This window comes from Aegilops tauschii, chromosome 7 (assembly GCF_002575655.3).
Source record: "Aegilops tauschii subsp. strangulata cultivar AL8/78 chromosome 7, Aet v6.0, whole genome shotgun sequence".
Classification (NCBI taxonomy): domain Eukaryota; kingdom Viridiplantae; phylum Streptophyta; class Magnoliopsida; order Poales; family Poaceae; genus Aegilops; species Aegilops tauschii.
The window spans coordinates 407,461,233-407,520,810 of record NC_053041.3 but is presented as its reverse complement, the minus strand read 5'-3'; the positions used below and the strand labels follow the sequence as shown (position 1 = coordinate 407,520,810).

The following is a 59,578-nucleotide window of genomic DNA, read 5'->3' as shown; positions in this document are numbered from 1 at the left end:
ATCATCTATCCTGGTTGGTGAGATTTTTGAATAGAGCCCTATAAACCGGAAGAGAGGTAGTATGATGGGGGTAGGATTCCTCAGCCAAGCATGCACAATTAAAGAAAACATGTTGATTAACGAATGGACATGCAACAATATATGAGCTAATTAAATGGATCCACGGTGCATGCATAATTAAATGAGGAACATGCAGGATTATGAATGTATTAAAAGTGCCCCTAGGGGGATTGACTACCTACATCATTAAAAATCTTTGATCTATTTCTTTTTGTCATAAATTTGATGTCTCGTGTTCTACACTTTCTTGCATCATTTATTCTTAATTATCAATCTGTAGAATTGATGACATATTGATGCAATTTGCCTGAACTCGAATTGTTTTATTGGGGTCTATAAATTTTATGGTTTTTTTGTTGTTCACCCGTTGCAACGCACGGGCACTTTTGCTAGTAATAAAAACACTTGATTAAGGAATTAAGGAAGAGGGGCACACTTTTTTTTTTGAGCTTAAGAGGGATACACAGTTGATTGAATTGATCGGAAGGAGGCCGCTGCCAGACCAAAGCTGGCCAACGGACCATGAATTCACAGGCTGGCCCGTTAGCACGCTTCCCCGACCTGTAACCAACTCGACCCGGCGGCAAATCCTATTTGACGCCCGCAGGCGTCAAAAGGACGAGCCTTCGCTGAAGCAACTCGCCACTTGGGCCGGCCCACGGACGGATTTCGTTCGCTGCTGTTTCCTTGTTTCTTTCTTGCGGGGTTTTTTTCGTTTTTCTTGTATGGCTTTTTGCTTCCAGTTTTTTTCACTGTGTTTGGCCGGTATTCAGTTGTTTTGTTCCGGTTTTTTATTTTTCTGTTTTGATTCCTTTTTTCCTTTCAATTTCTTTCTTTTATGTTTCTTTTTTTATTTTCTGTTTCTGTTCTTCTTCTCATTATTGCGTATTTTTATAGAAAAAGTTCATCATGTGTTACAAAATTTGTCAATGTATTAAGAAAATGCTCATCGTATATTATGAAATAGTTCACCTTGTACTGTAAAAATGTTCATTGTTTATTACAAAAATTTTCATTGTATATTATTAAATTTTTCAACGTATATTAGAAAATGTTCATTATGTATTACAAAAATGTTCATTGTATATTATTAAATTGTTCAACATATATCAGAAAATGTTCATTGTGTATTACAAAAATGTTCATTGTATATTATTAAATTGTTCAACATATATCAGAAAATGTTCATTGTGTATTACAAAAATGTTCATTGTATATTATTAAATTGTTCAACGTATATTAGAAAATGTTCATTGTGTATTACAAAAATGTTCACTGTATATTATTAAATTGTTCAACGTATATCGGAAAATGTTCATTGTGTATTACAAAAAATTTCATTGTACATTATTAAATTGTTCAATGTATATTACAAAATGTTCATTGTGTATTTAAGTTTTGTTCATCATATATTAAAAAATTGTTCAACATATACCGATAAAATGTCCATATTAGTATTTTAGATTTGTCCAGTATATTTTTACAAAAACGTTCACTGTATTTAAAATTTCTTCAACGCATATTATAAAAATGTTGAACGTCCTTTTTTAAGGATTTGCCGCTGTGCGTTCTACTTTAAGATTGGCGATGCATCTGAAACAGTCGAGGTAGCTAGCTCGGCTGGCTGCCTCACTGTATTCTGTCAGCAGGTCGGAGGTTCGATCCCGCCCATGCGCTACTTCCTTTTTCGATTTTTCGCTCACAGCGACATGATTGGGCCGGCCTGTGTGCACGTCGCTTCAGCGAAGTCGCAACTATCGGACGCACACGGGCGGCGTATAGGAGCTCCCCGATCCGGCGGGAGCTTCTAACGGGAGGTCCTATGCGCCGCATTTTGCATTAAATTGCTGGGCGTGCGCATAGGGCTGCTTGTTCACGGGCTTAGTGGACCTATCTCGCTAGCGACAAGTAGATAACGCTGGAGTAAAAAAAGGTTGCACTGCCGCGGTTCGAACCCAAAGACCGGTTGCTCGCGAGAATATGACTCTAACCAGTTGGGCCGGCCCGTGTGCACGTCGCTTCAGCGAAGTCGCAACGATCGGACGCACACGGGCGGCGTATAGGAGCTCCCCGATCCGGCGGGAGCTTCTAACGGGAGGTCCTATGCGCCGCATTTTGCATTAAATTGCTGGGCGTGCGCGTAGGGCTGCTTGCTCACGGGCTTAGTGGACCTATCTCGCTAGCGACAAGTAGATAACGCTAGAGTAAAAAAAGGTTGCGCTACCGCGGTTCGAACCCAAAGACCGGTTGCTCGCGAGAATATGACTCTAACCAGTTGAGCTAGTGACCTTTAATGATTATAGTACAACGCAAAACCTTAAGAAACTCAAACGTCGATCTGAATGTTTTTAAAAAGTCGAACGCAATATTTTTAAATCAAAACGTGAATGTTTTATCAAACGGGAACATTTTGCAAATTTCTTAAGAATTTTGAGAAAACTCAAACATATTTAAACACGCAAATGAATTTTGGAGAAGTGAACCTTTTTGAAAAACGGAACATTTTCTAAACTACCCAAAAAACTAAACAGGAACATTTTTCAAATTCCAAAACGAAATTTGTAAAGACTAACAACTTTTGCACGCGAACAAATTTTGAATTTCCCAAACATTTTTTTAAAACATTAAGGTTTTGGAATTTTTGCACAATTTTTAAAGCACGAACATTTTTTGAATCTTGATAAAAAAATTGAAGCGCGAATTTTTCTAAAGCACGAACATTTTTTGAATTTCAAGAACAAATTTTGAAACAGAAATTAATTTTAAAAATCTTGAATAAATTTGGAAGCGTGAATTTCTTTGATTACGTGAACAAAAAACTGAAATCCGGTACATTTTCTGAATTTCGGAAGTTTTGAACTTTTTTGTGTAATGATAACAAATTTTGAATTTTGAGAACATTTGTTTTCGAAAACTGAACATTTTTTGAAAGCATGAACGTTTTGGAATTTGTGAACAATTTTTTAAAGCACAAACATTTTTTGAACCCTGAGAACAAATTTTGAAACGGAGAACAAATTTCAAAGTGCGAACAAATTTTTAAAGCACGAACATTTTTTGAATCTTGAGATCAAATTTTGAAATGGAGAACAATTTTGAAAAATCCCGAAAAAATTGGTAGCGTGATTTTTTTAATACGTGAACAAAAAATTGAAATCTGGTACATTTTCTGAATTTCGAAAGTTTTGAACTTTTTTGTGTAATGAGAACATTTTGAATCTTGAGAACATTTTTTTGAAAACTGGACATTTGTTTGGAAACATGAACAAAACTTGAATATTTTGAAAAAAAAATCAAAGAAAGAGAAGAAAATAAAATTAAATGAAAATCGAAAGAAAGAAAATTTGTTGAAAAGTGAAATTAACTTGAAAAGGAAAACTGAAAGAAAACAAAAAAGTAACAAAAAGAAAAGAAAAAAGAAGCAGAAAAGGGAAGAAGAAAAAAGAAAAAGAAAAGAAAATAAAAAATAAAAAACTGGTTCAGGAACCTTCTAGATGGTTCCCAAAATCAGTAAGAACCGGCTGGGAACGCTCTAGAAAGATCCCAAAACTGGAACCTGTAGGTATGGTAATGATGGGCCGGCCGAAACCGCTCGCTAGTCGCAGCCCTTGTGCGATTCGTCGACACATTGCCGCAACATGCGGCAAATAGGAAATCCCGCTTCTAGCGGCGTTTCCTATTTGGCGATGTAAGCGCCCGTACCAGGTGCACACCCTCCTTCGACCAGGGCTTGGCACATTTATGTATTTTCCTCGTTCCTTCAAACATAAAAAAAGGCGTACCTGGGATTCGATCTCAGAACCTCGAAAGTTCATTCATTTAAAAAAGTTAAAAAATCATCAGCTTTAAAAAATCATCGATTTTGAAAAAAGTTCATCGATTTTGCAAAAAGTTCATCAATTTGAAAAAAGTTCGTCAAATTTAATGAAGAAGTTCATTCATAATGAAAAAAAGTTCACAAGTTTGAAAAAAATTATGAACAATAAAACGAATCATCGATTTTGGAAACAAAATCACAAATTGAAAAAGTAGTTCATCGATTTTTGAAAAAAGTTGATCAGTTTGTCGATGTTGGAAAAAAAAGATCGCAAAATTTTAAGAATAGTTCACGGATTTGAGAAAGATGTTTATAAATTTGAAGAAAGTATTCAGATTTAAAAAAGTTCACGCATTTAAAAAATTAAAGGAAAGAAAAGATGGAAAGAATAGAAAGAGGAAAGAAAAAAGCTAATATAAAATGTCTAGAAAACTAAAAAAAATCCCGATCTGAAGCTTCTAGACGTTAAGGCACAACAAAAGAAGGAAAATGGGTATGCAAACCCGAAACATGTTGTGGCCGACCTAGTTACCGTGGTTAGTACTGAACCGCGAGGTTCTGAGATCGAATCCCAGGTACGTTGTTCCTAGATGTTTGAAGGAACGAGAAAAAAGATAAATGGGCCAAGCGCAGGTCGAAGGAGGGTGTGTGCCCGGTAGTGAAATAGACTTTAACGGGCGTAGTGAGCCCATTCGGTAGCTAATTGTTTCGTTTGATATTTCACGATCATGCACTTTTGTTTGAAGTTGACTGTTTCTATATCTGCAATTGCTAGCTAACTATTTGTCCACCTAATTTATTTTGGCAAAAAAATGCAAGTAATTTTTGGGTAAAAGAATGAAAAAGAAATAACTCATTCTAAAGAATTACTAAGCTAGAAACATATCACAAATTCCGTGCATATTTGTGATTTTTTTAAATCACAACATTGAAATCAGGTTATCAATTCTGAAAAAAGCTCATTGATTTTGAAAAGTGTTCATCGGATTTGAAAAAAGTTCATCAACTCTGATGAAGTTCATCAAAATAGAAAAAAAAATCATCGATTATGAAAAAAATCATTGATTTTAAAAAAGGTTCATCAATTTTAAAAGAAGTTCACAAATTTTAAGAAAGTTCATCGCATTTGAGAAAAAGTTCATCAAATGTGGAATTGTTTATCAAATTTTAGAAAAAGATCATCCAATTTCAAAAAAACGTTCTCAAATTTGGAAAAAAATTCACCCAATTTTGAAAAAAATCATTTAATTTGAAAAAGTTCATCAAAAATTGAGGAAACATGTTCATCAATTTGAAGAAAAAGATTATGAATTTAAAAAGTTCATCGAATCAAAGAAAAAAGGAAAAAGAAAAACGGAAAGGAAAAAAAAGAGTAAAAGAAAGAAAAAGATTCAACTAACAACTTCGGGTGTGGTGGCATTGTGGTTAGTGGGACATTTCCTATATGTATAAAAAGAAGAAAGGAGGTCTGTATGCACTAGCGGCATGTTGGCGTAGTGGTTAGTAGAGTTAGTTCTCAACAATGAGATAGCATGTTAGATTCCAGTCGCACACACTTTCGCACGTTCCTTTTGGGAGTAGTTGGGTAGGCCCAGCGCGGGAGGTTTCAGGCGCCCGTTTGCGAAATACATACAAAAGGGCGCCTTCAGCGCTAGTTGTCGCAAATCGCTCACGCGCAGCACTGGTGGGTCGGCTCAACAATCTGCCCTAAAACACAGCAAAAAAAATTAAAGGTTTTATTCCTGTAGAATAGCAGGATGGTCGCTCGTAACCACCAGGTCGAGCTCATTCCGTTGACCACACATAGGAAAAAGCGATATTTGACACTTCCTTTAGTTAACATATAGTTGTTTTATATATACCCAGTATAAATTATTTTAGAGACAAAGTATAAATTCAAAACAGGCACGAATTAAAAAAAAAAGGTTCATAGAAATTGGAAAGAGTTCGTGGAAATGAAAAGAGTTCATCGATTTTTGAAAAAAGATCATCAAATTTGAAAAAAAGAACATCATCTCAGAAATAAGTTCACAAATTTGAAAAAAGTGCATCAATTTTGAAAAAAATCACAAATTTTGAAAAAGTTCATTGATTTTAAAAAAATCATTGATTTTTCAAAAAAGTTCATCAATTTTTAAAATAAGTTCAGCAATTTTGACAAAAAATTTATCGATTTTGAAAAAAAAGTTCATCTGTTTTGAAAAAAGTTCATCAATATTGAAAAAAGTTCACGAATTTGAAAAAAAATTCATCAATATTGAAAACAGTTCATGAATATGAAATAAAAGTTCATCAAATATGAAAAAATTCCATGAATTTTGAAAAAAAAGTTCATCAAACCAAGAAGAAGAGAAAATATAGAAAGAAAAACCAAAACAGAAAAAGGAAACATGACAAAAAGGAAGATAAGACGAGAAAAAGATGGAAGTAAGCATATCTACTTGCGGTTGCGAGGTGGTTACTGCAGTGTGCAACTAACCAAGAAGTCCTCGGTTTAATTTGCAGCACTAGCGTTGTTTTTGTGTTCTGGAAAACAGGGGGAAAGCTTGATGGGTCGGCCCAGCTCACAAGAGGAGGTGTGTGCTTCACGCGCCCGTTCCGAATAGGAAATGCCTATCTCGTTAACTCGCAAGCTAACCTAGGGGAGAGGGGGGTCCCGTTTACTCGTAGGCTAACCCATGTGCCGGGATGGCATGTCCCGTTTACTCGTAGGCTAACTCATAGAGCTCGTCCCACCGGCTACATCATGGGTCTAAGCCCAGATGTCAAATTTGTACAACTCAAGCGTGAATGGCTTTGTAAATCCATCATAGGAGGCTAGGATCACCGTGCGTCCTCTGAATGTCCAGGGTCCGCCCTCCATAACCTTGCACCAGTCCCGAAGGTAGGAGAATTGAGCAGTAAAAAGATCACCCCCTGGAGATCAGAACTTGACTTCCCTTGCTAGACCCCAGGCTATACACATCTGCTTGTAAAACCAAAACTCACCATCTTCTTTCTGGTTGAGTTCTCGGGCCGCTGATCTAGCTCCTCAAACACCACATCGTCGAAGTTGGTCTCCGATAATCCTAGCTTTTCCATCATCTTATCGAGATCTTTCTTCTCCCGATCAACACTTCTAGATCTGTATTGCGAACCCAATGCCATGGTCAAAACCCTAGCACACGGGTAGGAAACTCTCTTACCCTCGATAGCCAAAAACCTACCACCGAAGAATGATGCAAAGACCAGGCAGCGACACGAGGGTCACCCCTGAATCAGTCCAAACGATCATTTCCGGTGAGGAGGATGGGATCTGGACGGGGATAGGTCTCAATGCCGGTAGAGGCGACAAGAGTAGCAAACCCTAACATGAGGGGAGACACTAACATGAGTTACACGCTTCGTTTAGCTATTTAAGATGTTGTTTCGCTCTCTGATACTCTTTTTGTTTAATAAATGATTGTGTGCATCGCTTGAGATAGAGGCCACACGTAATCCTCTTTTTCGAGAAAAAAATATGTATTTCGTCTTCCTTCAGCGACCGGTCATTGTTTCCTTCGATCCAGTTTGAGACGGGTCGATCAGCCAGAGCTTATTAGGTGGTATGTGTACATAGGATACTTGAGCTGGCGACCTCTTCCAGATATCGGATGACCCTTACATGTGGGACCCACCATGCATGCATTTTTCTATTGGTACATTTGGCTTACGCTTAGATAAACGCGATTGAATACTTTGAGGCCTCCTTTGGTTTGTAGGAATTTTGTGGGAATCTCATAGGATAGGATTTGTATAGGAAATTTTTTTTAGAGCCCTTTGGTTTTTAGGAATGAAATTCTATTCCTATGTAGGAATTCTTCCAATCCTCCACATTTCAAAGGAAAATGAACATTAGCCTAGACTCAATGGAAAAATCCTATGATGTGAACCAAAGGGCGTCTTCTTTCATATTCCTATTCATAGGATTTCAGATACATGTCATTTCATTTTCTATGACTTTTTATTCCTATAATTTTTCTACCCTATGAACCAAAGGAGGCCTGACATTTGCTGCTCTGCTGAAGATATAGATCTAAGAGCAACTCCAAAGGGCCGACCCATTTCGTCCGCCTGCGTCCGTTTGGGTCGGCGCGGACAAAAGTGGCGGCCCAACGTGCCGACCTAAACCCAAATCACGTCCGCGTCGCGTCCGCGCCGACGCATTTGCGGCCCAAATTTGCACCCCAAATGCGTCGGCGCGGACGCCGAACGGACGCTTCGCGCGCCTTCTCGCTATCCGCCGGGTCCCCACATGGCGGCCGTCCAACTACCCGCTGCCCACGCGGTCAGCTTAATTTATGACAACGGGCCCACGCGTCAGCGACGGCGCTCGTCCTTTTTTAAGCCGACCGTGCGGCGGGGCCGTCCTCATCCAAACTCGCCGTCCACATCTGCCATCCTTTGCTCCCTCGTCGCCGGCAAACCCTAGCCACCACAATCACATCGAGATGGGCCTCTTCTTTGGCGCCAGCGGCAGCAAGGCCCAGGGCAAGTCCCCCGCCACCCCTCCCCTCATAGTTCCTCCCACCTCCGCCGGCGCCGGCGCCTCGCCGGCAGAGGCAGCGCGTGAACGTGCCAGTGCACCAGGCGGAGTGGCACTGGCAGCACCGCCAGCCTCTGCCGTATCCCGACGTGACGCTGCCGCACGACTGGCATCTGGATCCAGATAGGATCCCAGTGCCGGCGGCGCCGCGGACGGCTCGTGCTCACGCGGAGGAGGTGCGGTGCCGGCGGGCGCTGCTGACGCCGGAGCAGTGCCGCGACCAGGCCTACGCAACCGACTCGCCCAACTGGGCGAGGTGGTTCGCCTTCGAGCACGAGAAGGCGAGGCGACGGGGCTTGCGCGAGGTCGACCGGAGGTCGCCGCCACCGGCGCTTGTCGTCCACGAGGAGGACCAGGCGACGGAGGACGCCTACCAGGTGGCCCTTGCGGCTGTCTACCGGGAGAGCGAGGAGGACGTGCGGCGCAGAGTGGAGGCGGCGGAGGCGGAAGAGGAGGCTCGGTACGAAGCGGCAATGGCGCAGGCCCTTGCCCTCTCCGCGGCGGGCGACACCGTGGTGCCGCCGGTGGCCCCCCCCCCCCCCCCCCGTCCCCCATCAAGCCCGAGCCCGAGCCCGAGCCCATCGCGCGCTTCTCCTGGACGGGAGTGGTGCGCGAGTGGGTGTCCGCGCCACCGGTTTGGATGGGGGCGACGCCGGCGCAGGAGCAGGCGTACCTCGAGATGTGGCACCAGCGCCGACTGGTAGAGAAGCGCCGTCGCGGCGAGTACGAGGAGATGCTCGAGCGCGACCTCGAGGAGGAGCAGCGCGAGGCCGAGGAGGAGGCGCGCCAGGCCGCGGCTGCACAGGCGGCCGCACACCCCCCCCCCCCCCCGCCCCGGCACTGCCTGCGTCGGCACAGCCCGACATGACGGCGCTCTGGAACACGGCGTTCGCCTGGGCCGGGCCGGCGCCGACGCTCATCGACCTCACGGACCCCGAGGACGACGACGACGCCGCCTAGGGCAGCGCGTCATCTCGTAGTTTAGGCTGTTATTTTTTAATGCAAATATGGACGCGTGGACTCTCGCCGGCCTTCGTGGCCGGCTTTAATGTTTAATTAATGATGTTTCTTTTTTTTAATATGCATGCGTTCATTTTTTTGCGCCGTCAAAATGGGTCAGGCTAGCGTTGGGCGCATGCGCCGACCCAAATGCCGACGCGGGCATCCGTGTCCGTCTGGCTGACCCAAACGGACGAAAAGCAAACGAAATCGCCGTCCTTTTGAGTCGGTCCGTTGGAGTTGCTCTAAGGCAACTCCATTGTGCTTCACCAAACAGACCACACCAAATGGTCACGGACAGTGGTTAACAAGACGGCCATTCAACTCTATACATCAAATGTCCGTTTAAGGCCTTGCGTCAAAACACTAGTTAGGTGGTAGCACGAGCTGACCGATCACTCGCATTCGAGTAATCCACTCCACGCACACATACGTACAGGCTAAGGTGCTGCAAGGACCAGCTCTGGAAGTTACAGCAATGGCAGCTAGGGCGTTGCTTCCGGCCGTTCTCCTCCTGGGCCTCCTTTTAGGCCGCGCCGGCTCCAGCCCTCCGCCGGAGCCGGTGGTTTGCGCCCGTGGCATGTCCGACTGCACCGTCACCAACGCGTATGGCTCTTTCCCGGACCGCACCATCTGCCGCGCTGCCAACGCCACGTTCCCGCGCACCGAGGGGGAGCTCGTGGACGCCGTGGCGGCTGCCGCGGCGATGAAGCGCAAGCTGAAGGTGGCCACAAGGCACTCCCACAGCTTCCCCAAGCTAGCCTGCCCGGGCGGCCGCGAAGGCACGATCATCAGCACGGAGCGGCTCAACCGGACGGTGAGCGTCGACGCCGCCAAGGGGCTGATGACCGTCGAGAGCGGCATGGTGCTACGGGACCTGATCCACGCAGCCGCCCACGCCGGTCTCGCACTGCCGCACTCGCCGTACTGGTACGGCCTTACCATTGGGGGGCTGCTCGCGACGGGCGCGCACGGGAGTTCGCTTTGGGGAAAGGGCAGCGCCGTGCACGAGTACGTGGTCGGGATGAGGATCGTGACGCCGGCGCCAGCGAGCCAGGGATTCGCTGTGGTCAGGGAGCTCGGCCACAAGCACCCGGACCTCGACGCGGCCAAGGTCTCCCTCGGCGTTCTTGGCGTCGTCTCCCAGGTATGAACCTACGTGGCTACAGGTGCTGGTTCCTTCGGATCCATCCATGCGCATGATACATGTATGTATGTATGTACTGTGAAATGTATTAACTGTTGCATCTATGGAGATTAACCACTACGGAGTAGTACTATCTTATTGCTTTGGAGTGAAGGATAAGTTTACTTAACTATGGCTTTTAACTGCATTTAATTAGCCGTCGCTGTTAGTTCACGTACAGTTATTGCAAAATCTCATTCTCTTCGATGAGGTTTCGTCTAGGCCTTGAGCCATTCGATGTCTCCGCCTGTAGGTTCTCACATCTATATGTGGTGAGATTAGATAAGCTCAGTGCGTCGACGTAGACGCAACGAAAACTCAGGCGGCTTAAATGTAGAATGGACTTTCCCGTTAACTAATCCTTCTTTGGTGTCATGTGAAGGTTACTCTGCAGTTGCAACCAATGTTCAAGCGGTCGGTCACGTTCGTTGAGCGCGACGACTCGGACTTCGCGGCACAGGTGGCTGTGTGGGGCGATCGGCACGAGTTTGGCGACATGACGTGGCTGCCACGGCAGGCCAAGGTCATCTACCGCGAGGACGGCCGCGTTGATGTCTCGTCTCCTGGCAATGGCCTCAACAACTACCTCGGCTTCCGCTCTAACCCGACGCTCGGGCTCATCATTGCCAGAGCCGCGGAGGAGCGCCTAGAGGAGGACGGCGACGACATTGCACGATGCCTGGCGGCGCTGGTGCCCGCAGCAACGTTCAGGCTGCAGGGGTATGGCTTCACGAACGACGGTTCCTTCTTCACGGGATACCCGTTGGTCGGGTATCAGCACCGCATCCAGGCGTCTGGCACATGCATCAACGGCAAGGAGGACGGTCTCCTTTCCTCGTGCCCGTGGGACCCACGCATCCGGAGCTTCTTCTTTTATAACTCTGGCTTCAGTGTTGCGCTCTCCAAAGCTCCGGCGTTGGTTGCTGACATGCAGCGACTCCGTGACCTCAACCCGCGCGCCTTGTGTGGTTTGGACGCCAAGATGGGCGTGCTCGTCCGCTATGTTAGGGCCTCATCTGCCTACCTTGGCAAGGTGGAGGACTCAGTCGACTTCGACATCACCTACTACCGGAGCTACACTGAAGGCACGCCGCGAGTGCATTCTGATGTAATCGACGAGCTTGAACAACTGGCTTTGCGAAAGTACAACGCCGTCCCACATTGGGGCAAGAACCGCAACTTTGCCTTCGACGGTGCCATCGCCAAGTACGCAAAGGCCGGCGAGTTCCTCAAGGTGAAGGAGAGGTATGACCCTGACGGGATCTTCTCTAGCGAATGGAGCGACCAGGTGCTTGGCATTAAGGGGAGCCCAAACATTGTCCAAAAGGGTTGCGCCATGGAAGGGCACTGCATCTGCTCTGATGAGTCACACTGCGCTCCAGACCAGGGCTATTTCTGTCGGCCGGGAAAAGTGTATGCAGAGGCGAGGATTTGCTCACTCCAACCTGCCTCTGGCAACACGCACACCGATCACCAGGATGAACTGTGATTGAAATAGATAATTCAAACTCCATTTTACAACAAAAAAAGATAATCGAAGCTCGATGTATGGGTCAAGAAGCTATGCAACCTAATGTTGCATTAGTACGTTTTTTTGTTAGTGGTTTGTTAATATTCTTCACTTTCTTCCATAGAATTATCTCTATGTACGCTCCTATAGATTTATCTCCATGTTTGTTTCCCTCGAATTGTCGTATGTGTACTTTACTTCACGTTATGTTTCCATTGATTTTTAGTTCCATGTGTACTTACTTCACTTGCGTTATGCAAAAGATGTTATTGTCAGCGAGATTTTGGATACGGTGCGGAAAAATTGGTTACCGGACGGTAACCATAAATCCCAATACCCCACGAAAAATCGCCTTAAGGCATTTTCAACACGGACTCTTAAATCACCCGCAGCCATCAAAGGCGGGTGTGTATCAGTCCGTTTGGCAGTCCAAACGCATTTTTTCCCGCAAACCGAAGACATACTTGGGGCTTCGCGCACGTTCGGACCTCTGTCACGCCAGAGTCTGATTCCCACCAAAAAGCCCTCACCCTCGCCCGCGCGCGCTTCCCACCCGGCGCCAGCTGCGCATTCATGCCGCTGGAGAGCGGCCGCTCCGCATTGACGCCGATGCAGATCAAACTCGACCTCTCACTACCGTCATTGAAGATGCGCGACAGCTAAGAGAGCACCGCCCATTGCACACCCGGCTGAACACGCCTCCTCGCTGTTGGAAATATGTCCTAGAGGAAATAATAAAGTGGTGTTGGAAATATGCCCTAGAGGAAATACGCCTCCTCGCAGTTAGGTGTTATTTTACAAAAGTACAACTAGGTCAGTATAGCGAGTATAGAAAAGTGGTGGTAGGATTTGCAGAATTGTCTCTAAGCAATTGGCTAAGTTACTAGACCGATAGAAGGTTTTTATGTAGGAGATGCCACTACTAGTATGCCATCACTTACTTGCAATTCTATGCACTTATGATTGAAACTATTAGCATGCATCTGCAACTACTAAAGCTCATTAAAGTAAACCCCAACCATAGCATTAAGATATATTGGTTCCCCTTCAATCCCGTATGAATCAATTTCTATGGTAGGAAGAAGCTTATATCACTCTTGCCCTCCAATGCATAGTCCTATCAACATACAACTAACCCTATGATGTGATCCACACACGCACTCATATGATGGGAACTAAAGGACAGCAACATAACCACAAGCAAATTAAACCAATCATAGCAATTCACCAATTACCCCAAATGACAACAAAAATCTACTCAAACATCATAGGATGGCAACACATCATTGGATAATAATATGAAGCATAAAGCACCATGTTCAAGTGGGGGGTACAGTGGGTTGCGGGAGAGTGGACCGCTGAATATAGATGAGGGAAGGTGATGGAGGTGTTGGTGAAGATGATGGAGTTGTTGAAGTAGATCAGCCTCACACGATGATTGCGCCGGCAGCGTTCCAGCGCCATCGGGAGAGAGGGGGAGAGAGCCCCCCTCCTTCTTCTTATTCCTTGGCCTTCCCCCTAGATGGGAGGAGGGTTTCCCCTCTGGTGCTTGGTCTCCATGGCTCCCGGAGGGCAGGAGCCCCTCGGAGATTCTCTCTCTGTGTGTGTGTGTGTATGTGTGTGTGTGTTCTCTTCTGTTTCACGTTCTTGTTTTCTGGCCCTTCACTGTTTTTTAAATTTCTTGAGATTCGTAACTCCGTTTGGGCTGAAATTTTGAGGGGATTTTCTTCTGGATATTATCTTTCTTGCGGCGAAAGAAAGGCACCAGCCGCCTTACGAAGGAGCCACGAGCCTGCTGGGCGCGGCTAGGGTAGGGGGTCGCGCCCTCTGGGCTTGTGGGCCCCTCGGGCATCGTCTCGTGTTGATTCTTTTTCCAAAAATCACATATATTCCAAAATAAATCTTCATAATATTTATCACGTTTGGAATTTGTTTCATGTGAATATTCTGCAAAACAAAAAACATGTAACAAAGAGGAACCGGCTGGTATGTCCATTTTGCATCATGCTTTTATATTGATATTTATTGCATTATGGGCTGTTATTACACATTATAGCACAATACGTATGCATTTTCTCTCTTATTTTACAAGGTTTACATGAAAAGGAGGAATGCCGGCAGCTGGAATTCTGGACCGGAAAAGGAGCAAATTTGAGAGACCTATTCCGCACAACTCCAAAAGTCCTGAAATTTTACGGAGAATTATTTTGGAATGTATAAAAAATATTGGGCGAAGAAAGTACCAGAGGGGACCCACCAGCTAGCCACAAGGGTGGGGGTGCGCCCCCCTGGCTTGTGGCCCCCCCTGGCAGGTCTCCGGTGCCCATCTTCTGCTATATCAGGGGTTTTGACCTGGAAAAAAAATCAAGAGGAAGCTTTCGGGAGAAGTGCCGCCGTCTCGAGGCGGAACCTGGGCAGAAGCAATCTAGGGCTCCGGCGGAGTTGTTTTGTTGGGGAAACTTCCCTACCGGAGGGGGAAATCGAAGCCATCGTCATCACGAATGAAAGAACATGCGGTGCCCCCATGTTTGGTTTTGGTAATTGATGACAATCTCTATGGACTAATGGTTGCCTTGAGTTATATTTGAAGGATTTGTCCATAGGCATTTCTTGAAGTCCATGTGTTGGTTTCAAGGAGTTTATGTGGTGACCAATGTGTTATTAAGGAATTATCCAAAGATTGGTCATGTGAGAGTTGAGCTTATTGCAAGCATGTCTTGAAGAAGAAGATTGTGTGATCATTCATGTTTACCTTCAAGTCATCATCCAAATGAAGAGAGTTGGAAAGAGTCAAGGTTGATCAAGACTAAGTCAAGAGTGAATCAAGTTGATCAACACACAAAGCGCACAAGATGTACCGATGGATCAAGCGGTCCCATGGTATGGTAAGCATTGTCAATTACGCTTTGTGTACTAACCCATGGTCTTTGTGAGAGTTCTTTGTGGGGTTAGGTTGCGGTGTGCAAGTTCAAGTGAAGCGGGCAAGTTCAAGTAAAGCATCACGAAGAGATCAAATGCTTGAAGCCATTATGGTGACAATGGACTTGTGAAGATGTGCGGAAGGGTGGCTCACCCATAATGGAGTATGGGGGAGCAATCAACTAGTCTTCATCGAGCCAACGCAATCAAGAAAGGTGGTCCATCTTTAGGGAGTCAAGATCGTCATCATCTAGCTCAAGTGGACCATGTGCAAGGCAAATGTTTGCTCTTGATAGGTTTTCTATTTTACCGGTCTCATGATGGTAGTTGGGAGACCGGGTTATAGGATCGATTGCCGTACTATAAAGGGGGGCTCTCGATGAGTAGCTTGATTGTATCGTTCATAGAGAGCTCAAACCATTGCATCCTTGCATCATCTTTATTGGTTCTTGTTTGGTTCTTCTCTTTGTGAGTTTTGGAGCTTATGGTCATCTTGATGACAAGCTCGAGTTCATCGAAAACGGAGTTCACTCACATCTTCTATGATGTTTTCGATGTTGGAGGTTATGCCGATTCTTCTCGTTTGGAGGTTTCACTCCTCTATTTGTTGGCATACCTCCCGTGCCTCTTTTTACTATAACCAGTCGCTGTTTTGATGCTACTCATCTTCCTCTATCCAACAAGCTTGAGTTTGTTCAATTCGGAGCTCATATGAAGAAGTTTTGGCAGTTCTGTTTTTCTCCCTGCGGTAGTACCGCGGTGGCAGCGGTAGTACCGCTTGTAGCGTCAAGCGGTAGTACCGCGGTGGCAGCGGTAGTACCGCTTGTAGCGTCAAGCGATAGTACCGTGGTGGCAGCGGTAGTACCGCTTGTAGAGTCAAGCGGTAGTACCGCTCCAGTACCGCTCTACTACCACCTCGATTTTGGGTCTGCTCTTTTTGTGTCGGGTTCAGCGGTAGTCGCACGGCAGTAAGGCACGGTAGTTCCGCCTATAAGCGGTAGTACCGCTCCGGTCGAACGGTAGGTTCATGTTTTGTTGATCCGTTTCCCTGGTTCTTCCGCCCGAGCGGTAGTACCGCTCATGGAGCGTGAAAGAACATGCGGTGCCCCCATGTTTAGTTTTGGTAATTGATGACAATCTTTATGGACTAATGGTTGCCTTGAGTTATATTTGAAGGATTTGTCCATAGGCATTTCTTGAAGTCCATGTGTTGGTTTCAAGGAGTTTATGTGGTGACCAAGGTGTTATTAAGGAATTATCCAAAGATTGGTCATGTGAGAGTTGAGCTTATTGCAAGCATGTCTTGAAGAAGAAGATTGTGTGATCATTCATGTTTACCTTCAAGACATCATCCAAATGAAGAGAGTTGAAAAGAGTCAAGGTTGATCAAGACTAAGTCAAGAGTGAATCAAGTTGATCAACACACAAAGCGCACAAGATGTACCGAGGGATCAAGCGATCCCATGGTATGGTAAGCATTGTCAATTACGCTTTGTGTACTAACCCATAGTCTTCGTGAGTGTTCTATGTGGGGTTAGGTACGTGTTCATGAGCTTGTGTCAAGAGGAAGATATCACTCAACCCATGGAGAGGATGACATCAAGTGGTGACCGTCATCAACATTTCCGTGTGCAAGTTCAAGTGGAGCATCACGAAGAGATCAAGTGCTTGAAGCTTGCCGTCCATTGTGGTGACAATGGACTTGTGAAGATGTGCGGAAGGGTGGCTCACCCATAGTGGAGTATGGGGGAGCAATCAACTAGTCTTCATCGAGCCAACGCAATCAAGAAAGGTGGTCCATCGTGAGGGAGTCAAGAACGTCATCATCTAGCTCAAGTGGACCATGTGCAAGGCAAAGGTTTGCTCTTGATAGGTTTTCTATTTTACCGGTCTCATGTTGGGAGACCGGATTATAGGATCGATTGCCGTACTATCAAGGGGGGCTCTCGATGAGTAGCTTGATCGTATCGTTCATAGAGAGCTCAAACCATTGCATCCTTGCATCATCTTTATTGGTTCTTGTTTGGTTTTTCTCTTTGTGAGTTTTGGAGCTTATGGTCATCTTGATGACAAGCTCGAGTTCATCGAAAACGGAGTTCACTCGCATCTTCTATGATGTTTTCGATGTTGGAAGGTTATGCCGGTTCTTCTCGGTTGGAGGTTTCACACCTCTATTTGTTGGCATACCTTCCTTGCCTCTTCTCACTATAACCAGTCGCTGGTTTGATGCTACTCGTCGTCTTGTATCCAACAAGCTTGAGTTTGCTCAATTCGGAGCTCACATGCAGAAGTTATGGCAGTTTTGGTCCCAGCGGTAGTACCGCGGGCTAGAGCGGTAGTACCGCTTGGGTGCTACAAGCGGTAGTACCGCTCTAGAGCGGTAGTACCGCTCCAGAGCGGTACTACCGCTGGTAGCCCCCAGCCGTAGTACCGCTGCGGTCTCGTGCTAGTGCCGCCTCGATTCGAGGGGTCTTTTTTCGTGTCGGGTTTTACGGTACTAGCCGCGGCAGTGGGGGCCGTAGTACCGCTCATATGCGGTAGTACCGCCCTGACCACCGCGGTAGTACCGCCCTGGGCCCAGCGGCAGTACCGCGAGGGGGAGCGGTAGTACCGCTGGCCAAGCGGTAGTACCGCTCTCTGCGGGGCTGGTGTGGGGGGTAACGGTTGGATTGTTCCCCCTACTATATAAGGAGGTCTTCTTCCCCAATGAACCTTATCCGTTGAGCTCGTGTTCTTCCCCCATTGTTGACCTTCTTCGAGCTTGCTAACTCTCAATCCCTCCATGGATTCTTGCTAGTTTTTGAGGGAAAAGAGAGAGGAGATCTAGATTCACATTTTCACCAATCACTTTCTCCTCTTTGTGAGGGGAACCCCTTGGATCTAGATCTTGGAGTTCTTGGTGTTCTCCTTCTTGTTCTTCCTCTCATTTTCCTCCCTAGCATTAGTTGCTTCGGTGGGATTTGAGAGAGAAGGACTTGGGCACTCCGTGTGCCCTTGCCATTGCATTTGGTGCATCGGTTTGAGTTCTCCACGGTGATACGTGGAAGTTACAAGTTGAGAAGCTCATTACTCTTGGGTGCTTGGTGCCCTTGAGCTTGTTCCTCTTGGGTGCTTGGGCGCCCTAGACGGTTGGTGGTGTTCGGATACCGGTGACCGCCCCCAAGGGTTGCCAAAGTGTACGGGTTCGGTGACCGCCCCCAAGGGTTGCCATTTGTACGGGTTCGGTGACCGCCCTCAAGGGTCCCTTAGTGGAATCACGGCATCTTGCATTGTGCGAGGGCGTGAGGAGATTACGGTGGCCCTAGTGGCTTCTTGGGGAGCATTGTGCCTCCACACCTCTCCAAACGGAGATTAGCATCCGCAAGGGTGTGAACTTCGGGATACATCGTCGTCTCCGCGTGCCTCGGTTATCTCTTACCCGAACCCTTTACTTATGCACTTTACTTTGTGATAGCCATATTGTTTCTTGTCATATATCTTGCTATCACCTAAGTAGGTTTTCTTGATTAGCATAAGTTGTTGGTGCACATAGGTGAGCCTAGTCGTTGTAGGTTTTGTGCTTGTCAAATTAACCGCTAGGTTTATTCCGCATTTGTTCAAGCCTAAACCGTAATTATTTTAAAAGCGCCTATTCACCCCCCCTCTAGGCGACATCCACGATCTTTCAACGAACGATCCTCTCATCGAGAGGGGATCAATCTCCATCAACATATTCACCAGCACGATCTCCTCTCAAACCCTAGTTCATCTCTTGTATCCAATATTTGTCTCAAAACCTCAGGTTGGTACATGTGGGTTGCTAGTAGTGTTGATTACTTCTTGTAGTTGATGCTAGTTGGTTTATTAGGTGGAAGATTATATGTTCAGATCCTTAATGCTATTCAATACTTCTCTGATTATGAACATGAATATGCTTTGTGAGTAGTTACGTTTGTTTATGAGGACATGGGAGAAGTCTTGTTATAAGTAATCATGTGAATTTGGTATTGTTTCGATATTTTGATGAGATTTATGTTGTCTCTCCTCTAGTGGTGTTATGTGAATGTCGACTACATGACACTTCACCGTGATTTGGGCCTAGGGGAAGGCATTGGGAAGTAATAAGTAGATGATGGGTTGCTAGAGTGACAGAAGCTTAAACCCTAGTTTATATGTTGCTTCGTTAGGGGCTGATTTGGATCCACATGTTTCATGCTATGGTTAGATTTATCTTAATTCTTCTTTAGTAGTTGTGGATGCTTGCGAGAGTGGTTAATCATAAGTGGGAGGCTTGTCCAAGTAAGGACATCACCCAAGCACCGATCCACCCACATATCAAAATATCAAAGTAACAAACGTGAATCATATGAGCATGATGAAAACTAACTTGACAGTAATTCCCATGTGTCTCTGGGAGCGCTTCGTATTATATAAGAGTTCGTCCAGGCTTGTCCTTTGCTACAAAAAGGATTGAGCCACCTTGCTGCACCTTAGTTACTTTTGTTACTTGTTACCCGTTACGAATTATATTATCACACAACTATCTGTTACCGATAATTTCAGTGCTTGCAGAGAATACCTTGTTGAAAATCGCTTGTCATTTCCTTCTGCTCCTCGTTGGGTTTGACACTCTTACTTATCAAAAGGACTACGATTGATCCCGTATACTTGTGGGTCATCACTAGCACTGGGCACTGGATCAATATCTTAGTCCCAAAAATAATACAAAATGTTGCCAAAAGTATGTGAAAGTTGTAGAATATTGGCATGAAACAATAAAAAATTATAGATAAGACGGAGACGCATCAGCCTCCCCATGTGGACACGAGGTGGCAATTTTCACCAAGGCAAGAAGTGTAGTCATAGTGGGGTCATGCAGTACGTCCATTCTTGGCATTGCGTCCACCCACACAAGATGTTGCTTTCCAGTGGCGGAGCTTCATGGGGCCAGAGGGGGCCATCGCCCACCTACTCGAGAAAAATCTTAAGTATACCCCTAGCTATTGTACGAGATGGTTGCGGTGATCCTCCTGCTGCTGATCCCGGTCGCCGCCTAAGCTACGCACAACACGATGCCACCCGCGGCTGGATCTCCGTGCGATGCTTGGCGGACTGGATATCACTTCCAGCCGCGTAGGCATTGGATGAATGACCCGAACAGTAAACGCATCGATCGCTTGTTCTTTTCGGCACACACCCTCCCTCAGCCCCTAGCTAGTCTGGTTAATTTGGTTTGCCGGTTCTTCTTTCCCGGTGTTGGATTTGCTCCGTACACCGATCAACCACACCGCACAACCGTCCACTAGAAGTCCAGTAACGAACTACATCCTACAAGAACTTGACTGCCTAGTAACTTTGGTTCTAGTCTCCAAAGAATGCACCCGCCCCACCATCGCGCGCGCATTCCATCGATCTTGAGGACGATCCCCAGTCCCAACCCATTTCTTTGTTGGTGCAAAAAAAACCTTGATTGCAACTAGAGTACATGGGGAAATGTGACCAGATTCTGAATAAAATGTGCTCGGATTCTGGATAAAATTCACAAGTTCATCCATGAGTGCAAAAAATCCTGATATGCAACTACTATAGAGTACATGGGATGAACCCCAGTCCCGACCCACCAAGTGGCACAGCTGGCCAAACGGGTCGGGCCTGGCATGCTAGCATGGCACGTGATGGGCCAGGCCCAGCACGTTCTAATCAGGATGTGCTAGGCACGCAACACGCATTGGGTCGTGCCTAGGCCAAAAGGCTGGGCACAAGGGGGCCAGCACGGCACGCGCCATTTACTTTTTTAGATTTTATATATATACATGGCATAAAGATCAGCCCGATAGGCCAAAATCGGCCCAAAAAACAGCCTAGCAGGCCAACAACCTGGCGAGCCAGCGGGCCTGGCATGCCTCCCGGCCGGCCCGCATAGCTCCTGGGTCGTTCTTGAGCTAGAAGAGGCAGCACGCGGGCCGACACGGTATGGCTCGACTAATAATCGTGCCATTGTGGGCCGTGCCAGGCACGATTACAACGGGTTGGGTCGTACTGTGTCGGGCCGGCCCGTTTGGCGAGCTTTGCCTAGTGGTATGCATATGTGTTTTCTTAGTTCATTTCGTTTAGCACCTGATTTAGACCCTCAAATTCTGTCTAATTGTGACCCAACTACCATCTCGAGAGAAGAACGCTTCATCCTCGGTAACACCCCTCCCCCTCCCCGAGCCCTGGCGAGTGATGACCTACTTGTCTCTCTCCCTCCTCCCGCATCCATCCCCGCACCATCTTTTAGGGTTTCCATGCCCGCGATCCCCGCCGAGGCGATGACCATGAACTCTTCCTTGACCCGGAGCTCGTCTTCCTCTTATGGCTCGTCCCACCACCTTCTCGTTCCTGCCTCGCCATCTCATATGCCGGTGCTGCCACAGAGTCCATGCTCGTCACCCCCATCCCCCATCACCGTCAGGAACAACGTCCTTGCTACCTCACCCGTCGTCCGCCCGTTCCCCTTCTTCCGCCGGCCAAGTCGCCCTCCGGTGCCGGCTTGTATGATGATGAAGGATTGGTGTAGTCATGGGTAAAAATCTTAACAAGTTTTTGAGTGCAACACACTAACAATTATCTAGTTAAAGCAAAGATTGATCGTGGGATGAATAGGATATTCATTTAAATGACTTGCTATTTAAACTTTGCATGAAGCATAATTAAATGAGGGATTGTAGGAATTCCATGGGAGATTACAAGCACGACTAAGTATAGAGATGTTAGATTAATGCGTGCAATTTTTTTCAAGAACTTGGCGTGCGCCTTCCTATCATCAGGTGATGTTGCGCTGTTTAACGTTTTGATGGATGGGACAACTAGCATGTTCTTCGTAGTAAATCCCACGATGTGAGACATTGTGCTTGGACATAACTTTATTTTTCTCCCCTGTTGCAACACATGGGCATATGTGCTAGTAAATTTGTCTTAGAAACTTCAGCACAAAATGAACCAGATCTTAAAATATTTCACAAAATGACACTTATTCATGGCGTCCTGGGCTACATAGCATTGACACTATGGCCTGGGTGTCATGTCAAACAGGACGACGCCCTTGATGTACGTAGCTGCCCTGCCATGAAGCATAGCGTCCCAGGCCAAGGCGTCATGATATCTAGCATGGTGCCCTAGCCGGGGGCATCATGCAAAAAGGACGAGTTTATGAAAAAAAATAGACTGCCTTCATTTTGTGCTGAAGTTTTTGAGAAAAGTCAAATCTGTTCATTTTCACAAGTGTTTGGCAAGCCAGCTTCTTTCCACAGCGGGGAAGAGCTGTGCGGATACGATATGAAAGAAGAGGGATACGCCATATCAAAGCCCATAGTACGTCGTGTCTTGGATTCTCTGACTGAAGCCTTGTTCCCGTGAACCGTGACGAAGGCATGCACGCGAGCTACTGCTAGTAGGCTTTATAGCTACCGCTGCTGCACAACTTTCCGCTGCACGCAACGCACGCTAGCCCGTGTCAGTCAGTTTTCACCACTTGACCTTGACCTCCCATTTCCGTTCTTCTCTTCTCTCTCTCACGCGCGCTTGGTCACGCGACCTACAGTCAGTGGATCCAAAGTTTCATGCTACACTGCACTCCTTGCAGTCACAGCCGAAGACCCTTTCCGGCAAAATTGACAAATTTGATCTATGAACGAAATCAAATCACAGAATGAATTATCCGTAAAACTATTTCACGTGGCTGACCTTTTTGTGTGACGCCCGACACGAAGACGCCACACTATACTATGCAACGCCTCACAGATAGGCGCTACACGCCTGGCCAGCGTCGCACCCGTGTAATCCGAAAATTACTAAGTCAGTGTGCATCGCCTGAGAGCTAGGCGCCACACTATACAATGTAGCGCCTAATTTCTAGGGGTTGCACTAGTGGTTGCTTCATTTTCTAGTGCAACCACTAGTGCAGCGCCTGAGAGTTAGGCGCCACACTATACAGTGCAGCGCCTAGCTCTTAGGCTCTGCCCAATGACTTAACTATTTTTAGGCAGTCTGAGGTGCAACGCCGGCCAGGCGTGTAGCGCCTATCTATGAGTCGTTGCACAATGTAGTGTGGCGCATTCGTGTCGGACGTCACACAAAAAGTCAGCCGCATGAAATAGTTTCACGGGCAATTCATTCTGTAATTTGATTTCGTCCACAGGTTAAATTTGTCAAATTTGTCACCATTTCCTGCTCTGCGCTTGGAAGCTGGACACAGGGAAACGGAGTTATAAAGAAGGTGACAAGCGACGGGTTCCCAGGACATGAAGAAGCGCGTCTGCCTCGAGCTCCGGGAGCTGTTAACACAAGCAACATCTAGGAGAACACCGCGATTAGTTTTTCATAATGGCATTGCCGCAGTTTTGCCACTCCAAGTCCCGGGTAAGGTACGGAGTATGCTAGTACTAGTACTATAGTCAAGTGCAAAAAGCAAGTTGGAGACATGCTTGCGAATTGGGGGGCATCATTAGGCGGCGTACGCAGGCCCATCCCACATGAATGATCCATGTTTTGGTGTGGCTGCATTGCAAGCCTGCAACTAACAGTGATCATGCCTTCTCGCCTCTACCCTGCATGTGGCAAGAGAGATGGTTGGAACCCCATGGTCCATGCCGAGCCGGCCGTAGGCCAAGCAAAGCATTCACGCTGAGAAGAAAGAAAGAAAGGAGACTGTAACCGCCAACTGATGGGCCGTGGAACGGGGAAGCCGGAGAGCAGGCAGCCGCGTGCTTTTGCTTTGCTCCGAGAAAAGTGACCGGCCGCCGATGGCCTAGCTAGCTACGTACCCCAAAGACTGGCCGGCCATCCGCGGTATCCTGCGAGAAGCATCAGGATGTACTACGCACGGTCGCTTTTGATGCGCAATGGCCGGTGGCTCTGTGCCTCAGCTTTCCATGGCGAGACTCCGGTCAATCCCAAAAGAAAAGGCAAAAAAATAAAAGGAGACTGTTGATCATGTCGTCACGGCACGCAGACCAGCTGAAATAAGAATCAGGGAACAAAAACAAACAGAAAGGTCGGTGTTTTACTTCGCAAAACTGCCGGCTGATTTTGCTCACAAGAGACGAACGATCTTATCTCCGAATTTGCTCATAAAGGAGTGAAAATTATTTTTGAATTCTCTTGGATGAAGCAAGATTGGTGAAAATAATACACTGAACTCAGAGCCTGAAGGCAGAGGGGCAAGCAAGCTAGTCAAAGCTTAATTTCGTTTGGCTTTTCTTTCTGAACTCCTGCTTGCCTTGTCTCCCGCTCCAACCTCCCCATTTCTCGCAGCAAATCGATGATACGTACAACTGCAAACTAACTTAACCGCCACATCTATATATAGGACCGGTCTCTCATCTGGTCGCACCAAGTAAGCAAGCAGTACAGCAGTAGCCCCACAAGCTCCCTCTAGCTGCCCTGTCCCTGCACCGAGCTGAGAGAGCAATGGGGCCGAGCAGAGGCAGCCTGGTCGCCACTGTGGCGGTGCTCCACCTGCTGCTGCTCGCTCCGAGCATGGCAGCGGCGTTCAACTACGCAGACGCGCTCGCCAAGTCCATCATCTTCTTCGAGGGCCAGCGCTCCGGCAAGCTGCCCCCCGGCAACCGCATGCCGTGGCGCGCCGACTCCGGCCTCGCCGACGGCGCGCAGTACAATGTACGCTTTTTCTCGCTCCGTTGTTCGTGTGTGTGAGTCACCGGGTCCGGGTCCGGCATTGACCTCGCCGTGTGTGCTTTCAGGTGGATCTGGTCGGCGGGTACTACGACGCGGGCGACAACCTCAAGTTCGGGCTGCCGATGGCCTTCTCGACGACGATGCTGGCCTGGAGCGTCGCCGACTTCGGCAAGTTCATGGGCGCCGAGCTGCCAAACGCCAGGGCCGCCGTGCGCTGGGGCGCCGACTACCTCCTCAAGGCCGCCACTGCCACCCCCGGCGCGCTCTATGTCCAGGTCGGCGAGCCGGGACGCGACCACGCATGCTGGGAGCGGCCGGAGGACATGGACACGCCCCGCAGCGTCTACCGCGTCGACGCCAACAAACCGGGCTCCGACGTCGCCGGCGAAACGGCCGCGGCGCTGGCAGCGTCCTCGATCGCGTTCCGCCGCTCCGACCCCGCCTACGCCTCCCGCCTGCTCCACGCCGCCATGGAGGTGTTCGACTTCGCCGACCGGCACCGCGGCTCCTACAGCGACTCCCTCAGCTCCGAGGTCTGCCCGTTCTACTGCTCCTACTCGGGCTACCACGACGAGCTCCTGTGGGCGGCGTCGTGGCTGCACCGCGCGTCAAACAACGCGTCGTACATGACGTACGTGGAGGCGTACGGCATGCAGCTCGGCGCCGGCGACGACGACTACTCCTTCAGCTGGGACGACAAGAGGGTCGGCACCAAGGTGCTGCTCTCCAGGGGGTTCCTGCGGCGCAAGCTGCAGGGGCTGCAGCTCTACAAGGCTCACTCCGACAGCTACATCTGCTCGCTCGTCCCCGGGACGAGCAGCTTCCAGGCTGGCCAGTACACGCCGGGAGGGCTCATCTACAAGGAGGGCGAGAGCAACATGCAGTACGTGACGACGGCGACGTTCCTGCTGCTCGCCTACTCCAAGTACCTCAAGTCCAGCGGCGCCACCGTGTCATGCGGCGGCGGCGTCGTGTCGCCGGCCGACCTGGTGGCGCTGGCGAAGCGGCAGGTGGACTACATCCTGGGGAAGAACCCGGCGGGGAGGTCGTACATGGTCGGGTTCGGGGCGCGCTACCCGGAGCGCGCGCACCACCGGGGCGCGTCCATGCCGTCGGTGCGCGCGCACCCGGGCCGCATCGGCTGCGACGCCGGGTTCCAGTACCTGCACGCCGGCGCGGCCAACCCGAACGTGCTCGTGGGCGCCGTGCTGGGCGGGCCGGACTCGAGGGACGGCTTCGACGACGACCGCGGCAACTACGCGCAGTCCGAGCCCGCCACCTACATCAATGCGCCGCTCGTCGGCGCCCTCGCCTTCTTTGCCGGAACCACCAGGAAGTAGCTAGGGGGTGTGCGTTCCCGTGTAGTGTGTCACGTGTGACGTGTGTGTGGATCCGATTGGCATGTGACAGAGCGGGAGCACCATGGCAGACAGCAGAAGCTGTGTGAGCTGAGCTCCCCCGTCACCTGCGCCCGTATTGTATTTGGCTCGCTGGTAATCGTATCGTGTCGCGTCGTATGCAGGCTTTCTTGCTATCTGCCTGAACTGCTAGGTGCCAATTATCAAAGTATATTAGTGAGGTCTAAATCTACCAAAAAATACTTGGCTTGATGAAATTATTTTAAGTCCAAATAAAATATTATCTTGTGACTTATAATTTATAACTGTAACTCATCTTTGATTTAAATTGGGGTTTAAACTACAAGTATGTTATTTGTATTTCCAAAATTAATGAAAATTTTATTGCAGCTTCCTAATATTATTGGAATGCTAGTCAAGATATTTCACAACGAGAAATTCTCTCAATTTAATAGAACTTTGGTCTATCATTTAATTGTTATTGAGAGTTGAAAATCATTTGGGGAGTTTTGTACATTAAAAGTTCATGAGAAGTTACAGGGGGGCTTCTAACATACAGGGGAAACTATGATAAATATTTCAAGATTTCTGAAGGGCATACATTAGTGCATTTATTTTCTTGGTGCATTTTACAGCATTTTAGGAGGTTTTGAGTTATTCGCAATTTCACGATTAAACAAACAATAATACTCCCTCCGTTTCTGTTTAGTCTGCATATAAGATTTGGTCAGAGTCAAATTTTGTAGAAAAATATATCAACGTCTACAATATCGAAGTTATATATTATGAAAATTAATTTCATCATGTATCTAATAATATTGATTTCATAGTGTGAATGTTCATATCCTTTCCTTTTTTTGAAAAAGGGGGACTCCCCGGCCTCTGCATCAGGTGGATGCATACGGCCACTTAGATAAATAAAATAGGTTCAACAATGTCGAATAGTCGTAAAAGAAAGCAACGTCGAGCTCACATAGACCTCGACACGAAAACAAAAAAAGGCCATAAAGCCACAACCGGCTGGCAGTAATAAAGGTAGGAAAACTAATTGCCTATCCTATTACATGACCACCATCCAAACCGGTTGAATATATCCCGCGCTACCATCTCCCACCGGACAGATCCAGTAACCAAACGCTCCCTGGCCTCCGTCGGAGTGAGTAGGGACCACATACGGATCAACGCCGTAGCACGGAATACAACCTGCAAAAAATGAATAGTAGTTATTCTGTTAAAAGCCAAATTATTTATGCAATTCCAAATTGCCCATAACAACGCACAAACTCCTACACGAATGTGTCTAGCTGTAACGGACTCTATCCCATCCAGCCACGTTCCAAATAACGACCCGACCGGACTCGGAGGAGTAATGTTAAAAGCAATTTGCACTGAGCGCCACAAAATTCTTGCCAACGGGCACTCAAAGAATAGATGCTTAATGGTTTCATCCCGATCACAGAAACTACACCTAGTAGATCCTGTCCAATTGCGCTTAACCAAGTTGTCCTTTGTTAGAATGACCTGTTTATGGACAAACCACATAAACACTTTGATTTTTAAAGGAACTTTGACTTTCCAAACATGTTTGGAGTTAGGAATGACACTCGAGTTAATAACATCGATGTACATCGATTTAACGGTAAATTGTCCAGACCTAGTAAGTTTCCAACACAACTGATCGGGCTGGTGCTGTAGCTGAACCTCCATCAGTCTACGCACCACATGAAGCCAAGCTTCCCATCTATTACCAACAAGCACCCTCCTAAACTGAATATTAAGTGGGGTGGCCTGCATAATCGTTGCCACAAGCGCATCACGGCGATGCACAATACGATACAGAGTTGGGTACTGTAATGCCAAAGGTGTCTCACCAAGCCAAGTGTCCTCCCAGAAGCGAGTATCGTTACCATCGCCGACTATAAACTTTGTTCTATTAAAGAAGGCTGTCTTAACTCTCATAAGCCCCTTCCAAAATGGCGAATCAGTTGGTCTCACTGTCACCTGTGACAAAGTTTTGGATTGCAGATACTTGTTACGAAGTATCTGTGCCCAAGTCGCATCAGTCCCAACTGATAACTTATATAGCCACTTACTAAGCAGGCATCTGTTCTTGACCTCAAGATTCTCGATACCCAACCCCCCTGATCCTTGGGACGACAAATAATATCCCACTTGGCGAGTCTATACTTTCTCTTAAGATCATCACTCTGCCAAAAAAATCTTGACCGATAGAAGTCCAGCCTTTTCCTAACCCCAACTGGAACCTCAAAGAAAGATAGGAGGAACATCGGCAAACTTGTGAGCACCGAATTAATAAGAATTAACCGGCCTCCATAAGACAGAAGTTTGCCCTTCCAGCAACTAAGTTTCTTTTCGAACCGATCTTCGATACATTTCCACTCTCTGTTCGTGAGCTTACGATGATGAACGGGTATACCTAGGTAAGTAAAAGGTAAAGCCCCTAATTCACAACCAAACAATTGCCTATAAGCCTCTTGTTCCTCCTTGGCTCTACCAAAGCAGAACAACTCGCTTTTATGAAAGTTAATCTTTAAACCGGATAATTGTTCAAATAAACACAACACCAGCTTCATGTTTCTCGCTTTTGCCAAGTCATGCTCCATGAAGATGATTGTATCATCAGCGTACTGCAAAATGGACACACCCCCATCAACTAGGTTGGGCACCAAGCCACCTACCTGACCGGCGTTCTTTGCCCTGCCTATGAGAATGGCCAACATATCGACTACAATGTTGAACAATATAGGGGACATTGGATCTCCTTGCCTCAGGCCTTTGTGTGTCTGAAAATAATGACCTATATCATCATTTACTTTAATTCCAACACTACCTTTTTGCGTAAAGGATTCTACCTGGCGTCGCCAGGCCTCATCAAAACCCTTCATGTGTAAAGCCTGTTGAAGGAAAGGCCATTTGACTTTGTCATACGCTTTTTCGAAATCCACTTTGAAAACAACCCCATCCAGCTTTTTCGTGTGGATTTCATGGAGCGTTTCATGTAGGACCACAACACCCTCAAGGATGTTCCTGTCCGGCATGAAGGCAGTTTGGGTAGGCTGCACAACAGCATGCGCGATCTGTGAGAGCCTATTGGTCCCGACCTTGGTGAAATTTTTGAAACTAACATTAAGAAGACAGATTGGCCTGAATTGCTCAATTCTCACAGCCTCTGTTTTCTTAGGAAGAAGGGTGATCGTTCCAAAATTTAGCTGAAAAAGATGAAGCTGCCCAGCAAACAGATCATTGAACAAAGGCAACAAATCTCCTTTAATGATAAACCAACATTTCTTATAAAACTCTGCTGGAAATCCATCTGGGCCCGGCGCTTTGTTATTTTCCATTTGTGAAACGGCCTCAAATACCTCTTTCTCGGTAAAAGGAGCCGTCAGAACATCATTCTCCACAACTGTGAGCTGAGGAACATCCTCAACCCTGGACTCATCCAGAGACACACAGTTATTTTCTGGAGGGCCAAACAACTGCTTATAGAACTCAGTAATGTACAATTTTAGGTTCTCCTGTCCTACAATTGTACCCTCATCTTGCTCAAGCTGAAAAATCCTCTTCTTTCGATGCTTACCATTAGCAATCATGTGAAAAAATTCAATGTCCGCGTCCCCCTGGACTACTCTCCGGACCTTGGCCCGCAACGCCCACTTCAACTCTTCTTCCCTAAGAAGTTCTTTCAGCCTCAATTCCGCGTCCAGCTTGGCATGAAGCTCCGCGACTGGCAGAAGCGTGGTTTCTGCCTTTACATCCAGGGACTGAATAGTTCATATCCTTTCCTACAAAGCTAGTCAAACGTTGCAAAGTTTGATTTTGACCAAATCTTATATGCGAACTAAAAAGAAACAGAGGGAGTACTGCACACACGGACGTGTTACGGGCGTTTTACACGATCTTCAACTAACTAATCTTTCTCCCCCACCTGATTTTTAGCCGGGGGAGACCCAGCCTTCCCTAATCTTCAATTCTATTGGTCCAATTTAGTTAGCCCCTGCGTCTAGCATTGCTCTTAAGCAAATTGTTAGAATTAAACACACATGTTTAATTGGAAGGGAATCTCCCCTTGTTAACTGCCATGCCTGATGGCAACCGACACGCCTCTCCCTTCGCCCTCTGTATCGTCGCGTCCCTACGGGATGTATATATTGTAATAAACCCAATCAATGAGAACAACGATTCCACTACTTGTTAATTGTCTCTCGCTTACTTTGCAATACGTTATCAGCACGCTCCCGGCAGAGCGATTCTATCGGCGCCTGGCTACGACCTCGCTCGCTCGCGAGTTCAACGACCGCAGCCCTCGGTTCGGCGTGGTGGCGCCTGCTACCGCGGCGGCCATCAGCCCGGCGAAAACGCTTCCAAGCGGCAGCCTCAAAACTTCGCGCCTCGCACCCTCGTCGCCAGCCGTGGCCACGCCCGCCCACGCCGTGGCCGTTCCTGGCCGCGTCGGCGCTGCTCCCCGGCCTCCCCAGCCGCGCCCTGCGCCAGATCGTGCCCATGCTTGCATGCTTGCTGTGCTGCCATGGAATAGCCAATCTAGCACTTTCTGTGTGGATTGCTGACCGGCGACGGATAGAGCGAGATGCATCAGATCTTGGTCTGACGGGGGGCCTGCGGTGCTGAGATGTGGACCTGCATGCCTCGCGCCATCGCCATCTGGCCGCGCGGGCCGCCCCGCGCCTCGGTCGCGCCCGTCCGCTCGGCCGCCACACTGCCGCGCCGCCGGACTCGCGCCCTCCACGCCGCGCCCCAGACCACGGCCTCCGCGCTGCGACGCGCCCCCGTGCCCGGCCGCCCGTCTGCGCGCCCTCCTGCCCATGGCCGCGCCGCGCTCAGCCGCGCCCTTGCGCGCGCCTGTCCTGCACCCGTGTCGCGGCCCCCTGGCTTCGTGCCCGTGGCGCTCGCAGAACACGCCGACGCCAACGCGGGCCGAAGCAGCCTCGCGGAGAGGTTTTACGGCCGCACCATGGCCGCCATCGACCACCGCGCCAGGACTTGAGCACCGGCCAGCCGATCGAGGTCGTCATAATCGACGACGACGACGAGGCCGCGGCGCTGCCGTCTCCAACCCCTGCGGTTGTTGAAGCCGAAGCCAGCGATGTGGTTGTCGATGCGGACACTGTCGGGCCGTCGCGCCTGCCGTCCCCGCCGTCCCGCTGGAGAGTCCGCAGTCGAGCAGCCGCTCCAGCCGCGCAGCAGCGGTGCTCACGCTCGCGGATGGCGCCTACAACGGCGTCGCACCCGGCACCCACCTCCGCGGTGGCTCCTCCTCCAGGACGAGCGCGGCAGGAGATCTTCTCATCGGTGATACGGCCGGTCAGCCGGCACTGGGGGGTCTCCGCCGGTCTCCGCTCTGGATTTGGGATTGAAGTGACTCGGGAATCCGTAGACCTGTTTATTTCATCTAGTCACTCTCCCTTATCTACTCGGTTTGACCAGGCCGAGGCTGCCTTACGTGGCCATATGCATGCGCTGGGAATTTAGGCATCCAGCATAGCATGCCACGTTTTGCTTATTTGCACATTTGTTTCAGCAGATTAGCATCTACTCCCTCCGTTCCTAAATATCTGTCTTTCTAGAGATTTCAAATGGTCACCACATTCGGATGTATATAGACATATTTTAGAGTGTAGATTCACTCATTTTGTTCCGTATGTAGTCACCATTTGAAACCTCTAGAAAGACAAATATTTAGGAACGGAGGGAGTAGACCAGTGTGACTAACATCACTTCTAGTCACTGTTTTAGACCTGTTTATTTCAGTTTCAGTATTTTTTTTGTCTAGTAACTTATATTCCAGAACATATGTGTGATGTGATATATTTCCATGTCCTACGTGTTGAAATTATACATCCACAATTTGCAATTGAGATTTTTTTAATCTCTTGCAAGGTTTCTCCGTTGAGTGCGAGGTATTCCGGAATATTTCTATGATGTATTTATTTCCATGATAACCACATGTCGAGATTAATACGTCTATTTGCAATTGAGATTTTCAATTTCTTGCAAACACGGATGCAAAATTCAAGGTGATTTCTTCAAATTGATGCTTGAGATCACAAGATAGTCGTATAGATCTACTGCCTACGCAGATTATCAATGACTACTGTTAAAGCCTACATTTTGTCATTTTGACATTATGATTGCTTTACAAAGTGCTCTCCCACATATGTTACTATGTTGTGACATAAGGCATTACGAGTGAGTATCTATTGATTTCATCAGATTATACTCCCTAGTGCTGCGAGATTACTCCATTTTGGAGATTATCTTTAAAGTGACATACTTAGCAATTTGAGATTCACACTAATGGTTTCAAGCTAAGTTCTTGAAATATCCATTAATTTTGCAATATTCATTACAACGGTAACCATGATGGTATTTAATTTACTGATAGTAAATTAATTATCTTTGGTAACCGATGGCTAGAGAATTTGAGGCATTCGCCTTCACTGGCCACCACTGCCCTACCTGGGCCATGAACATCATGATTGCTCTTGTGTCTCGTGGGATAATGTGTGGAATTCAAGACCTGTCAGATTCACCTACGGTTGGAGTCACACCACTAACAGAATAAAAATGTTGCCTTATGCATCATAAGGCATTATATCGATCCAGATATCAACATCTGCTTATTCTGTATTAGCAATCCCTGTGATACAAAGGACCTCAAGAGTAAAGGTTTGAAGCTCACTTCAACCTTCAACCCCGACATCACCGAAGGTGACGGGACCCTTTGGGCATGGAGAACGTGATGGTTGAATATGTCTCAACCGACATGTTTGGAGACTATGAACAGTCTCTCAATCTCCTCAGTGGTCAATATAATTTATGTCCATTTACGATGTTGTAACAACAACATAAGTATTGTTGTCATCATATATTGTATATCACAATATATTGTATCAGCACTTTGATACAAATTCATTTGTATGTATTCTATATATCCGACAGTGATTTTCTTGAGAATCTTCATGTCTATATATAGATTTCTACGGGAGTCAGTCCGATGAAAAATGATATGTGCCTTGTGGGCATATGCACCACAAACTCTATACTCAGGGAAGTCCAATGTTTCCACTCTCATTGAGAGAAAGGAGATATTTTAAAATCCCTAGACGCGACGAGGTATTTGTTGGCTCAACTCGAGTCACATTTACTATCCCTGTGGGTACTCGAGTAACGTCGGGATGCTTTATTGCTTCCCAGGTTTAACTCGTACCCTACTAAACTATGGAGGTATTCGTTAAAATAGTTTTCATAGAGAAACTTATGTTGACAAGAAAGAGAAATACATTCTCTTTACCATATGCAACGGATATGGCAAGCACATTCTCCATGTATCATCTGGATTGTACTACACATACTACAAAACCCGTAGCACATGTTGCGCCCAAGATAGTTTTCCAAAATGTCTTGTACATGAAAAACTTGGCATACTCGCCTTGGTCATCGAGACATTGGGTTGAAACCGCAACTATTAGCAATTCCAATAGTTTATGATTATTATGATGCTAAATTCTAACACCATTTGGATTTTATGTGCACTACAAGTGACACAGGGAAGCTAATTTTAAGGCTTGCACACCTTAAAGTCTACGCTGAACCACTCAAACTCCTTGAATGCATCAAGTTGAGGTAAGTGGCTCTTCCCATCCATTGACTAGACTATTCAGGTATTCCATGGTTCTAAAAGACATATCTATATGATGGTCTTAAGTGTGTGCTTTATTCACACGAAACCATTGGCTCATTATCCTGACATCGATTTCAAGCAAATCGAATGGATAACATTGCATAATTCTCCTTGAGTGCCTTCTCTATGGCCCTTGGATTGAAGTTTAGCAATTTGTCCTAATGTCTAGACTCAAAATGGTTTGGTAGAATCTTACCCGAAGAGTTAAGCTCATCGCATTATCTTTATTTTGGAATTGCAACTTACCAACTTTACGTTGGAGTCATACAGTTTTACACGCTCATGACAGAACTGCATAATATTATTCCCCTCTATCTTTGATATATGGATATCTATCAAGTATTTCCCATCTGCGGTAATTCGGTTGCATACCGATATCACCACCCGGCATACATCATTGGCCCCTCAACATATAGCTGGGATCTATGTGAGGAATAACTATATTTCCGTCATACCTCAAGCTCCTCGCATGGGGAGTTATTCAAGGCCAGTATGCTGATTCAATGAGGAACATTTCCAGGCATTAGGGGGAGATTTCAAGTACCATAAAGAATGCCAGGAAATTAGTGGAATGTTCAACACATTTCTGCCACAAATCCACGTACTCAAAGATCTGAACCATGAGTTCAGAAGATTTGCAACACATTGCAAATAACCTGCCAGATTCATTTACTGACTATAAAGGTGTCATACAATCCTACAATCTTGAAAATTATGTCGGAAAGAGTGGAGGTACCAACTAAAACCACTCAACTCCCCATTCAAAGCAACAGGGGGAGAAGTACGGCAATAGTAATCAGGATTCAGCTTCTCGCAAGCAAGGATATCAAGGCCCGTGAATCAGTAAATGCAAGTCAACTTCACGTTGACAGACACCTGATGGGTAGTATACACCCAGTGGACGGGAAACCTCCACCAACCCAGGTCATAGTGCACAAAATGACCGGGACATCGGAATACCTGACTCAATCGCATTGGGAAATCGCGAGCAGTCACTATGGGTAACGATATTTCCATCAACTATATATTGATATATAGATTCTGGAGAAACATATAACCAGAAGTCTACAATTGTCGACATACATTTCTCAACTAGATTGAAAAAACCTTTCAAGTGATTCAGATCCAAAGACCATGGCCATGGCAAAGTGTGAACAACACTCGGACTGAACTCAAGCAAAGGGTATAATCTATCTAGGTAGAAATAATCTTGCTCAATAATGAGAAGGTATTCATAAGCAATACCTACACCAGTTTTCTTCTGGAAATAGAATTGAGAACAACGAGGTGGTGAAACAAAGAGCAAATATTGTAGCACAAGGGTTCACGCAGATACCCAACTATTCTCCACAGGTGGAATCTCATTCCGATAACTTATATAATTGGCAGTTCAAAATCATCTATCTCTGCAGTTCATAGATGTAGTGATTACATATCCATGTAGATCACTAGATTCAGATATAGATAGTTCCCAATGGAACCTCAATTCTGAATCGAAGTACAAAATGCAACATACATTGTGTAAACTCAATAAGTCACCATATGACTTATTATTATCGTCGGTACATTTGGTGCAACCGACGTAGTGAGTTCCTTATTCACAAGGATTACTCCTACAATGATGATTATCCATGTTTGTGTGTCTGCAATGACGACACATGTAATCATCTAAATGACGGAGTTTAAAATGAAGGATTTGGGTAAACCAAAATACCGCTCGTTACTACAACTTGAGCACCTTCATTCATACATTACGGTATACTATGTTGTCTATATCCATAATATATTGGAGAAATTCATTGTGGACAAATCTTATCCATCCATAACTCTCATGGTAGTTTATTCTCTAGACATAAAGAAAGATCTATTTAGACCAAGAGATGATGGAAAAAAGGATATTGGGACTCAACGTTCCATAATGCCATTGGATCCACCAAACACAATTGGTTGGAACTCAAGAATATCTATCGAAATCTCCAAAGGCATCAAACATCTTGTCCTGGGTTTTTAGTTTCACAGAAATGTGAACACCGATATCATTGGATACATCGATTAGATCCCCACTATGTCAGATCGTAGAAAAGCTTAGTGTTCATACTAGGTGTGGTAGCCCTCTCATGAAGAGTCTTCCAAACAGACCTCTTGGCTACATCCATCAACCATTATCTCAAAGATAATGTTGCTTGTGTTGCCTGGATGCAAACAGGTTACGTAATAAGCAATATCGCTATATTGCATATCTTGCAAGTCAAATCATATGAATGATTTGTTCACCAAGTCTCTACCAGCTTCTACATTCCAGAAATACATTCATGGAATTGGTATGTGATGGCTTCAGAATTTGCAAGAATTAGGGGGCGTACCTTCCTGAATTGTTCCTGTTCAAAGCATCATATTATACTCTTTTTTCCTTCATGAGTTTCCTTTAAAGGTTCTTATAAAGGTTTTTGATGAGGTAATATCAACATAAGATCATATGTCATACTTTCTGTTTTCCCCACCAGGTTTTTTAAGATAGTATATATGACATATTTATTGTCCTCTAAACTCTGTGAGTTTTCTCGTATTAAGTTAAAAGAGACAATAACCATTATATGTTGCATCATTTTCTCCTTATTTTTCCCACTCGGTTTGAAGGAGTTTTAGCAACATATTCTACACTACTCATATTTTTCCCACAGGGTTTTTGGAGGAGACTCTTTCGAGTTGATGATACTACATGGACAAGCGGAGATTAGGGGGGGTGTTAGAATTAAACACACATGTTTAATTGGAAGGGAATCTCCCCTTGTTAACTGCCATGCCGTTGCCATCAGGCAACCGACACGCCTCTCCCTTCGCGTCCCTCTGTATCGTCGCGTCCCTACGGGATGTATATATTGTAACAAACCCAATCAATGAGAACAACGATTCCACTACTTGTCAATTGTCTCTCGCTTACTTTGCAATATAAATGATGCTTATGCAATGGTGTTGATGCACAATCAACTTTTAATTTCTATTTAATAAATGAGGATATAACATCATTCAATTCGGCATGCGTGAGTATGGAATACTTGAGATATGCATGCATGGAAAAAAGAGCCGAGAAGTAGCTACATGCAAAACTAAACGAGGGGATACGACCTCTTCCAATGCCAACATGCTTAGATGGGGTGTACAATGCAAGGTGTTTAGGAGAGGTGCTTGGAGAAATAAACCAGGTTTTTCTTAAGCACTGGTGTTTATTTGTACAGGGTAGACGCTTAACTAGGCGTCTCTTCTGTAGAAATAGGCACCTGTGCTTCAAAAAACCCGGTTTATTTTTCTAAGCACCTCCCTGGCATCTAGCATTGTACAAAACCAAGTGTATTAAATGGCTTAGCAACTCAAGTCTCCAATACATGGGTGCTAAGTTTTTGGGTGCTAACCTTTCTTCATTTAATTAGTTGTAGACTCAAAATTATCCTTTCACCTAGGTCACGTGCTTAACACCGTTTCTTTATGAGGTCATCAAAATATTCTCTCTCTCCTTTTTAATTAACATGTCACATCAGGTTTTATGCCTACTTGGCAGCCTTAGCACCTGTATATGGTGAAGCATTGGGAGGGGCCTAAAATACTCCTGAAACGCCTTAGTGTGTGAGAAGTATCATATGTTTTGAAACTTTGCCCAGTGTTCTGATTTTGATGATACACATGCACTATTATAAGATGATTTGAATATTTTAGTATGACTACTTGTGAACTGAAATGAGTGAATAAACACATTAAAATATAAATATAACACATCGTACATACATCAGATTTAGAAAAACGTTGTTCTAAAAAAAAGATACAAAAAAATGTTAGTACACACTAAATGTACATCTACTCCTACTCCCTCTGTCCAAAAGTATCTTAGGCCGCACTTGGATTGAGCGTAAAATACTTCCTCCATTCTCAAATATAAGTTTTCTTAGAGATTTTAACAAGTGACGACATATGAAGCAAAATGAGTAGATTTATATTTTAAAATATGTCTACGTACATTTTTATGTTATTGTTCATTTGAAATGTCTAAAAAACATATACTTAGGAATGAAGTAATACGGAGGTGTTTTCTTTACAGGTGCAACTTATCGGCTAATGAGCAATTTTTGGCCGGAAACGGAACGACCAACCGAGGCATGTATTTTTTCCGAAAGTTCTGTATTTTTTACACGGAGGTATTTCAAACGAAAACGCTGATACAAACAGGCCCTTAACTTTAGCACAACTTACAAAGAAAACACCTAAACTTTATCTCAAGACTGATGACCCAAATAGAACATTCTAAACTTTATCTTTTTTATGTACAGCAATAAGATGGAGTACAATGCATTAGAGGGGTTATTATATCAGTTTTGCTAAAGCACATAAGTATTGTACATCTAAGTCCTTGTCATTGTTCTTACACTGAGATTCGTGTGGATATTTTTCTTTTCTTTTTTCTTTTCCTCTTTATGCTTGATTCACTCACTTAAATGTGCAATAACTAGAGCACATCCATATCACATAAATTGTCAGCCTGTTCCACTAGAACGCAAGAGATGCACTTTGTTTTGAAGTCACGAGCACTGCATGATACACAAGTTATTGAAAAGGACGGCGCAACAGTACACGTCTCGGGTGTTTATCAAATAACAAAACAGAAGAGTACCAAGTCTAAGGCTATAGAAGTCTTACAGGGCAAAAACAACACACGCTCCTAAACGCACTCCATCAAAGTTAACAAATCCATCACCTAGCACGACGAAAAATGCAAGGCAAGGGACAAACTAGTAGGGCCGATAACGCCGGTGGCTTCCTTCGCCACCTCGGCCACCGCCATCCCGCCGGTCACCACGTCGCGGAGGGGGTGGAGGCGGCATTCCACCAGGTTGTTGCCTATCAACATTAGTAACACGTTGTCAAGGAACTGAAGATGTGTATGCATCGACACTAGTATGCAGAAAAAAAGTCTTACAGAACATAGCCAAGGCGACCATCAGGGAGCACCATCGGCACCATCCTCATTCCAGCTGGTGCTGGTCCTCTACCATAGATCATAGGCTGCAAAAAAAAGGATGTGGGTAAAGCCAAAGAAATACATAGCATGGTACTCTACATGAGTTATTAACTTGTGATGTCTTACCTGGTTGAATCCAGGGCCGCCACCATAGGCACCATATGGGTCTCCCATGTAGCCACCATAAGGTGGAAGAGGATAGCTGGGAGCTCCACCAGGCTTGAACGAGTGGTCAGGTTTCTTATCACTCAAAGGTTTGGCCATGGAAACTTCAAGCACTTGCCCTGTATTTCAGACAGCCACCAATTAACCGTGGTACTGCTTGAACAATTTTTCAGGAGTAGCAGTTCATGCTAGAACAAATCTAATTTTACCACGATAGATATTCCTTGAGATCTAAAACCAACAACTAATTCCTCATGAACTGTTAGTACTCCCACATAATCATTACATTCATTCATGTCAACAGAATCCAACAAGACAAACTTAACGCTACAACACTAAACTTCATTTGATAATGAAATGACAAGATAAAAATTACCATCGATTTCGTATTTTTCACTTCCTTTAACTGCCTTCAGTGCACTTGATCTTTCAGCAAAGTGAACAAACCCAAAATCCCTCTTATGCCCGGCCTTAGCAGGCGGTAAAACAATTTTTGTGACCTCTCCATGAACTTCAAAGAGATCCTTAACTTTCTCTTTAGAAACATTCTCCGGCAGGTTCTTCACATATATAGTCTTCACCTGTGAAGAAAATAAGTGTTACAGATGTTCAGCAGAGTTGAACAAAATCCGATGTAGTAATCTGGATGTAAATTATAGGTATGAAAACAAAAAATAACAAGACAATACAGCCTTAAATATAATGGATATTTCATCCATCACAGAATGGAGTTTGCATAGGCTGGGCTGATGTAAATGAAAAAATGACTTCAAAGTCAGGATATTATGTTAGTGCAATCAACAACTTCTTGCATATGCTGCAAAAAAAAAAAGAAGTTGCTGCTGATTCCTGACGAGATGTACATAAGATGAAGTCAGACTGCAGTTATGACTTTCTTTTTCTGTGCACAACAAATTATGAGCGAGGATTATTCAAATCTAATGCACAATACTTGAATAGCTATTGTAAGCCACAAAAAGAACCAGGAAACATCAATCACGTCTAATATACTAGTATCTGTTTGGAAAATTATGCTCCAGTAAACCTTAATGTGAAAAATGGTACGGTAAGAACGTTAAAATTAAGATCCAAATAAGCCATGCTCCCATAGTTCCATTGTAAGCGGCTTCTGTTTGTGTATCGAAAATAGCAGAGCATAAAAACACAAGCAAGGTACTTCTGTCACTAAATTAGTCAATCCAACTATCAATATAAGCAGGTCTTAATAAGGATCGCTGCTTCAGATTGTAATGCTACACAACGTACATTGAAATACAATGCTATGCTTAAGAGTTCAATTCTTCATGCAGTGTCTACCTGAGCAGCAGATGAAGAAGAATCTGATGATGACGATGATGAACCCTTAGGTTCAGCCCAGCTAACAGTCAACTGGCTTCCATCAACCTTAAAGTCTGGTGATGACAATTTCTGCCTGGCATAATCTGCGCAAGCATGGTTATAGTACTCAACGAAGAGGAACCCACGGTTACGGCTTGGGTCATGCAAATCCTGCAAGGCAGTTTCTATTAGCAAATCTGGAACCTCCCTACCACAAAACAAGAACAGATTACAACCGCACCTTGAACATCTCAATATTCACGACCCCTGGCCCCTTCCCTTTGATTATGCTCGTCAGCTCATCCTCACTCAACCCTTTGGGTACATTGCCAACAAATAACCTGTGCTTGGCCTGGGACAATGAGCATCGCAGTGTTCTCCCCTGCACAGAAGTATCCATTGTTATGGATCAGAAATCACTCTTATCCACAGTATCCTGCAAAGATAACACATACTACCTTGTGGTCCTTGTCATGCAGTTCTTCGATAGCACGCTGCGCCACGTCCTTGGCAGTAAATGTGACAAAGGCAAATCCTTTGTTTTCCTTTGTTTCCTTATCCTTCATCAACCTCACCTGTTAACCATCGCACACATCACATAACATACTCCATGTTACAAAGCAAATAACCAATATGAGAAGGCTGTTAGCTTTCAGCACCTCAAAGATTTCGCCCAATGGCTCGCATAGCTCGCGGAGGTCCTCCTCGGTGGTGTCTCGGGGGAGGCCCCCGACGAATACCTCCGAGCCCTGCGGGGGTAGTGCGAGGAGCTCCTCCCACTTCATCTTCTCTTCTTCGTCCTCAGGCTCATCACCCTTCTCCATCTCGTCACCACTTGCCGCGGCAGGTTCGTCACTGGCAACCGCCATACCGGCGTCCTCCTCCCGGCCATCTCCGTCGCCATCGCCCTCCACCTCGATTTGAGGCTCCTCGGGCTCCTCCTCCGGCTCATCAGAGTCCTCACCACCGTGGCGGCGGCGGCGGTACCCTTCCTCGTCGTCCATGACGTCGTCGTCTCCCTCCAGGTCCACCTGCTCCTCCGGTTCCTCCGACGGCTGCCGATCCGACATCCCAAAACCCTAACCCTAGACAGAAACGAAAATCCCCGAACCATCAGGTATCGCCCGCGAAATCCCGCAGAAAACCGCACGAATTCACAGTGGAAGATACAAATCGAACACGCGTGGTACGGATCTGACGGCGGGGGATCGAAAATCGGTACCTTTGACCCGGAAAAAACCTAGGGAAATTGAAAAGCGCGGCATGATGCGAGAGGTAAACAGTAGTATAAGATTAGCAGCAGTAGTAGTGGGAGGACGAGAGGATTCGATTCGATTTGATTTCGATATATGTGAGTAGAAGGAATTATTGGAGCAGAGGAGGAGGCGAAGCTTACTGGGGAGTGGAGTTGTGTGGGTAGGGGAATTTGGCTGGCTGGCTTTGGGGGGGGGAAGCTGCTGCTGCCGCTGCCTCGCGCGGTGAACGGAGAGGGTAGGATGTGGGGGCTTTCGGGAGTGTTTATAGCTAGGGCTTGGAGTGCTCGCCAGCACTGCCCTTGGATTTTTGGTACGGTGTAATAACCGGCAAAAGAAAATTGTGAAAATAATAATCAGAGAATTGGCCGTTTAAAACCTTGAGATGGCTTATTGGGTTTTCAGGATCTCTTGATGACAGAAATAGGAAAATTAGAAGGTTTGATGCGCATTTCAATCCTTGTGAAAATTACACAAGGTCTCACATGATGTAAGAATCCTTGAAAATTAGGTCAATATATAGATACAATCCTTATGAATCGAGTATCTTCATTGCTATGAAACACTAAGCCCCCCTCCTCTCGCAAACTAGCCGGCCGTTGCCACCCTCCTCCCGATCTCTCTCTCTCTCTCTCTCTCTCTCTCTCTCTCTCTCTCTCTCAGGTCGCTGAGGTGCCCATGGGCCATCGACGGGGAATCCTATACGGGGAGGCGGGAGGTGGTCGTTGGACCGAGTGCGGCGGCCAAGGTAGAGTTCCCTGGTCGAGCAGCTATGACGTTCGCCTCTATGGCTGGTGGGTCAGCGTGACCGGTCTCCGGCGTGCTCTTAGGCGATGGTTGGTGGCGGCGGTTATGGATCTGATCCCTGCCCAAATCCATCGCAGTGTGGCCCTTGGCTGGCTGGAGACGCATGGAGGGATTGGTGAGGGCGGTTGACGGAACTCGGTCGGCGTTCCGGCGCGTGCATGTGTCTTCACGACGAGGCTCTGCGTGGATCCAGTCAGCTGCGGAATCGGGTGGCGCGAATGCCGGTGAAAATCGTTCTGACTTCGGTCATGACGGCGTCTTTTAAGTCATTTCCTTGTCGAGACATCGTCGTTGTGATCAACATCACCTCGCTCGGGATGCTCCAAGGGAAACTCTAGGTCTGGGCCTCCTAGATTGGATGATCTCAACGCCTTTGGTGCCATTTTCCCTCCTAAGGGCATCATTTTGAAGCAGGTGCTGGCTGGAGAGGCCAAGAGGTAGAGAGGTGTTTTATCTACCGCACCAACGGCGGCAGGTCTCGGCGGCGTGGCACAGTGGAGTCTCGGGGGGAGACGCATGTGGATGAACGCACACAGGGTGGTGGCGATGTCTGGCGTCATGGTGGCGTTGACGACAGTTGGGCCCGACAAGGTCAATGTGTTGATCCCTCCTGAAGATGGGACGACGAAAGTTGGTGGCGGCGGATTCTAGAGTGTGCGCATGCGATGCGCGTTGAGGGTCTGCTAGATCGATTGTTGCTTTCGACTCCCAGTGGGGTGGCTTGGCGAGGCCACCAGTTTAGATGGTGTGTGTTGGTGCGAGGTCAGGGCACGTCATTAAGCTAGCATGTGTTGATGAGTGATATTTTTACACTCATTTCACCTTTGTTTAAACCGAGATATTTCAATTAAAAAGAGACATTCGCTCCGATATTGGTACTAATGACTAATGAATGCAAAGGATTCCACAAATCCTCTCTTTGATGTGTTTCCACGGGAAATGGGCTAAAAAGGGAAGAAATCATGTGTGGAAATGAAAATGAAAGAAGAATGGGCGAGGAAGGAATCACCAGGAGACATCTGTGCGGAAACAGCAGAAAAGATGGTGTTCCATATGGTGTGGATTCCGAGGCAGATCGTCCAACCCAACAACTTTCGTTAAAGGGACCCCATCGAAATGTGAACAAAGAGACGAGCACGGAGCACAGAAGCCAGAACCTCTTCATCATCATCCTCATTCGCAAACCCTAGTCGACGCCATCTCCATTGCCATCTCCACCACCACCATAGTGCTCATCCATCCCATTCATACTTGTAATAGTGCATGGCACTAGGCATCCATTGTAAAACTTATTGCAATCAATCAATCTCAAGATGTGTTCTTCATTGTTTTTCTTCCCGCGATCTGATCTCCATGTGTGAGTAGTTCGGTAAGGTATGGGTTGAGGCATAAGTCTTGCAACCCGAGGTATTTGTTGATGGGATCAATGTAAGACTTTGATATAACGTCCCATATGTGTGAAATAAAATTGTTCCGTGAAAATGTCTCTTGTCTTGTTCGTGATCTTCATCCCTAGAGGTACCTAGGATCATGGAGATCGAGCAACGGCGAGGCTCGGAGCAAGGAGACCGTGAAGTGTTATATTGAACACCGGTGACGGTAAGGTTTAGTAGGGTAACATGGATCATGTCCTTGGGGAGAAATGAGGTGTAGTCATTAAATGCCCAAAGCTCTTGTCTGATTTCATTATCTTAATTATCGAGGTAACCCCGTGCGACGGATAGGACCTGCGGTAGGACAACTGATTCTTGATGCAGGACTCGTGTCGGTCAAGATGTTATTTGGACACATCCCCCACTTCGATTTGTAACAAGCACATCTCGACGGGTGACTTCCAGTGCAGAAACTAATATCATATTTGGTCTCATCGCAAATACAAGGTTGTAAGCATACGACCTCATACCCGTACCTCTTTTTATTATAAGTGTTTGAATCACTATTTGCTTGTTGATCCGGTCAAAAGCTGGATTTGAGACTTGATGGAAGCTTGCTAGAGACCATCGCGTCAAGGGAATCTTCTTCTCATGGGTTCGATAATCCAGGTGTGGGATACTCTTTTCTGTTCCAATACCGGATCAATAAAAAAGAGATATCAGGTGTAGCGACGGAGGTCACTAGGAAGAGGCCGGTTGATCAATGTATTTGTTTTTTAGGCTCCGTCGATACTATAAGAAAGATGGTTGTGTGCATCGTTTGATGAAGAGTCCGGTGGTCTCAGCCTCCTTTTCGGGAAAAATGAAACACTAACTAATTGTATGTGCATTGCAATGAGGGCATACACATTCTAACGGTTTAACATCAATCATGTCTAACATATACCTTTAGAATACTCATATATATTAGGTGGTATTACCGATCCGATTTACCATTAAATAATTCCTCCTCTTCACCAACCCATCCATCTTTCTCTAAAAAAAACTTGGTTAACCCGGAAGAAATAAACACAGTGTATAGAGGGAATGGAGGGAAGGATGTGTTGGGGAACGTAGTATTTGAAAAACTTTCCTACGATCACGCAAGATCTATCCAGGAGAAGCATAGCAACGAGCGGGGAGAGTGTGTCCACGTACCCTTGTAGACCGAAAGAGGAAGCGTTTATCAACGCGGTTGATGTAGTTGTACGTCTTCACGGTTCGACCGATCTTAGCACCGAACGTACGGCACCTTCGTGTACAGCACACGTTCAGCTCGACGACGTCCCTCGTACTCTTGATCCAGTTGAGGCCGAGGGAGAGTTCTGTCAGCACGACGGCGTGGTGACGGTGATGATGAAGTTACAGGCGCAGGGCTTCGCCTAAGCACTATGATGATATGACCGAGGTGTGTTTCTGTGGAGGGGGGCACCGCACACGGCTAAGAGAAACTTTGGTGTGCCTTTGGGGTGCCACCCTCCCACGTATATAAAGGGGGAGGGAGGAGGAGGCCGGCCAAGGTGTGGCGCGCCCAGGGGGAGTCCTACGCCAATTAGGATCCCCCCTTTCCTATTCCCACAAGGAGAAGGGGGGAAGGAGGAGGAGAAGAGAAGGAAAGGGGGGCGCCCCCAACCCTAGTCCAATTTGGTTTGGGCTAGGGGGGCGCGCGCCACTCCTTGGCCTGCCTCCTCTCTTCCACCACTAGGCCCATGAGGCCCAATAACTTCTCGGGGGGGGGGGTCCGGTAACCCCCGGTACTCCGAAACTCATCTGAAACGACCCGAACCATTCCGGTGTCCGAATGTAACCTTCCAATATATGAATCTTTATCTCTCGACCATTTCGAGACTCCTCGTCATGTCCGTGATCTCATCCGGGACTCCGAACAAACTTCGGTACATCAAATCACATAACTCATAATATCGAACGTCATCGAACGTTAAGCGTGCGGACCCTATGGGTTCGAGAACTATGTAGACATGACAGAGACTCATCTCCGGTCAATAACCAATAGCGGAACCTGGATGCTCATATTGGCTCCCACATATTCTATGAAGATATTTATCGGTCAAACCGCATAACAACATACGTTGTTCCCTTTGTCATCGGTATGTTACTTGCCCGAGATTCTATCGTCGATATCATCATACCTAGTTCAATCTCGTTACCGGCAAGTCTCTTTACTCGTTTCGTAATGCATCATCCCGCAACTAAACCATTAGTCACATTGCTTGCAAGGCTTATACTGAGGAGCATTACCGAGAGGGCCTAGAGATACCTCTCCGACAATCGGAGTGACAAATCCTAATCTCGGTCTATGCCAACTCAACAAACACCATCGGAGACACCTGTAGAGCATCTTTATAATCACCCAGTTACCTTGTGAAGTTTGATAGCACACTAAGTGATCCTCCATATTCGGGAGTTGCATAATCTCATAGTCATAGGAACATGTATAAGTCATGAAGAAAGCGATAGCAATAAACTAAACGATCATATTGCTAAGCTAACGGATGGGTCTTGTCCATCACATCATTCTCTAATGATGTGATCCCGTTCATCAAATGACAACACATGTCTATGGCTAGGAAACTTAACCATCTTTGATTAACGAGCTAGTCTAGTAGAGGCATACTAGGGACACTCTGTTTGTCTATGTATTCACACATGTACTAAGTTTCCGGTTAATACAATTCTAGCATGAATAATAAACATTTATCATGATATAAGGAAATATAAATAACAACTTTATTATTGCCTCTAGGGCATATTTCCTTCAGTCTCCCACTTGCACTAGAGTCAATAATCTAGATTACACAGTAAATGATTCTAACACCCATGGAGTCTTGGTGTTGATCATGTTTTGCTCGTGAGAGAGGCTTAGTTAACGGGTCTGCAACATTCAGATCCGTATGTATCTTGCAAATCTCTATGTCTCCCTCCTTGACTTGACCACGGATGGAATTGAAGCGTCTCTTAATTTGCTTGGTTCTCTTATGAAATCTGGATTCCTTTGCCAAGGTAATTGCACCAGTATTGTCACAAAAGATTTTCATTGGACCCGATGCACTAGGTATGACACCTAGATCGAATATGAACTCCTTCATCTAGACTCCTTCATTTGCTGCTTCCGAAGCAGCTATGTACTCCGCTTCACACTTAGATCCCGCCACGACGCTCTGCTTGGAACTGCACCAACTTACAGCTCCACCATTCAATATAAATACGTATCTGGTTTGTGACTTAGAGTCATCCGGATCAGTGTCAAAGCTTGCATCGACGTAACCGTTTACGACGAGCTCTTTGTCACCTCCATAAACGAGAAACATATCCTTAGTCCTTTTCAGGTATTTCAGGATGTTCTTGACCACTCTCTAGTGATCCACTCCTGGATTACTTTGGTACCTCCCTCCTAAACTAATAGCAAGGCACACATCGGGTCTGGTACACAGCATTGCATACATGATAGAACCTATGGTTGAGGCATAGGGAATGACTTTCATTTTCTCTCTATCTTCTGAAGTGGTCGAGCATTGAGTCTAACTCAACTTCACACCTTGTAACACATGCAAGAACCCTTTCTTTGCTTGATCCATTTTGAACTTCTTCAAAACTTTATCAAGGTATGTGCTTTGTGAAAGTCCAATTAAGCGTCTTGATCTATCTATATAGATCTTGATGCCCAATATATAAGCAGCTTCATCGAGGTCTTTCATTGAAAAATTCTTATTCAAGTATCCTTTTATGTTATCCAGAAATTTAGTATCATTTCCGATCAACAATATGTCATCCACATATAATATCAGAAATGCTACAGAGCTCCCACTCACTTTCTTGTAAATACAGGCTTCTCCAAAAGTCTGTATAAAACCATATGCTTTGATCACACTATCAAAGCGTATATTCCAACTCCGAGATGCTTGCACCAGTCCATAAATGGATCGCTGGAGCTTGCACACTTTGTTAGCACCTTTTGGATCGACAAAACCTTCTGGTTGCATCATATACAATTCTTCTTTACGATATCCATTAAGGAATGCAGTTTTGACATCCATTTGCCAAATTTCATAATCATAAAATGCGGCAATTGCTAACATGATTCGGACGGACTTAAGCATCGCTACGGGTGAGAAGGTCTCATCGTAGTCAACTCCTTGGACTTGTCGAAAACCTTTCGCAACAAGTCAAGCTTTGTAGACAGTAACATTACCGTCAGCATCAGTCTTCTTATTGAAGATCCATTTATTCTCTATGGCTTGCCAATCATCGGGCAAGTCAACCAAAGTCCACACTTTGTTCTCATACATGGATCCCATCTCAGATTTCATGGCCTCAAGCCATTTTGCGGAATCTGGGCTCATCATCGCTTCCTCATAGTTCATAGGTTTGTCTTGGTCAAGTAACATGACCTCCAGAATAGGATTACCGTACCACTCTGGTGCGGATCTTACTCTGGTTGCCCTACGAGGTTTGGTAGTAACTTGATCAGAAGTTTCATGATCATCATCATTAGCTTCCTAACTAATTGGTGTCGGAATCACTGGAACTGATTTCTGTGATGAACTACTTTCCAATTCGAGAGAAGGTACAATTACCTCATCAAGTTCTTCCTCCCACTCACTTCTTTTGAGAGAAACTCCTTCTCCAGAAAGGATCCATTCTTAGCAACGAATATCTTGCCTTTGGATCTGTGATAGAAGGTGTACCTGAAAGTGCAACTATCCCTGGGTGGTTTTGGTAATTCCTAACAACATATAGCTCATTGAGCTAATGCTATTTCAAGATAAATATTTCAGGAAAGCTCAGTGATTGGCATGGCATGGATTAGGAATGTGGACCCCTCAAAATGCTAAGGACATATATTGGCTCAAGCTCAAGATTCTACATTTTACTTTTAGTGATCCAAGATCACATTGAGTCCATAGGAAAAGCCAATACTATTAAAAGGGGATGAGGTGTTGCTTAATGGGTTACTTGCTCAAAATACCTAGTGATATGCTCCAAAAACCCTCAACCACTTTCTCATATCCACATATGTCCCAAACCAAAAGTCAAACTCGGCCCCACCGAAACCTTCTATCCGGCGCCACCGAGTTCAGTTGTCATAGCCACTGCCACAAAACCCTAGTCATTTCGGTCTTACCAATAGGGATCTCGGTCTCACCGAGATGGGATTGCAAACTCTCTGTTTCCCTTCATAACATTTCGATCCAACCGAGATGAGCGATCGGTCCCACCGAGTTCGCAATACAAACTCTCTATTTCCCTTTCGTAACATTTCGGTCTCACCGAGATGAGCGAATCGGTCCCACCGAGTTTGCCTGACCAACTCTCTGTTAGCTTATTACCAAAATCGGTCCCGCCAAGTTTGTGTAATCGGTCTCACCGAGATTACGTTATGCCCTAACCCTAATGAAATTGGTCCCACCAAGTTGACATGTCGGTCCCACCGAAAAGCCTAACGTTCACATTTTGAACTAGATCGGTCTGACCGAGTTTCGTTATTCGGTCCCACCAAGTTTGGTGATTTGTGTGTAACGGTTAGATTTTGTGTGGAGGCTATATATACCCCTCCACCCACTCTTCATTCGTGGAGAGAGCCATCAGAACATGCCTACACTTCCATCATACATTTTCTGAGAGAGAACCACCTACTCATGTGTTGAGGTCAAGATTATTCCATTCGAACCATATGAATCTTGATCTCTAGCCTTCTCCAAGTTGCTTTCCACTCAAATCATCTTTCCACCAAGTCCAAATCTGAGAGAGAGAGTTGAGTGTTGGGGAGACTATCATTTGAAGCACAAGAGCAAGGAGTCCATCATCAACACACCATCTATTACCTTTTGGAGAGTGGTGTCTCCTAGATTGGTTAGGTGTCACTTGGGAGCCTCCGTCAAGATTGTGGAGTTGAACCAAGGAGTTTGTATGGGCAAGGAGACCGCCTACTTTGTGAAGATCTACCCTAGTGAGGCAAGTCCTTTGTGGGCGACGGCCATGGTGGGATAGCAAGGTTGCTTCTTCATGGACCCTTCTGGGTGGTGCCCTCCGTGGACTCGCGCAACCGTTACCCTTCGTGGGTTGAAGTCTCCATCAACGTGGATGTACGATAGCACCACCTATCGGAACCACACCAAAAATCTCCGTGTCTACATTGCGTTTGCTCCCTCCAAACTCCTCCCTTTACCTTCATGTGCAATGTTTTACATTTCGCTGCTATACTCTTAGACTTGCATGTGTAGGTTGGTTGCTTGACTAGTGCTAAGTTGCTAAAATCTGCCAAGACTTAAAATTGGGAAATGGCTAGATTTTTATTTGGTCAAGTAGTCTAATCACCCCCCTCTAGACATACTTTTGATCCTACAAGTGGTATCAGAGCTACGGTCTCCATTTGCCTTGATTTCGATAGCTTTTGGTGATCATAGCCTTGGTTTCACAACCTAGGAGAGTATGGCGTCTAGCGAGGGAAATTACCACCGTAGAGGTCCTTACTTTGATGGTACTAATTTTGCTAGTTGGAAGCATAAGATGAAAATGCATATTCTTGGACATAACCCCGCTGTTTGGGCTATTGTGTGTATTGGCTTGCAAGGTGAATTCTTTGATGGGAGAGAACCGAACCATGAAGCTACCGCGGAAGAGTTGAAGATGCTGCAATACAATGCTCAAGCTTGTGATATTCTCTTCAATGGATTGTGCCCAGAAGAATTCAACAAAATTAGCCGTCTTGAGAATGCAAAGTAAATTTGGGATACTTTGGTTGATATGCACGAAGGTACCGACTCCGTCAAGGAATCCAAATTGGATGTGCTTCAAAGTCAACTTGACAAGTTCAAAATGAAGGATGGTGAAGGTGTCGCTGAAATGTACTCTAGGCTTGCTCTCATCACAAATGAGATTGCCGGCTTAGGGAGTGAAGAGATGATGATAGATTCATCGTCAAGAAGACCCTAAGAGCCTTGGATGGGAATTATGATACTGTGTGCACATTGATCCAAATGATGCCCATTTACAAAGATCTCAAGCCAACGGAAGTCATTGGAAGAATTGTTGCTCATGAGATGTCACTCAAGGATAAGGAAGAGTTTCACAACAAGTCAAGTAGTGCTTACACAGCCTCATGTGATGCCCCCACATCATCAAGTGAGAAACAAGCCTTCGATGAAGAATTTCAACAAGTTCTACAAGAGTAGAAGCAAGGAAAGAAGTTCCAAGTCAAGGTCCTACAATGACAAAAGATCTTCAAGTCATGAATGTAGTTGCTACAATTGTGGAAGACCCAGACACTACTCCAATGAGTGTACGGCTCCCTACAAAATAAGAGAAGATTCTCCTAAAAGAAGAAGTATAAGAGAAGAATCACCACCAAGAGAGATAAGGAGTAGAGATGATCGTTATGCACGAAGAACCTCTCGAAGAAGCAAGGATTCGAAAAGGAAGGACAAATCATCAAAGATCTACACCAAACGAAGACATCAAGCTCACGTTGGTGAATGGGTATCCGACTCCGACTCCGACCATCACTCTGAAAGAAGTTATCACTCCGACTCCGAATATACTCAAGATGAAGGTGTTGCCGGTCTAGCACTTGTGTCAACCAACTCCTACGACATATTTGACTCACCAAATGAAGGAATTGGAAGATGCTTCATGGCTAAAGGCCCAAAGGTATCACACCCCAAGTATGTTGATTTCAATAGTGATGAAGATGATTTGCTAGGAGATGATGATTTACTTATTGAGAACTCTAGTTATGAAAACTATGATGAACTTGCTATTAATCATGCTAATCAAGATAAAACGAATGACGATGATAAGAAGGAGATTGAGCGTCTAACTAAATAACTAATCACTCTGAAGTTAGCTCATAAAACTACCTTGGAAGATCATCAAGAACTTTTAAAGACTCATGAGAAGCTACGCTTTGAAAAGCTCAACCTTGAGCAAGAGCATGAGTTCTTAAAAGCAATCAATGATGATCTTCGCAAGAAAAGTTCTTCTTACATTACCAAGCGTTTGCTCTTGTCTACTTACATGCCACAAGTAAAATCTAGCAACAAGAGTAAGAAAGATTCTTCATCTAGTAGTAACAATAATCATGCTAAGTCCAATATTGTTGCTTCTAGTAGTTCTCTTGATTCCACTAATGATCCTCTTAGCCAAGTTACACTTGAGCAAGAAAATAGCTTATTGAGGGGAATTATAGAGAAAGGTGTTTACAAGAGCCTTGCCGGAAGTAAGCAATTTGAGGAAATTGTACGCAAGCAAGAAAGACACCGGAAGAATCAAGGTGTTGGTTTTGAACGAAAGTTCAATGCCAATGGAGTTGAGTGGGAAGAAGATCAATGCCCCAAGACGAAGTTTGTTCCCCAACAAGAGAAGTATGATCCTACCTCTTTCCAAGGAACACAAGCTCAAGATGATCTTCCACCACAAGACCACAAGCAAAAAGGCAAGGACAAGCTTCAAGAGGAGATTGATGCATTTGAAGAAGCTCCCAAGGCCTTGGTCAAGTGGGTTCCAAAGACTACATCAAGTTCTACTTCATCAAGTACAACTACAACTCCACGGATTCCCATCAAGATGATGTGGATCCCGAAGAAGAAGAACTAGAGAGTTCTTGAGGGTGAGTCCGCCAACATACTTCACTCATATCCTTTGGCGAGAACATGTGCAAACAACTTCCACATCTTGCACTAGTTCAAGGAGTCACAAACCCTCTTGTTGTTAAGACAAGGGACAAGGTAACCTAATTCTTTCATGGACATCATCTATGTGAACATCACTCTATGTCTATGGATATCCTTGTTTGTTCCTTGTGGGACTAACCCGTGTAGGTATTGAAAGTGCAACTGACTCCAATGGATTGCTCCAAATGATCTTCATCAACATTGAGCATCCACATCTTCAACACCTACATGAAGTCATCATCGACAAAACCCAAGGTTAGTTCATCCCTCTTAGGGGGGATATCACATCTAGGGGGAGCTTTACTGTAACCAATTGAGCTAAAGCAACTCTAATGATGTGAACACAACAATGCTTTATGTAAAAGTGGTAACCCCACTTGTCCTTAAACGATGAGTATGACCAATGATCAAATGTTCTCATTTGACTCCTAAGTCAATATACTCGTATATGGATGACCTAGTCATCGCCAATTGCTTGATAGATGCTAGAGTGTTTGTGCATGCTTTGTCACATATTTCATTTGCCATTTTATTGTGTGAGCATGTTGGTTGCATATTTTACTCATTCGAGGACATCCATTTGTTGTTTTGATTGTTTGGCTTTTTCTATTTTGCCAAATGGATGGACAAGAATGCCTAAGAACACCCTCTAGCTATCTATGCTCTTCTCATCTCAAACTCTATTCATGCTACATCACAAAGTTTGATCAAGTCAGATTCGAACCACTCTGTGTGAGGAGCACTCGGAGTAACCGAATCGTCATAGACTTAAACTTCCAAAACCTCTTTGTGCATTTCGGTATGACAGAATCATCCACTTCGGTCACACCGAGTTCAATAAGTTGATCTAGATTTTCTATCTCGGTGCAACCGATTTGAAATTTTCGGTCACACCGAGTTGCAGTAACCGCTTGCGATTCTGCATCTCGGTGCCACCGAGTTGTTCCACTCGGTCACACCACAGGGTCGGGATATATAAACCCACGGGTGAGATTTTGGAAATTTCTTCAAACTCCTCAGCCCGCGCGTGTGTCCTGCTCTGCCTCCTCGGGTCTCCGGATCGTCTCCTCGCCGCCAGCGACCTCCCGCCGCTGGTTTCCATCGCCATCAACGGATTTCTGCTATGCCGTTGCCGCCGTAGCGAACCTCCGCCGAACTAGGGTATGGGTTTGACTCTATGTGCTAATTCCTTAACTCTGATTCATAGCACATTGCTTTGCCATGATCTTTACCACGTCTGAGAACAATCTACCCACAGAAAACATCCCTTAGGTTAGATTTGATTTGAAAATTTAGGGTTAGGTCTCCGCCGAACTCATCTCGGACCGACCGAGTTGGAGAAATTGGTCTCACCGATTTGGCTAAGACCATTGAACATGCGTTTTCGGTTTGACCGAAAATTGCAAATTGGTGCGACCGAGTTCGACTCTCTGTGAAACCCTAGCAATCTTGGTGCCACCGAACTGTGACTCGGTCTGACCGAGTTCACTAGTTTAGGTTCCAAAATTGCTTCGGTATCACCGAGTTTGACAAATCGGTAGCTCCGAAATGCTTTCTGTGGAGAACTAAAACTAAGTTTTAAGTCATCCTTTTTGCAAAAACTCTGCACTTTGTGATGCTCATCCACTCTACCTCATCTACATCTATTCACAGGGTCTGCCGTCAGTGAGATTGCCAAGATGTCTGACCTGAGTGACAGTCAGAACATATCTGAAGAACAAGTGCAATTGAGTGAGGGTTCAGATCCCTCAAGCAGCTATGATGAGGGCAGCAGGAGCACACCTAGTAACTTGCCCAAGGCAGCCACTAGAGCAAGGAAGAAGAGAACCTCAGACTCTGAGGATGAGGACTATGTGGCTGTTGAGGATGAGGCCACCTCAGGGAAGAAAGTCTTGAAGAAAGAGTATGACACAGTTGCTGCAACAAAGCCAGGGTTGAACAAGAAGGCACCTGCCAAGAGAATCCCAATGTCAAAGCCAAGGAAAGTTCCAACAGGAGAAACCATGAAATTCACCATAGAATCAGACGATGGTGAAGCAGCAGGAGATGACAAGAAAAAGAAGAGGGCAAGAACCACTACTGCAAAAGTTCTTGGAAAGTCAACTATGGTAAGAGATTCAGAGGAAGAAGAAGAGGATGCTGCACCAGCACCCAAAGCTCAGAAGCTTATGGGAGATGCTATCAAGTCAGGGGCTGCTCCATCAAAGCCAAAGACTGCTCCCAAAGCTCAAGCCCAGAAGCCCACTAAGCCTAAGAGAAACACTAGAAACATTCCTACAGAAGAGAAGAACAAGGCCCCAGTGCCTCAGGCTGAAGAAGAGGATGATGAAGCCCTAGTGCTAAGGAAACTGAAACCCAAGATTCCAGACCACAATGATGCTCATCCAGTGGCTGAGGACATGCACATTAGAAAAGATGCTGGACTGAGATTATGGAGACAGTCTGATCCCTATGCTGTGAGGAGGAGGACTGCAGTTGACTACAGGTTTCATACAAAAGAACAGCAAGACTTCTATGAGACTATTTTGCTTGACAAGAAGCCAATTGTCTGTGACATGAGATGGGTTGATTGGGAATACATCAAGGAGAATGAAGATCACTTCCCAGGAGTATATGACAGCTTCAAAGCATTTGGAGTAGATAAGTTTGTTGGGCAGAAGCTCACAAAATGGAATGATGAGCTAATTATGCAGTTTTATTCCACTGCTCACTTCTATTCAGATGGGAAGATAGTATGGATGTCTGAAGGTACAAGGTACCAATCTACTGTTGAAGAATGGGTGTAACATCCCAAATTTTCAATTTGGAATGTTATACATTAGATCATCATTGCATAGCATATTTTATTGCATTTCGGCAAATCCTCGAAAATCCTAGGCAACTCAAGGACCCTCGGAGAGAGTTGGGGATTTTTCCCAGTTTTCATATTTGTTTTTTATCAAATAATAAAACGAGGATTTTTGGTTTTAATTATTTTTCTCTCCGAAAAATATTTCATATTAAAATAAATGAGAGGAGAAAATATGACTTCTCCAAAATAATTGAAATATTGGAGGAAAAGTATTAAAATCAAATATTGGATTTTATTCGGGTTTTATTTGCAATTTTAAATGCGTTAAAAAAATTGCACGTTTTCAAAACTGCATTTTTGGGCCAAGAAAAATGTTCATCTTGTTCTAATTATTTTAATTAGACGGTGAAAATTTGTTTTATGATTTTTGAATTTTTATTTATTTTTCTATGATTTTTTTGATTGGGCGATATATTTAAAAAAAAACGCCGAGCGCGCCGACTGGGCCGAAACCCAGCCGACGGCCCAGACTGCCCCGCGCCCCGTCTCCCTCTCGGGCACGCAGCGCTGCCGCCGCCGAGTCCAGCTTGAGCACGCCGCCGCCCGCTGCCTTGCCCCCTCCTCCACGGCACCCCCCTTTTTATACCCCGACCCCGCCCCCTCTCCCTCACCCCGTCCCCGCCCCGATCCGAAGCCGCCGCCCGAGGAGCCGCCGCCGCCGGAGCCCGCCGCCGCCGCCCGAGGAGCTCGCCGCCCCGACGCCGTACGCCGCCGCCCCGTCGCCCTTCGACGCCCGCCGCCCCGCCGCCCCTCGCCGCCCTCGCCCGACCCGCCGGAGCCCCGTCCCGAGCCTCGCCGGAGGTTAGCCGGAGCCGCCGCCATTCGCCGTCCATTTTTTTAAAAACCACCCCGTTTTTTTTTGAAACCCTAGTTTTTTATATAGATCGGTTTATTTTTTTCGGTTTATTTAAGTAGTGAACGTTCACCGACCCGTTTGTTTTAACGAACGTGTTCGTCGGTTAGACGCTGTTAACGAACGTCCATTCGTTTAACTGTTCCTCAGTTTTCTTTTTCGTCGGATTTTCCGCGATTATTCCAGATCGCGATTTCCGATCAGATTTTCATTTTCGTTTATCTTTTTGCTCGTTTATCGGAATCAGGCGATTCAAGCGCCTAGAGTTTCGTCTCAAAATTCTCTTTCCGTTTAACCCACTTAAACAAGTTTTTGTTACTGTAAAATTTGACCTAGATCCAGATTAGTAATCGAAGCTTGTTTCTTTCGCCATTTGACTTTCGTTGCTTCGTTCGATTTGATTCTTTTTGCAAACCGGAGTTCTTAAGTTGAACTTTCTGGTTAGATTGTTATTTGAGTTTTACCTGTGCATTTGATGAGTGCTTATTGTATGCTTGTTTGTTTGCGATAGAGTACCCGGAGTGCGCCGCTTGCTACTTCAAATCGCTAAGTTTCACGGATCATCAGCAAGGCAAGTAACACGTTGATCATACCTCTTTTACTACCCCGTTTTATTGCATTAGACCAACCCTCAAACATTGAATGGTTAGGATCTAATTAAATTGTGGGTATTGGGATGTAGTTGAGGTAGTACCTATTGCCCTGTTTATTATCAAACCCCTGGGAGTTACTTCTACGTTTGCTTATATTGTTATGCTATGCTCGTAGACGTGGATTGGGTTTGAGTGAATTTCCATGACAGATGTGAGATTGTTAATTAATGGTTTACTTAAGGTGGCAACTAAAACTCACATCTGGGTGGATTGAGGCACCTGGAGAACCCAGTGTTGCCTGATTTTATAAGGACCGCCACCCAGGCTCAAAGGGATCATAAGATTATTCATGCTAGAAACTTCCGTGTGCAGCCACAAGCTATTATGGGCTCTAGCATAGTTGAGTAGGTTACATGATCTCTTGAAGAGGTGGGCTAGCAGATGTAGGGGAAAGTAGGTGTAACTGTCCACCCGGAGTAAAGAGTTATTGTTTCTAAAAGACTGTGTCTCGGTCATCCGTTTCTCAAACATCATGTAGTGCGAGAATCAAGCGGAGGCGATCGAGTCTTGTGGGGAAAAGTGCACAAACCTCTGCAGAGTGTACAAACTAATCATGATTAGCCGTGTCCCCGGTTATGGACATCTTGAGTATCTAGTACTTGGATTATCATGTGAATCTCATCACCATGTTACTTTAATTAATTTTGTTGGGTTAATGATGATACTTAATTGGGATTGAGATTCTGTCAACCATCTCAATGTTTAACAACCACCATGATAGTTAAACAAAATTTATTCCTTTGAAGTAGGGAAAAATTGGCTTTTCGCAAAACTGTAACCATAGAGCCTTCTACCAGCCATATATGCATGTAGTATAGCATTATCATGTTCATTATTCTCTATGTGTTACATTGCCAGCATATTCCATGTGCTGACCCGTTTTCGGGCTGCAACGTTTTATGTTGCAGACTTTTCAGACGACGAGTAAGGTGCCTTAGGTCGTGGTCTTATACTCAGTGATGCCGTTGGAGTTGATGGACTCACTTATCTTCCAAGCCTTCCGCTGTTATCGTATTAGATGGCCTTAAGCCATATTTATCATACTTATTTCTCTTTGGAGATACTCGATGTAATAAGTGTGTGATTGCTACTCTGTTATAAATCCTCCATTTGTACTGTGCGTGTCAGCATTACTGATCCAGGGATGACACTGGTGCACAGCAGCACAGACTGTTTGAGGTCTGGTCGCTACAAAGGTGGTATCAGAGCACACGCTGACTGTAGGACACGACCACTAAGCTTAAACCCTAGAACACTACTCTCTTCTCATTTCTGACTCCTCTCCACTTTCTACTCTTTTAGGAATGGCGGATGCAAGGAACAAGTTCATGCAACCGGATGAAGATACACCTTTTGGACGACACTTGAAGGAAGTCACTAAGTACCTAAACATAGGAATACCAAGCTTCACCGGGACCCACAACGCCACACTACCAGAAGAGGAGCGCTGGAAGATTCAAGTTCAAATTCCTGGAAGGACGTTTACGCCAGTCATTGAGCCTATAGAATTTTCCTTTGATGCACCAACCTGGAGTTTAGGGAAGAGCATGGCAGCCCACATCTCTATGGGACGCATTGGAGAAGTCTACCGCAAGGAGCTTAAGGATACTATTTATCAGATCTGTGGACGCCGAGATGAACAATGGGAGATGATCAGCACCAAGAAGGATGGATCAATTGCAGCTTTCATCCAGGAGCAAAACCAATACATTCGTCGCCAGGAGAACCGGATGTGCTCAGACATGATATATCTGAAGAAGGCATTGACCAAGATCATGGAGTTGGAGGAAGAACTCAAGTCTACGCGCGATGGATATGAGGAGGAGATCGCCACGTTGTTGGAGAAGAACGGCGAACTGATACAGAAGATCGAAGTATTCCTGGGAGACCCATCACCTGAAGGACAAGACGACGATTCTACTTGCCCGGATAACTACATCATCGTCGACACCAACTCGGACCCCAGTGAAGATGATTTTATTGACGAAGCTGGAGCAGATATCATGGAGTCTTCGACCGATCAAAATTTCTAGTAGACCACCAAAAATCAGTAGTAGTATTCCCCCATGTATATAGTATAGTCCGAGCACTTTTTGTAATGATAGTTAGACCGATGGTATGCCTTGTTTGATTTGATTGAGTGATATTGATTGTGTTTTGTCTCATGAGCATATGGGTAGTGTTTTCCCTCTAGACCTCATTCTATTCTAAATTCTCATCTTTTCTAAACCTATCAGATGCCTCCGAGACGCGACACCGGATTTGTTTTCCCACCGGAGATCACTCAGTTGATTCAGCAGCAGAATGCCCTGATGCAAGCGTTAGTGCAGAACCAAGGCAACAACAACAACAACCCACCACCACCACCTGTTGATCACTTAGCCCGTTTCTTGAGGCTAAATCCGCCGGTGTTTTCCAGCAGCACCGAGCCGATTGTTGCAGATGATTGGCTCCGCAAAGTTGGAAGGGAGTTGACCACTGCAGGATGCACGGATGCGGAGAAAGTGCGTTTTGCTGCACATCAGCTTGATGGACCCGCAGCATCATGGTGGGAGAATTACACAACCACCCACCCTATTGACACTGTCACATGGGATCAGTTTCAGCAAGCTTTCCGTACTGCCCATGTTTCAGCAGGAGCTATGGCTATGAAGAAGCGTGAGTTTCGCAACCTACGCCAAGGAGGACGCACCGTAGGCTAGTATGTGGAGGACTTTAGTAAGTTAGCACGTTATGCTCCCGATGACGTTGCTAC

At 45.7% G+C, this 59,578-nt stretch overlaps 3 protein-coding genes across 5 annotated transcripts; 2 read left to right on the top strand and 1 right to left on the bottom strand.

Moving 5' to 3' along the window:
- The first annotated feature begins 9,795 nt into the window (after nt 1-9,795).
- LOC109742231 (probable L-gulonolactone oxidase 4) lies at nt 9,796-12,382 on the top strand. Its single transcript, XM_020301319.3, has 2 exons — nt 9,796-10,587; nt 11,009-12,382. Exons 1-2 carry the CDS (start codon nt 9,919-9,921, stop codon nt 12,113-12,115), a joined length of 1,776 nt encoding a protein of 591 aa, XP_020156908.1. The 5' UTR covers nt 9,796-9,918; the 3' UTR covers nt 12,116-12,382.
- Nucleotides 12,383-24,396: 12,014 nt separating this feature from the next.
- LOC109742248 (endoglucanase 19) lies at nt 24,397-26,375 on the top strand. The gene is made up of 2 exons (XM_020301335.4): nt 24,397-24,694; nt 24,778-26,375. Exons 1-2 carry the CDS (start codon nt 24,485-24,487, stop codon nt 26,050-26,052), a joined length of 1,485 nt encoding a protein of 494 aa, XP_020156924.1. The 5' UTR covers nt 24,397-24,484; the 3' UTR covers nt 26,053-26,375.
- Nucleotides 26,376-38,371: 11,996 nt separating this feature from the next.
- LOC109742243 (heterogeneous nuclear ribonucleoprotein Q) lies at nt 38,372-41,847 on the bottom strand. Of its 3 annotated transcripts, XM_045232055.1 has the most exons (10): nt 41,701-41,781; nt 41,527-41,544; nt 40,964-41,389; nt 40,763-40,879; nt 40,546-40,686; nt 40,284-40,475; nt 39,343-39,547; nt 38,928-39,085; nt 38,760-38,845; nt 38,372-38,680 (listed from the first exon to the last, which is right to left on the bottom strand). In XM_045232055.1, the coding sequence occupies exons 3-10, from the start codon at nt 41,372-41,374 to the stop codon at nt 38,572-38,574; spliced, it is 1,419 nt and encodes a 472-aa protein (XP_045087990.1). In that variant the 5' UTR covers nt 41,375-41,389; nt 41,527-41,544; nt 41,701-41,781; the 3' UTR covers nt 38,372-38,571. The 3 variants fall into 3 exon arrangements, with proteins under 3 accessions (XP_045087990.1, XP_020156920.1, XP_020156921.1); XM_020301331.4 differs by lacking the exon at nt 41,527-41,544 and having other exon boundaries at nt 41,701-41,847; XM_020301332.4 differs by having other exon boundaries at nt 41,527-41,797.
- Nucleotides 41,848-59,578: the final 17,731 nt, after the last annotated feature.

Excerpts from the sequence above, each read along its gene's own strand:
- LOC109742243 (XM_020301331.4), bottom strand. The coding sequence starts at position 41,374 with ATGTCGGATCGGCAGCCGTCGGAGGAACCGGAGGAGCAGGTGGACCTG. Across the intron at positions 39,086-39,342 it reads TGAAAAATACGAAATCGATG|GGCAAGTGCTTGAAGTTTCC; the intron begins GTAATTTTTATC and ends TCTGAAATACAG. Across the intron at positions 38,846-38,927 it reads GCGGCCCTGGATTCAACCAG|CCTATGATCTATGGTAGAGG; the intron begins GTAAGACATCAC and ends TTTTTTTTGCAG.
- LOC109742231 (XM_020301319.3), top strand. The coding sequence starts at position 9,919 with ATGGCAGCTAGGGCGTTGCTTCCGGCCGTTCTCCTCCTGGGCCTCCTT. Across the intron at positions 10,588-11,008 it reads TTCTTGGCGTCGTCTCCCAG|GTTACTCTGCAGTTGCAACC; the intron begins GTATGAACCTAC and ends TGTCATGTGAAG.
- LOC109742248 (XM_020301335.4), top strand. The coding sequence starts at position 24,485 with ATGGGGCCGAGCAGAGGCAGCCTGGTCGCCACTGTGGCGGTGCTCCAC. Across the intron at positions 24,695-24,777 it reads CCGACGGCGCGCAGTACAAT|GTGGATCTGGTCGGCGGGTA; the intron begins GTACGCTTTTTC and ends GTGTGCTTTCAG.